This window comes from Jatropha curcas, chromosome 3 (assembly GCF_041381405.1).
Source record: "Jatropha curcas cultivar XTBG-Jc1 chromosome 3, XTBG_Jcur_1.0, whole genome shotgun sequence".
NCBI classification, from domain to species: Eukaryota; Viridiplantae; Streptophyta; class Magnoliopsida; order Malpighiales; family Euphorbiaceae; genus Jatropha; species Jatropha curcas.
This window is the reverse complement of record NC_143153.1, coordinates 24,066,546-24,126,645: the sequence shown is the minus strand read 5'-3', so window position 1 is coordinate 24,126,645 and position 60,100 is coordinate 24,066,546. Positions and strand designations below refer to the sequence as shown.

The window sequence follows — 60,100 nt, the reverse complement described above, 5'->3', positions numbered from 1 at the left end:
AAGAATTCAGATTTGGTTAATTAGTGTAGGAAAATTTGATAATTTTTGCAATTCTTGTCTACTAAGAAAACATGTCAAACTTCCGTTTGATGAGTCCGATCATGTAACTCATCATCATCTTGAAATAGTACATTCTGATATTTGGACATCTCCTATTAGTTTCTTTTTTAGTTTCAAATATTATGTGTTGTTTCTTAATGACTTTAGCAAATATTGTTGGATTTTTCCCTTAAAATTCAAGTCTGAAGTGTTTTAAAAATTTCTTGAGTTTAAAACCATGATTGAAAAATAAATTCCTTTTAAACTCAAGCAATTTCAATGTGATAGTGGTGGAGAATTTCAAAATTTTCAATTTCAAGTTTTTTTTAAAGACCATAGAATTATTCAACGATTTTCATGTCCACAAACAACCCCTCAGCAAAATGGCCAGGCTGAGCGAATGCACAGAACTCTTTCAAATGCTATGCGAACAATGTTTATAAATGTCAATTTGCCACCTCAATTTTGGGTGGAAGCCTTATATACTGTTGTATATACTTTGAATAAATTACCACACTCATCAATTCATTCCAGGTCTCACATGAACTTTTGTTTCGTACTAGACCTAACTGTTGAATAATTTTTAATATAGCCTAGATCTATTGTTCATAGAATTTGTTTGATAGAAATAGACAATAATCGGAAGCGTATCTTGATCCATAACAGCAGATCTATGTTATGGGTTATCTCGTTGCGGGAGAATTCAATTCCCACCGTAACAGCAGATCTAGATTTCTTCCTTTGGTCTTTTGTCCGTAAGTTGTCTCTCAATGGTCAGAAAATAATCAACAGCTACGGAGTTTCTTTTATGAGCTCTCTATCACCGTATGTGTTTGAGGCAGCCGTCACACTCTCTATTTTGTTTTCTTTTTTGTGTTTTCCCTAAACTGTCAATTCCTTTTACTTTTATAAGGCAGAGGAAGGGTATTAAAATCCTAATTGGCTCTTATCCATTAAGCCCAATAACCATCATCTTGAGTCACCTTAATTAGAACCAGCCTTTCAATCACATGGGCTACATACAGATTATTAAATAATCTAACAATCTCCCACTTGGCCCATGTGCATTTCTCGAGTCTATCATGTTTACCTTAATTGGAATCAAGATAATCGAATTATGGCGGTCACAGGTCATTAATCGACATGATTCCTTCCATATATCAAAGACCACTTCAATTCATAAAACTTTAATAGAGAAACTATTCAACAAACAACACATTGTTACAATCAAATGTTATTGTTATCTCACTCAAACCATTATTGTAGACAAACATAATGTGGATAACACATAAATAAGCAAAACCACATCTTTAATTGAATTCCCAAGTGTCACAATAATATGAGCAAAATAACCATATGTATATATATATATATATATATATACAAGTCTGAACATCATGCTAACAATGACTTATCTATAATGTCCATTCTATCAATATGGCCAGTGAAGATTTTGGATGGTAAGCCTTTAGTTAGCGGATCTGCTATCATCAAATCAGTACTGATATGCTCAATTGACACTTTGTGTTTTTGCACTTCTTCTTTCACAGATAGGTACTTTAAATCCATGTGTTTTGTACCCTTAGAGTACCTATCATTCTTAGAGAAGAAGACAGTTGCGGAATTATCACAGTAAATTCTCAACGTTCTAGCTATACTGTCGACAATGCCTAGACCTGAGACAAAGTTCCGCAACCACAATGCATGAACAGTGGCCTCAAAGCATGCCACAAATTCAGCCTCCATTGTGGAAGTAGCAATGATAGACTGCTTTCTACTTTTTCATGATACTGCTCCACCAGCTAGAAGAAACAAGTAGCCAAATGTAGATTTTCTTGAATCTACACAATTGGCATAGTCTGACTCCGGGTATCCCACCACTTCTAGATAGCTGGACTTTCTATAAGTGAGTATATGATCATTAGTGCCTTGTAAATACCTAAGTACTTTCTTTGCAGCTTTCCAATGGTCCATCCCAGGATTACTTTGATATCACCCTAACATTCCTACGGCGAAGATAATATCCGATCGAGTACATGTCTGAACATACATTAAGCTCCCAACCACTGACGCATATGGAATAGACTCCATCTCTTTACGTTCCAAATCATTTTTAGGACATTGCATTTCGCTGAACCTATCACCTTTCTGAATTGAAACTATTCCTGTGGAGCATTTTTCCATTCTAAATCTCTCTAATACCTTATCAGTGTAAGCTCTTTGAGACAATCCTAACAGTCCTTGTGATCTATTACAGAATATTTCTATTCAAATCACAAAGGATGCCTCTCCCATATCTTTCACTTCAAAGTTCTTAGAGAGAAAACCCTTTACATCATGCAACAACCCAACATCATTCGCAGCAAGAAGAATGTTATCAACATATAGGACTAACATAATGAGCTTGCTCCCACTGACCTTCATATAAATACACCGATCAACAGTTTTTCCTATAAAACCATATGAAGTGATGGTATTATTGAACTTAAGATACCATTGACGGGAAGCTTGCTTCAGTCCATATATTGACTTCTTTAACTTACACACCAAGTTTTCCTTTCCTGTGACCACAAACCCCTCTGGTTGGTCTGTATATACTTCCTCCTCTAAGTCACCATTAAGAAAGGTTGTTTTTACATCCATTTGGTGAAGCTCTAGATCATAATGAGCCACTAAAGCCAAAATAATTCTTAAAGAGTCCTTTTTGGAAACTGGAGAAAATGTCTCTTTATAATCAATGCCATCTTTCTGAGTGTAATCTTTAGCAACAAGTCTGACCTTATATCTTTCAATATTGTCCTTAGAGTCCCGTTTGGTCTTAAAAACCCATTTACAACCAACTTGTTTTGACCCTTCAGGCAACTCGACTAAATCCCAGACTTGATTATCACTCATTGATTGCATTTCTTCCTTCATGGCATTAAACCACTTTTCAGAATTATCACATTTCATGGCTTTCTGGAAAGAGACTGGATCCTTATCAATGCTCAATTTACATTCATGCTCAAGTGAGTAAACCTCATAATCACTAGAAATAGTTGGCCTTCTTTGCCTTTGTGACCTCCGTAATGTTATTTCTTATGAAACCACTTGATCATTCGTGAATAAATTACCACACTCATCAATTCATTCCAGGTCTCACATGAACTTTTGTTTCGTACCAGACCTAACCTGTCCATTTTAAGAGTTTTTAGGTTATTATGTTTCCCTCACATCACAAATCCGGTTCCAAATAAATTGGAACATAGGTTTAGGGTCTGCATTTTTCTTGGGTATACCGATAATCACAAGGGATATAGGTGTTTAGAATTGTCCACCAATAAAACATTTATCTCATGCCATGTTACCTTTAATGAACTTTCTTTTCCTAAAACCTATTCCCTTTTTACCCTTAGGCAAAGTAGTCAACTCCCTAGTACCATTCAATTCTAAGGCATTCAATTCTTCTGTCATAGCTTCGATCCAATGAGGATCTTTAGATGCTTGAAGGTATGTGGTTGGTTAAGGAATCTTACTAACTTTAGTCATAAAGGCAAGATGTTTAGAAGAAAAAGTACATGGTGAAACTGAGATTGCAACAGAAGCATTAGAGATGGCAGCATGTACAATATCTTGAAGCCACTAAGGTTTGTGTGAAACTCTAGTACTTCTTCTTAGAGGAATAGTAACAGAGGCAGAAGGAACAGTAATAGAGGGAGAAGGAAGACTAACAGATGGAAAATCAGGAGAATGAGGAGAAACAGGATCATTATTAGGAGATACAAGAGTAGAATCTGATACAAAAATATGGGGAGCTGGTAGACATAAGTGAACTAAAAGATGTAGGGTTTGAAGCTATGGGTACAAGAGGTAAAGAAGGAGAGGAATCATAAGAAATATTTTGAAAAGGAAATTGATCCTCAAAAAATTGAACATCCCTACTTATGAAAACTTGCCTAGTAGTCAAATTGTATGATTTGTAACCTTTGGGTGACAAGACCCTAGGATCAAATTTGTCTTTTTGAGGTATATAATGTTAGTAGCACAGCAAAGACAACCAAAGACCCTCAAATGAGCATAATCAGGTGAATGACCATGCAGTTTCGAATAAGGAGAATCCCAATTAAGAGTAGCCATAGGTAACCTATTGATGAGATATGTAGCAGTCAAAACACATTCTGACCAAAATTTCTTTGGTAAGGAAGATTAGAAAAATAGAGCTCTAGCAATATTTAGCAGATGCCTATGTTTTCTTTCAACTATCCCATTTTGTTGAGGAGTGTATACATAAGACTTTTGGTGAATAATACCTCTAGAAGGAAAAAGAGTTTGACAATCCTTGCTAAGAAATTCAGATCCATTATCAATCCTAAGAACCCGAATTTCAGAATGATATTGAGTTTCTATTTGATGAATGAAAGAAACGAGGAAAGAATAGGTTTGACTCTTATGTTGGATCATATAAGTCCAAGTGGCTCTAGCAAAAGTCATCAATATGGTAAGGAAAAATCTAGCACCACAAATAGAAGTAACGGAATAAGGACCCCATATGTCAACATGGAGAAGTGCAAAGGGATGTGTAGTTTGAATAGAAATCTTTGGAAAACTCAATCTAGTTTGCTTAGCTAAGGGACAAACAAAACATGAATGTGACTTATCAACCAGGTGTTTCAAAGCATCACCATGTAATAGTTTGTTAATAAAAGTATGACCTAATCTAGCGTGCCAAGTAGAAAAAGAAGGATTAGAAATTGTAGTGAATGAAAAACGGTTCTCTTTATTAAGATGCCAAGTAAAGAACATGGTACTTACAAATGTCGTAGAACTAAGATCACTGAGAAAAGAACTAATGAAAGATGGAGAAAAACTATTGTGACCAAGTTTGTAAAGACCACCATCCATCTTGCCTGCTGCCACCACTGTATTAGTCAACAGGTCCTGAAAAAGGCAACAGAAAGGGCAAATAATTATAAGCAAATGTTTGTTAAATAAGATCTTGCTAATCGAAAGTAAGTTGAACTTGAAAGCAAGAATGTACAAAACATTCAAACAAAGTAAAAGAAGAGTTTAAAACAACTAAACCTGAATAATATACATGACAAAGAGAATGATTGGCAAAAAAAATTGGAATAGGTTTGGCAAGATTAGTAAGAGATTGAAGCAGAGAGAGTTTAGGAGATAAGTGATTAGTAGCTCTTAAATTTATAATCCAATCATCATCAGAACAATCATACAAGGCAGACAAATGACAATGTTTAATGAGATGAGGAGATATACCAACAAACTGTGTAGCTAAAATAGAATCAGAATTGAGTGATTGGCCATCTTCAAGCGCAACAGATAATTTCCCTTTCATTAGTTTCATGACCTCTTGATTAAAAGAATTAGTCAATGAAGTGGCCAAAGTTGAGCTCCACTCACCATCACAAAGAGAAAGATCCAAAGTAGCGGTAGTATTAACATGAGTTGCCACTCTAGGAGAATACTCAAATGGCTTGTGATTTTGAAACTAATCTTTGGCTTATGATTCTTAAAATGATCAGGAAATCCAATCAACTTATAACAACGTTCCTTAGTGTGCCCATCCCAGTTGCAATAATCATAGTGTCTATATGGTTTAGAAAAAGAAGATTTTCCTTTCCTAAAATCTGGATAGTAAGTACATGCAATCTTAGCACCTAGATCAACACTATCAACAGTCTCATTTATGTTAGAAGTCACCAATCTTTGAGATTCAACACGAAAAACCATGTAGTAAGCCTTATTCACTCTAGGTAAAGGATCTAAGATCAGAATCTGATTTCTGACTTGATCGTAACCTATCATTAAACCCCATCAAGAATTGCATCAACTTATCTCTATTGGACAAAGCAACAAAATGAGATGTTATCCAACAAGTGCAAGCAGGCACAAGCTCTATACAACTCAACTCATCCCAGAGAGTCTCCAATTTCGTGTAGTAAGTTGAGATAGAAGCATTAGCCTGAGAGACAAACGCAATATTTCTTTGGATTTGGTAAATTATCGGTCCATTACTCTCACTGAATCGCTCAGCAAGCTCAGTCCATAATTCTTTTGAATTTGTGGTATAGAGAAAAGATTCAACCATCTCCTTAGAAATCGAGTTAAGAATCCAAGATGTGACCATGAAATCACATCTATGCGACACATCAAATTCAATTGAACCTTCAATTGGAATTTCTACTTTCCCATCAATAAAACCTAACTTACATTTCGCTCCCAACTTAATACGCATTGCCCTACTCCAAGTCCTATAATTACTACCAGTCAAAGGAGAGGAGACGAGAATCATACTAGATTATCTGAAACTTGAAGGCTAAACGGATATTCATAGCCACTGCGAGTTGAGTTAGGGTTTGTTCCGGCAGAATTGTTCTCTCCATTCAAGCTTGTATTCGTGATTTCACCATGTTTAAGATCAAACAGAGAAGAAATCACAGAGAAGCAAATAAAAACAATTTCATAAGAAGAATCCCACAAATCGAGCTTCATGCTCTAATACCATGAACAAAGTAGAGAAAACGAAAGTTTGGAAAAATAGATAATTCTTTATTATGATATGATAATAGGAGATTACAAAGTGTTATATCTAAATATAACTGTAAAGGCTAAAATAACTATTATTACAAAAGTGCTAGTAACTAATTAAATTATAAATACATTTTATTCTAATAGAGTCTTCAGTATATAGATAGATTGATTGATGTAGATGTATTTTCTTTTTAATGCCAACAATTCAAGTGTGGCATTTTGACTATGGCTAAATATTTGGCCTCATGTATAAACTCGACCCTATATTTTCGGTGATTATCCCTGTAGCTCCTTAAACTTTACTGGAGATCCATCATTAACCATACACTTTTACATTTCAATAATAATTATTTCTCTTGGTAGAATAAAATGTAAAAGTGCAAAGTGATAATTTAATCCTTGCAAAGTTATTTCATTTTGGTGAGGAGTATAATTATTATTAAAATATAAAAGTGTAAAATCATGAATAGGCTCCCGCAAAATTCAATGAGTCATAAAAAAAAGGGTCAAAATTCAAATTCAAATTTATAGATTAGGACCTAAATATTTATCACGATCCTTCTTGGAAAGTTAGCGCAGAACATGATCCTTCCTGCAAGTTGTGGTGAGTTTCTTTTGACGCTAAGTTGAAGTTATTGTCACTCTTTTTAATTTTCTTCTTCTCATGACAGAAAAGTCACAAGCTGCCAAGTATGTGAAAAGACCAAAAATCAACTTACATTTATTAGCCACTGTATATGAATCTTTTTTTTATTTTTTTATTTTTTTTTTGAGTACTGAGAGAGATTTGAACCCGAATCTATTACCAAGTCGTATATGCACTTACCAATAGACTATATTTTAGCGTGTTTACGAATCTTTTGATTTTAGAATGAATATTTCTTTCTACAGACACGACAAGAAAAAAAAATAATTGGAAACACAAAAATTCCCGAAAATTGCTAATCCATTTCCTAAATTAACGTCAATACGTTACTTCTAAGTTTAACCAATTAAATTAAATAAAAATAATAAATTGATAAAAAATGAAAAATTCGTTCTTTTCATTCAAGTTTAACCTGTTGTTCATAGTTTTGGGCGTCCAAATCGCTATTTCATCTGCGTGTTAAAGATCACTCGTTAAAAACAATATACAACCATTGAAAATATATAAATTTGTATAATTGTAATAGCATGATTTTATAAATTAAAAGATTTAATGAGGCAATTTAAAACTTGCATAAATACTATGTAACCTTTAGAATATCAAGTATGAGTAAAATCTCAATATTGGAAGAAAAAGGATAAAGAGTTAAAGACATAAAGAAATTTTAAATGGAGTTGGATAAGGTAAATATTGGTGTCAAATATTTTGAAATATTTCACTAAAACCTCAAATTTTAATTTGGAATGAGATTCAGAATTTGAAATTCAAAATAAAATTCATTTTTAAAAAATTGATATATAAAATTGCATAATACATAGTGCCCTCTTTTTAGCACATAAAATTGATGAAAACTCTTACAATTGAAAAAACTCGAATCCAAAATATCTCACTCCTGAAAAGACTAACTTGTCCACACTTGATTAACAAATTCTTAACAAATTCTTGATTGAAATTACTGAAAATTACTTCTAGTCTATTTTTCACTTTTTTTTATATATATATTTCTCTATGTAATTTCATGTTGCTGGATTTTATTATATCTATATGACAGTCGTACTAGCTTTTTGATTTCTAATTTTGTTAATATTACTTCATTATCAATTAAATGGAAATTTTTTTTTATTCATTGGGAGACTCGATGGGTCGAAATATCACTGCGAGCTACACAACAGAAGGTAACCCAACTTCCACTCCTCACATAACTGACAAGACCAATCAGATCACACCTAATTGGCTCAATTAAATCTAAATTGGTATATATTCATTTCTCATTAATGAATTTTAGTTATATGAGATATTAATTTATTATTTTATTAAAATTAATTATTTTCTTACTATTTATATCTAACTTAAATAAATGTATTAGTTATCGCTTATTAGATTTAATTTTTTATATCTTAAAATATATTATAATATACTAGATTTATATTTATAGACGAGAAATTTAGAATTACTGAATTTAATATGAAATTTCTATGGAATTATATGAAATGAAATTTTAAATTCCAATATATTTCCAATGGAATCGAAATGAGAGTCGTTACATTCCATAGTGATCGAACTATGCTCGTATATTAAAATTTAAAATGGATTTAGACATACATAATTTTAAAATTTTTACCAGTTTTATTTGTATCCATCTCACCCGCTTATAAATATCCAAATTATATATAATTAAGGTAGGATACCTAAAAATATCCTACCTATTGTCATCTCTTATTAATTAATTTATTTTATGAGAATTCAAACGCTTTCTTTATAAAAGAATTCAAACACAACCTATGGGTTATAACTTAGTTGGCAATGCAGGCTGAGCATGTGGGAAGAGTTCTTGGGTTCAATCCCACTAATTGCAATGCAGGAAGGGGCGATGAGCCTTAACTGTAATTAAACCCCAAGCCGGATTAGATTGTCCCTAATAATGGGATCCAGATAGCGTGATTTATACAAAAAGAAATAAAGAATTCACACACAAAACTTAAATACAACTGATAATAATTCAAATTTAACACTGTAAATATTAAATTTCAAATCGAACTCAAAGACAAACCACTGAAAAAATAGTACAAATACACTACTTAAATGCAACTAATAAAAGAAGTAGGACTTGGAGGAATTGGGATATCAACCGTCCCTTCCAACATCAGCAAAACCTTTTTCATTGAAGGGCGAAGAGATGGTTCATCTAAGGTGCACCAGAGTCCAATTTTAATCATTCTATCCATTTGCTTCATATCAACTTCTTCATCACCACTCACTAGTTTCTGTATTTCACCAGCCTCAAAACAATTGTAAACCCAATCCACAAGAACACATTCATTTTCTTGTAGGCTATGATCCACGTTCCTTCTGCAACTGGCAATCTCCAATAACACAATTCCGAAGCTATAAACATCTGCTTTAACTGTCACAGGCAACTTCCGATGCCATTCCGGCGCAACATATCCCCTTGTTCCTCTAATTACTGTGTTAGTGTTTGCTTGACCAGGCTTCAGTAGCTTTGCCAATCCAAAATCAGAGATTTTTGGATTGTTATACTCATCCATTAGTATATTCTCTGGTTTAATGTCACAATGGATGATTTGTGCTTCACATTCTTCATGTAAATAGAGTATGCCTTTTGCTATTTTTCGCGCAATATCTACTCTTTCCGCAAAACAGGGTCTATTTTCAAATGATGAGAAAAGAACATGAGCAAGAGATTTATTAGACATGTATTCATATACTAAAAGCCTATTAGACCCTTCATTACAATAACCCAGTAAGCGAACAAGATTCTTGTGATGTGTTTTCCCTATCACTTTCACTTCAGTTTGAAACTCTCTTTCTCCTTGGTCTAACATGCCGTCCAATTTCTTTACAGCTACGAGTTTTTCTAAACCTGTAGATGTTACTACTCCTTTGTAAACTATCCCAAATGAACCTCTTCCAATCTCTTCCTTGAAATCATCTGTCATTTTTTCAACTTCTAAATATGTAAAAGGCCGAAGAGTAATTTCCTCACTTAATCCAATATGCTGATTGTTAGATATCCTTTCATATGCCCGTGAATGGTATTTATGCATAGCAACACCTGAAATTGCTAATATAACAAGCCCAAATGCAATAATTGAAATACTAACAATCAGCATACTTTTACCAATCTTATTACCACCCTTTTTCTCTATAGGATCATCAACTGATCTGTTTGTTGGACTAGTTATTGTTAAAGATGTGCCAACCTTGATCAAAGCTGAGTTTGACTCGGACTGATCCCTTCTCCCATATCTTAAAGGCAATCGTTGCTTTCTACATTGACTGTCTTTAAAAAATGCAGCATCACAATTACAATCCTCCAAACAAGCTTTCTCACAATCTTCTTTAATGGATATTGAAATGACAGAATATGGGTCATCATCCCATCTAGTATTAGCAAGTTCGTGAATCCTAATATCAGAAGTCATTTCATCACTATCATCATTTTTGCAACTATTTGCCACGAAATTTCTCTGACAGCCAGCACTCCAATTCCCTTCTATAACAAATCCAAATCCTGGAAGGCATTCACAATCAGGTTCTTGATCATTCAAAATACAATAGCTATTAACACCACATAATCCTTTAGGATTACATTTATCATATCCTGATGCCCATAAAACAGACCAATTTCCATTATTACTCAGATTGTTTGAATATAGTCTGAATATGCCATCAATATCTATTCTCATTAAGTAAATATATCGCATTGAATGTCCTCCTGATGTGAGATTCATTATGTTGAAGCCAGTTGAATTTAGCAAGTACAGCAAGCCATCAGGACGTAAGTTTAATGTTACATTATCTCCAGACCCATCTGTTCGTGTTGCATAATAGGCATCTTCAGGATTTCCAAATCCTATCGGATATTGAACAAGATTTCCATCATTTTGCATGGCTAAGCGAAAAATTCCAGTTGAGTGATCATTCTCTGAAACAGAAGAAAATAATGTTGAACCAGCTTCAAGACGTTGAGTTTGCAAAAGGGTATCTGTTGGATGGTCAAAACTTTGCCATATTACTTCATTATCAGAATTATAAATCATAAAATTGCCTGAATCAGACATTGAAGCTAATGAAGCTGTTTGTGAAGCAGAAATAACGACAGAATTGCTTGCTCCTCGTAAAAGAAGACCAATAGAGCTTGAAAAGACTAAGGTAACTTCACTAGATATTGGAGGATCGTCCCGGTTGGCCGTCCAGACAACCGTTTTTTGAGGAATTCCGGCGAGAAATATACCAATAGCATAGCCATTGGCTTTTTTGTAAAATCCAAAGGCGTAAAGACCAGAAGGTGAAAGCCAAGAGGAGTTTTTGTTTGGTGTTAATGAAGATCCTATGGTTATGTTGGACTGTTTTTTCAGAGATAAAGCTGTGAAAGATGACAAAGACAGAAACAGAAAGAAAAATGAGATGGAAGCCATGGAAAGAGTTATGAGCTTCCATGTGTCTTAAGGTATTTAAAGTGCCATTGTACTTGAGTAGTCTGTACTGTTACTTAGGCCACGTTTGTTCCTGTAAAATAAGTTGAAGGAAAATATTTTTCATAATTTTCTATTATTTGGATATGTTCAGGAAAATAAGTCAACAGAAAATATTTTTCTGGTCAAAATAAAATTAAGTTATTTTTAAGGAAAATGACTTTTCATTCTCAAGAGCGTAAAATATTACAAACTTGTTATAACCTTATAAACACATATTTTTTTAATTTATTAATTATCGGTAGCCACTATAACCACTCATGTTCATCACCAGCTACCACCATCCGTCACCAACGACATTCATAATTTACCATTTTTTTTGTATTATTCTCATATTTAACAATAAAATTTTTAAAATATGAAATTTATATTATTATTATTATTATTATTATTATTATTATTATTATGAACTTATGAATTACAAATTTTAATATTTTTAACTAATTTTTAATATTGTAACCAAAAACGAAAAATAAATCATTTGGAAAATATTTTTCAAAGAAAACATTTTCCTTGGAAAATATTTTGCAAAGATAAGTTATTTTTCGGAAACAAATAGAGCTTTAAGGTGGTAATGGTTAGAGTATTTTCCTATACTTTACCTAACCAAATCCTTAATTGGATTTGGTTTGGGTATAATTTACAAATTTAATATATTGAGTACCCTTTCGTGGATCCAATAAGTAATTTTGACACGGATACAAATGAGGTCCATGGAACTTACCCAGCCAAGAATATGGAAACAGTCAAAAGTGTTTCAAAATCCTGGCAGACGTGCGTTTTACTTCCATATTTGTGGTGGTCATTCATTATGCTCAAGCATAAGAAACCATTGAAGAGCAAGTCAAGGCGAAATTAATTGATGCAGAAAGAGATAACAATTTATTGAAAGTTGTTCAACTCTGTTGATTTTTCTTCTTCGCATGACCGCAGTCGCGAGTTGCTAATGTTGTAAAAGAATTAATGAAAAATCAACCATATTAAATTTTTTTGAATTAGACTAATTTCTTTGACTCGGTCTATATCCACCCATGAATTAAACTAGTTTTCTTTATATTCTTGATTAAAATAGAATACACGATAGTAAAAACATTCTATTTACCCATAATTGATAGTAGTTATCATATAGGAAGCTAGATTAACTTACCACCTATATTCATATGACAAAAAATTATTAGCAATACCAATATTATATTTAGTTTTTTTGTTTAAATTTGATAAAACCCAAATTTATTGCCGAATAGTATATACACTTACCACTCGGCTATGCTTTGGTATACATATTATATTTAGTTAAATTAATATTCAAATAGATAAATTACCTATAATTATTGTAAACATAATGTAATTGTATGTAATATTGGGATTTATTCATAGTTATCCTTTCCAACCCGTTTATTTATTATTATCCAAGAGACTATCCAATATATTAGTATTTCTTTTCGTCTCAACCTATCGTTTATTTTATATAGTTTTCTTTCTAATAATTTCTAAACTTATGATCGTTTGAAACAAAATTTGGATTTAATTCTCTTAGATTTGTAATAATTGATAAATCTTGAGTGTTTTTGCTACCTCTTAATGGAGTTATTAATTTCTCTCCTTTCATGGAGTTGTTCCTCATTATTGAAGAATTTTTATGTGAATCTTTTATTTCTCTGGTAATTTGGAATACAAGATGGATTGTTGGTTACTTATAGTTGGAGACTTCACATCTTCAAATTCAGGTAAGTTTCTTTTATCAATGGAGTCTGTTAGTGTGATCTATTCCTCAATTATAATTTGGTACATTAAACTCTTCTGCAGATGTTAATTGTAACAAGTTTCCCAAAAAAACAACATTCGGAACAATATTATGGAATGCTTATTTTGTCATCATATTTGAAAATTGACCGGTTTTTATCCGGAAAATTAACTTCATCTGTCAAGATTAAAAACATCTCCAAGTAGAATATTTTAATTTTTTATATTTGTATTTAATTTTATATATATATATATATATATATATAAAGCATGCGGATTTTCCCCTGATGTTGCCATATAGGATTCAATTAGTAACATGTGTCATGCCTTAATTGTTTATCTTTATATTTATTTGAAATAAATTATTTTATGATTATTTATTAATTGAATTAAACTGTTTTAAATGTAATTGATTAATATAACATTAGAGAATTAATAGCATATTAAGTAATAATTTATACAAATTTTAATGATATAGATAAATTAAATAATTTATGAATTTTAATGATATGGGAAGCTATTATTTTATATTAAAAAATTAAAAATTATTTTTTTATTAAATTAAATTATGTAAAATATAATTGATTAATTATAATGTTAGAGAATTAATAACATGATAAGTTGATGATTTATACAAATTTTAATTATTTAAAAATAAATTATTTATTCATGAATTTTATAGTGAGTTAATTATTTTTTACATTAATTCTAAAACAAATGAAATTAATGAATTTTACCACCTTTCATTTTACTTCTTTTTTTTATTTATCTCTCTAAATTTTAATATTTTTAATCCATATTCCTGAATACATATCTAGCTACTAATTTTTACTCCAAAAATTAAAAATAACACCTTTTTTTTACTATTGATATATCTTTATAATATTTTTTAATAACATAATAAAAGAAATTTCATTCAAGAATCTATATATATATATATATATATATATATATATATTCTTTTAATTTTAATTTACTTTACTTTTTTTTTAAACTGTGCATAGTGACAGTGATTTTCGCAAGTATATGAAATCGCAACAAGTAATATAGAATAAGAAGAGTATCGTATCCACAGGACTGTATACTAAGTACCAAAATTATGATAACCTAATATTATTTAAACGGCAATAAGGGGAATTATATTTAAGAACTAACTTCAGTAAATAAAAGAGAATAAGAAGAAATCAAGCAAGGCAATTTTTTTGATTAAAAGAATCAAGGATTAAAAGCTACTAGGGATTTTGACTTCACTTAATTCTATCCAATTTATTTTATTAGTCCGTTAATCAATTTTAATTGTTCAAGTAGGGGAAACAATCCTAAATTCACTAACAAGCTCTCCCGATGTTTTGTTAGCTATTTTAACCTGGTCTAATTACCTATCTTCCAATAGCGCAATCAAACATGAATTAAATCATTAAGTTTCCTGGTTTGTTTTGTGAATTCATAACCTAAGGTCATTAACTTATGAAAACCCCCATGAGTCAAACCATATAGTTTCTACATCAAGTTATTATTCTCATGTAATTTATTACCTTTTTCATATCAAAAACTCTTCTCCTGATAGTGATTAATGAAATAAATCAATCCAGGGGAGAAACTCTGCCTAGAAGCATTAAGTTTAATACCGAATTATACTTTGAACAAAGAAAAACAAATCTAATATTATAAAATGGAAAAGAAATTAAACTACATCAAATCCCTAGTATGAGAGCTTAGTTCGACATAGTAATTAAATAAAACTCGATAATACTTGATAAAGATTCCATAATCAAAGTGAATAATGAAAAGTAAAACAAGATTAAGAGTTTAGAGATAAAAACTAGTCAATAATTAATTCTGGACAGCTTCCTTGAATCTTTACACAAATCTTGAATGCTTGAAGCTTGGAAAGAGAGAGAAACAATAGAACAAAAACTATCAAAAGTGGAGATCTTTCCACAATGAATGGCTCCTCTCTTTATATAGACTTCCTGGGAGAAAATCCAACTTCGTTTAGGAAATAGAATCCTCATTAAGTAAGAAATCTTTTTGGAGATAGGAAACTATTTAGGTTTTAGATTTCTTCTTAATTAGGACTCTTCCATCTGCCTAAATCGAATTAGATCTTGATTTGTACGTCAGGAAAGTATTTGAGGTGGGCCATGCAAGTGATAGAGACTGGTTGGCGTTCTCGACTTAAGACAGCACTTAATTTGTAGCACGGGTGTGCTATGCGGCACGGTCGGGGCGTGCCAGAACCTGAGTTTTAAGGATGGTTTAGCACAGGCCGTGCTTAGCGGCACGTCTAGAGAAGAATCTGTGGCATGGGCGTACCCCATAGCACGGCTAGGGCGTGCTAGGCTCTGAGTCTCCAGGATGAAATGCATCACGGGCGTGCTTAGGCAAACACGCCTTTGTGTTGATGTCCTCTTTAGCCACGGGCGTGCGAGATAGCACGGTCTGGGCATGCTAGAGTCTGAGTCTCCACTTGATTTTCCTTGAGTCCAGCACGAGCATGCTGATGTGCACGGGCAGGGCATGCTAGAGCCAGGGTGTTTTGCTTTATTTTGCTCTTTTCTGTGCCAAAACCCTATAAATTTCCTTAAGATCAAGTGGATTATGATTTAAGAAAGTTTTGCCCAAAAACATAAATAAAACTGGAAATAAAAATAAATAAGTAATAAAAATGCTAAAAATCCTAATATGAACTACATTAAAAATACTATAAAAATAACGGTATCACAAAGCACAGGGATATTGCAAGTATTATATATAATATACTCAATTTATATTTATTATTAATGAATTGTTAAGTTTTGAAAACAAAATTATAGTAATATTATAATTTATTATTATTATACACATCCTATCTCCAACACTATTTATAATTCCCTTATAAGCCTTTGTTATCACCTAATGCGATTATGTTTATATCTGAGTATATCGTATCATAGATATCAATTTTTCTATTGTGCATTCTAAACTTTAATTAATTTAGCATATAAATTAGATTTTGTGATTAGGTGAACTTTGCAAATGTCTCATTCCTCCAAAATAATCCATGATTATACGTTGTTCCTCCCTCCGTTCTTTTCATATAGAAACAACTAATTTTTCTTTAAGACTAAAAAAGTAGTTCAACCAACTTTTTTTTGCCCTTTTTTTCCAATTATTAATTATTTGTAAAATATGTAAAAATGATAGTCGGTGCACTTATCTATGGATGCTAATTAATTAAGTAATTACTAATGCAAATGGCTTTTTCTCTCTCCATTTCAAAATTATTGACTGTGTTTATCAATGAAACATCTAATTAAGAGAAGCATTAGAGAATCTTAACAAATATATCATTCTCTGAAACTATGAATTTATACCAGTTTTTAGTCATTCCATTTTGAAATTAATTGGAAATTTAAAATTACAAATTGAATTGAAAAATTGAAATCGGCTGAATCGAATTGGATGGACTTAAAACTAAATCAAACATGTGGATTCATATTTTTTTAAAAAAATTACAAAGAATGGTTAGAACCTGATAGAAAATTAACTATAATTGAATTTCTATTAGTTTGATTATTATTTAGAAATTTCACGAACTAAAACCAATTTTAAATCAAACCTATGGCCAGCATTAGGATAATTTGCCAACCAAAATAATTATCTTCTCTTCCTTTTGATTCGAATTTTATTTTGATGCTCTTTCCCCTTCTCCGAATGAGTTGTTAACTTCTTTGATTAGAGTTTCTAAACAAAGATTGCAAATGATGAGAGATGATGGGTGGCAATCTTTAATTGATGAAGTTTCTTTATTTTGTGAGAAACATAGTATTACCATTCCCAATATTAATGATAATTTTACGGTTCGAGGAAGGTCAATACGTAATGCACAACAAATGAAAAATCTGCATCATTATCAAGTAGAATTATTCTATACTGTAATTAATATGCAACTTCAAGAGCTTAACAATCACTTCAACAAGGTCAAAGCGGAATTGCTTCTTTGTATAGCATGCTTCAATCCAAAGTGACTCTTTCCAAGCTTTTAATAAGCAAAAATTAATTTGGCTTGCTAAATTTTATCCTTCTGAGTTTTCTAAAATGGAGCTTATTGTTACTCTTGGCAATCAACTTGACAATTATATAATTGGTAAGAGATCCGATGATCAATTTTTAAATCTACAAAGGATTAGTGATCTTGCCAAAAAATTGGTTGAATCAAAAAAAGATTTTGTGTATCCTATTTACTTGTGAAATTAGCTTTGGTTTTGCCAATTGCTACTACTTCAGTTGAAAGAGTATTCTCAACAATGAAGATAGTGAAAAATTGATCACGTAATTAAATGGGAGATACTTAGATGAATGATTGCTTGATCACATATGTGAGAAAGATATCTTCAATAGTATTAACAACGAGAAGATTTTACAATGATATCAAAATATGAAGACTTGCGGAGAACAATTGTGGTAAATTCCTCATAAGGAGAATTGGACAATAGTATTTTTATTTTGATTCATGTTCTAAAATCCTTCTAGTAAGAATGAATATATGATAAATGTAATCTTCTTTGCTTCAATTTATGTTTTGTTAGTTTTTTACGGAGAATATAAACATTATAAAGATACTATGACATCTCAATAATACAAGAAAGCTTTGAACTATCTGATAAATATTAATGGTTTATTTATTGGTTGTTGTTTATATGTCTTCATATTTGTCTTTTTTGTGTGGTATTAAATTATATATTGTATGATTTGTTTTCTTGTAGACTTGCACAGTTGCACTATTATTGTTATTTACTCGGTGTGTATGCACAAGTCTAGAAATTAATAATATGGTATGAGGCTTCAAAACATATAAGGTAGGCCTTTGTTTTGTATTTAAATGACTGATAAATTAGCTTTCTGTTATTTTTACTTTTCTATAGTTTCAACTTTCATAATTGCATTTAGTAATTTGGATAGACAGTTTTATTGTTCATAAAATAAAATTATGATATAGAAGTTGAAAGTTTGCCCCTTAATATAAAATCTTGTATCCGCCTCTGAATACACCTCCTAAATATATACAGCCCTAAATATATTCTTGATTTGTATATATTTTCCTTTTTCAAGGATTGATTTTGTCCTCAGCAAGAGATAAAGGAGACGATATTAGTGGATAAATAGATATATGTTGTGATGGATAATTGAATATCCTTTAGTATACATAGAAGAAAAATGCTTCAAAACTATATATGTTTTCTGTTTCCTTTACATCCAAAACTTGTAGTTGTAGTGAGTACATAATGAACTCTCACCTTCCTAAGCAGCAAAACGTTTTGCTATATATGCCGTGTAAAGATCAAGGTCGTCATTGCCAAGAAACACAGAATGCTTTGTTTTCATTTTTGTCACCAAAAATTACTAGGAGTCTGTATTTTACCCAACTCTCCATTGCTGTTAACAATATATCTCGAGTATCTCATAGACTTGTGTATCTTCATTCTAATGGCAGGGACCTTTCTGGCCACAGACTGCCATATCATTTGAACTGCATCACCTTCCTTTGATGGATACTGAAAATCAAAGAAATGTTCCACTTCTTTCAGTTTCCGCCACATTCGGGTCCATTCATCCTTCCCAATACCCCTTATCAAATTTATGAGGAACTTTTCTTTGACAGCATCTGATGTTCGAACAAATACACAGAACTCAGAATAGTCAAGAACATCCTCATAAGGGAGCTCAATGTCGTCACTTACGATCACCGGAACACAATGGCTGGCAATGGCATCGAAGAGACGGTTTGATGAGGGGGTATCACCTGCAATATTCAGGCAAAATTTGGAGTGGTGCATTCCCTCAGAAGCTCTGTTGATTCCATTTTTCTGAACACTCCCAAATTTAAAATGCACATCTTTTTCATCTTTTAGAAGGTAAAACAATTCTTGCCGAACGAAGCCACCCTAACAATGAGAAACCCAAAGATGAAAAGCACATATATTAACAGAAACAATTAACAGAACATATATTAAAGAAGAAGAGCACGTACATCTTTCCTGTATATGGCTCCTTGAAAGTATAGCAAAATTGGGCGATTGTCGAAGTTAGAAAAGTCATTGGCATAGCTTTTGATTACATGTTTGTAAGGTGCAATAATGTCTTTGTCAACATTGGCTATACGAGGAGGGTACCTCCCAAAATCTGCAAGTATGAACATTGCAGGCCATAGCTTCATCCTTGCATTTAACATGCTATTTGGATGGTGAGCCAAGATGATATGGTCTCGCCCACCCGATTTCTTCCATTCCCTTTGAGATGTCACAAACTTCACTAGCTTCTCTTGCAACAATTTGTTCTTGCTCTTCTTTTCATGTGGATTTACCTTTGAATATCGATTATAACTTAATGAAGAAAAGAATGGTACAAATATAACATCAGCTTCACTAGAATTTCTCACTCTTATAGCACTACCAGCTCTAGGAATGCTAGGAATCTCCGAAGCAAGAAGATCCAATGTAAGCCAATATTCTATACTGTGTTGTAAGTTCAACCCACCTGGATATGTAGGTATTTTTCTTCTAAGATCAGGCCAAACACTGTCCCCCTCTGCTTTCCAATCTAAGAGTTCGAAATGAAACTCCGGTGGCAAATCGTACATGAAAACCTTAAGGGGTTCTTTGCTATTCTCATTATTAACCATATTATATTCCATACTTTTCACATCAACTTTCTCTCTAAGTGTTTCTCCTCCTCCTCCATTATCATTCACAAGGATTGATCGATTTCCAAATGAGGGTTCAACACTATTCTGTTCTCTCGGTAAGGAATTACCACTTTCAACTAGAGAATTTAATGGATTCGCCAACAAACTATGATCAATGAAGTTAGGTTGGCCCGTTGAACGCAACACGAAGAACCAAGATAATATGAACAGGGACAATATGGAAGAGAACAAACACAATAAAGATTTCCTAGAAATAACCCCACCTGAGGAGGCCTGCTTCTCAATCATTGCTGTACTAACTTCTCAAAAATATAAATCAGAGATATCTCCTAATAAAAATTCATATCTATACAAAAACAAATCCTATGTGTATCAATCTTCTTGGTATTGGTTAAAATTTCTCATATAAATACCAATAAATAAAATTTACCTCAAATTCGTAATTGTAATCCACAGACTCTATCACATTGTCTAACAACGAGGAAAATAAACTTAAAACAAACTGAACCCAACAATAACGAAAAGAACCCACAAGAGAAAAATGGCTGAATGCCCAGAAAAGAAATATGATAGCAAAAATAGAAAGGAAATTTGTTTTTCTTTGTTTAGCCAAAAGAAAAATCATATCGTAAATGGAAATAATGAAATAGAGAGCCAAATTGGCATTGTTGCAAGACAATCTTTCTCTCTCTGGTTTCAGTTTCTTGAGTGAAAAAAAACTAATGGAGTTACCGCAGAAATAGGGTCCATCTATGGAAGCGGACTCCTGAGTTTCACGTTTGTCTCTATATATTCCAGTATTTTTTTGTCCTGGATATTTATGGTTTGTTGGATATTAATAGTGGTGGTAATTTAAAAATAAATAATTAATTAATTAATTATAAATTTCTTGTTAGGATATTTTAAATTGGACTTGTGGAGTTCTAGTCTTAGCTAATTTCTTTTTAAAATTATAAATTTGAATTTATTCTCTTCTATAATATTTACAAACCAAGCATGCAGATATGAGAAGGGACAGATTCTTATCTCTTGTGACACTCTTTCCTCGTATGTTTAGTTTTGTTGTAAGTTTTTATGTTTTTTTGGTTAATAAATTATAAATTTATGCTTATTTTGGCATAGATATATGTTATTTATGTTTATATTATTATTTTGTGTTTTATTTCCATCTTGTGTGGAGTTTATGATTCTCTTCATTTAAAATGGAGTATTTGTCTTGTTTTTTACATTTGTTTGGTTTTATTTTGACAAGTGTGCAATTTGTGGAGAATTTTTCAACTACACGATAATCTCTATCTTTTAGAGTATGCAGTGCGTTTTGTACTTCCGTTGGATTTAGTGGTTCAAATCCTCTATATTCGTCATAAACAACTAATTCAAGGATAATTAAGCCATGTATAGAAAATTAATGAAGTTTATTAAACCAACCACTTTTAAAGATTTATCTGTTTTTTTCAAGTCCATCTTCTAGTTTTGATTAGGATTTCTTGTTAAATCAGCGAACATTAATTATTTTAGTTATAATAGTTTTTATTTTATGTCTAATCTTCTGGAAAGGAGTCATGTCTTCTCTATAATATTTGTATTGATTTCAAATTTTTTAAATGAAATTTTAATATATATCTTTAAAAAAAATTATATTTTATAGTATTTAATATATATTACGTTACAACCAAAAAGATACTCATTTATCCGGTAAAAATAAATTCACTTACCGTTTTTTACTTGTTCTAAATTATAATCTTATTTTTCTTTTAAGCGAGGATAATATTTTGCACTTTCATATTCTTTATTTATTTAACCTGAATTTTTATAAAGTCCCACAAATATAAGATTTCTTTGCTCTTTCATTTGTCTTAAATTATGGCCACTTTTTTTTTTTTTGAAATACAATTAATCTTTTTATTTTCTAATACTCTTATTTAATTATAGGCAAAATTTATTGTTTAAATAATATTTGTTATTTTTTTAATAATATTACTAATAATTTAAATGATATATAATATTTTCAGTTAAGCTAATTCTTTACTATTATCCCAACCAAGCTATTAGGAAAAACTAGGCATGCTTATATTTGGGGAAGGTTTACTTCAACTTCTTGCAATCGCGATCCAAGATGTATTGAAAATAACCCAATATGAAGTCCTAGTGTTTTGTGTATTTGTATACAAGTTGACTATTCCCATTTCCAATAATAATAAATATTTTCCCATTTTAATAGTACAATTAATTTTTTAATTCTTTTTTTATTTATTGGGAGATCCGATGGACTGAAATAACACTGCAGACTACACAACAGATGTAACCCTCCTCGACTCACGAAATTGATGAAATGACTCAAACTTGAGACTGATTACTCCTCACATAAATGACCAATCAAACCACACCTAATTGACATATTTTTTAATTCTTTAGTGTACCTTAATTTAATGTCTTATCATCAATAATTTTTCATTCAATTCTTTATTGAAAAATTACATCCAATATGAATACAGGTTATTTTAATAAATTCATTAATCTAAAATATAAATTATTTAAAGTTTTTATACGGGACTAAGAAAACAATTAATTCTCATAATTATAATAAAATTAGGGGTATTTTGACCAAATTGCCCTTTATCTCAAATCAATAGTAACCAAATTGCACTTGCACTATACCAAGGCAAGATCATTTAATAAAAATTTCAACTCCAATTTATTCTCTTTCTTCATTCTTCTTGATTTATATTGTCATGTTATTTGTCGAAAACTATTTTTGATTATATTATTATAATATTATTTAGATTTATTCAAAAGATACGATATGTGATATTCGTAGTCAGGTTATTCCTTGCATTTGTATGGCTCTAAACATTTTTTTTTTCAATCATTAGAAATAAAAATCATAGATTAAGAAATATTTTTCGTTCCTATTATTTGCAAATATTAAAGATAATCATATAATTTATCATAAAAAATAAGCCTTCATTTGTTCGTTTTACTAATTCTTGATTTTGTTCCTTCTGTTATTTCTATAGAGTAGACACATAAATGTAATCTGAATTCTTATTTCATAGAGCATACTAAACAGCGGAATAGAAATTAAATTTTCTATTTCATTTCATTCTATTCTTACTACATTCCATATTCCACTCCTTACTCTCAACTAAACATGGTATAGAAATATATTAGAAAAAGTATACATAAAATTAATTGTCCACTCTATAATTTTTCTTAATATGTTTGAAAATAAAATTAAGCTTGTCTTTATAGAATAAGAATGGGGCCAAGGGAGTAATAATTTTTCATTTTTCATAGAAATTTATTTATTTTTCACAAAAAAGTTCATGAATTCTAAATTTTACAAGGCATGGATATCATGGATAACTCCTATTAATTATTATAATATATGTATAATTAATTATTTGTATATAATAATTCAAAGACCTATTAATGTTATCAAGACATTGAAGACTAACAATTAATAATGTTTTATGATTCAAAACTGACTCTAGAGAGATCATTTATGTGACTCACAAAATGTCAAGTGCTAGTCTACCATAATTATACCAGCTTTTTAGGTTGTTGTTATATGGTACATTACTATTAAGGGGAACAATATATGGTTAATCCTGTAATTTCTTATTATAATATGATTAGATAGTAATAGTATAATAATCAATTTACTAAAAGTAACTATATAATATTAGGTATGAGTTTAATTTTCCTACATATTGAGCTAATTATAATTGTATATTGTAATAAATTTATTGTTAACCTCAAATAATCGTATGATGAATAATATTTTGAGAATTAGACCGGTTAATGAACAAGTGAAGATAGCGATTCACTCAACTGGAGGGTTCAACAAAATCTGATACGATTTAATTGGATTTTTATATATAATATTTTTAAAATATATTTTTAAGTAAAATTCAAAATAAAGAATTGATAAATACTTAATATTTTTTTATAAAAATGATTTATAAATACTAAATATTTTTCAGGCACAACATAAATTCTGAAATCAGTAAGTCTCTTTTTATCTTATTATTTTGTTTTTTTAAAAATATTCTTCGTGCATAATTTCTTTTAATTTGTTACAATAAATTTAATGCATTAATTTAATTTGATTAGAAATTTTTTAAAAAGGAAAAAAATAGTAGTATATAAAAAGAAAAAAATAAAATTGTAATTTAAACAAAAATCATTTGGTCCAAATCCAATAATTAAAAATCCAATGAATTGCTTGAGGAAAAAAAAAATAAAAATCCCGACTCAAGTTTTTGGCTGAAAACCAAACACTTGGAGACCAACACAATTTTTGGCGGGAAGTGTTGGCTTTGGCACAAAATTTTCAAAGTATCATATTTTATTTGAACTCTTCTCGATCAACATCAAGAAAAGAAACAACCAGAAGCCCTAGATCTCCAAATCATTAGCTATGGGTAAAGAAGACGGACAATTAAGTGCGGCGAAGCGAGCATACAGGAGTGCGAAGGAAGTTGGGAACCGGCAGGAGGAAGCTCGGTGGGCTAACGTGATAGGGGACATACTAAAGAACAGAGGAGAGTACGTGCAGGCAATCAAGTGGTTGCGGATTGATTATGATATCTCTAGTAAGTACTTGCCCGAGAAGCATTTGTTGCCCACTTGCCAGTCTCTTGGGGAGGTCTATCTTCGCCTTCATAACTTAGAGCAAGCTTTGAATTTTCAGGTGAGACCGATAATTTAAGGGTTTCATTTTTATTTTGTTTTTTTGTGTTATTTTTAAAAATTGGAAATTTGATTGACTGATGGAAATGTTAATAAGCGAAGTGAGCCTAAAGGTTTCTTGGAAGTAGATTTATATTTTTCAATATTTGGGTGCAAAAAGATTAGAATTTTTTAAATGAGTGAAAAGAATGGTGAAGCAGGCATACTTACGGTGTGGACTTTCTATCTATATTCCTTATTTGTTGATTCATTCATATTTTGGAATTGTTGAGATATTGAATTTTAAGAAGGTAATTCAATAGAATAGGTTGGTTTCCGATGAAGTGGAATGAAAAGCAGTAAACTGAGTGGGAAAGTGAAAACATAGGTGCATTTTAGGGATAGAAAAGGGAGGAAAGTAAGAGAATTCAGTTGCGGACTGTTTAGTTTCTTTGACACCTTTTGAGTTGGGGTATAATTACATTTGACTAGATAGGAGGAAATGAGCATGGCAGTTCTAATATTGTGATTTAACTTTTTGATTTTTGCTTCCTAATCACAGATTTTATATTTTGCAATAAACCAATGCAACAGTAAGAAAGTATATGGTAAATATATGAATTTGTGCCTTCATTGAAACAAACATGTTCTTTTTTATTTTTCTTGAAAAATGTAAATGCCTTTTATTTTCCTTTTTTTATTTTTATTTTTTATTTTTGATATCCTTTCCTTTTGTCTTGAACTAAGATAAAATTAAGGAAAAAAATTTTCCCCTGCCAATTTGGAGCCTGTTTGCTGCAGTGAGCGCATGGAATCTGAAGAAATGGAACTTCCCAAAACTCATATTTTGGAAATTGGTCCATCTGCAGTGTTTTAATTTTATTTATCTTTTTAAGAAATGGCCAAATGCAGTTTAGAATAGCTGCTCCAAATGGGTAACAAATGAGGCCTTGGTGGGTAAGGAAAATGGAAGAAAATGGATGTTTTTATGTGACAGTGGAAGAATAAAATAAATGGTTAAATATGGCTAAACTTTTCTATGAAAAACTATTGCTTTGACGAGATGTTGATATTATTGTTGCATTTCATAGAGCTGTGTTTTTCAATGTATGATATATTATTGCAGAAACAGCATTTGGATCTTGCGAAGGATGCTAATGACATCATTGAGCAGCAAAGAGCTAGTACACAACTGGGTCGTACTTACCATGAGCTGTTTTTACAATCTAACGATAACCACTGTGCACTTAGAAATGCAAAAAAATATTTCAAGTTAGCCATGAAGCTTGCTCAAACTCTAAAGGAAAATCCACCAGCTGATAAATGCTCTTTCCTTAAAGAGTACATTGATGCACATAATAATATTGGAATGATTGAATTAGACCTTGATAATTTGGTACAAGCTGAGAAAATCCTCACTAAAGGACTAAATATCTGTGATGAAGAAGAGGTCAGTGAAAATGATGATGGCCGGAGCAGGCTCCATCACAATCTTGGAAATGTTTACCTGGAGCTGAGGGAGTGGGATAAAGCTAAGGAGCACATTGAGAAGGATATCATAATTTGTAATAGAATTGGCCATTGCCAAGGAGAAGCAAAAGGGTACATCAATCTTGGTGAACTGCATTATAGGATTCAAAAGTATGAGAAGGCACTTTGTTGCTATCGTAAGGCACTTGAGTTAGCAAAATCCATGGAAGATGAAGATGCTCTAGCCAAGCAAAGTAAAGGAAATATTGAAACTGTAAAAGCAGCTCTCAGTATAATGGATGAATTGAAGAAAGAAGAACAGAATCTTAAGAAATTAACGAGGAATATGGAAAATGCAATAGGTACACCACATGAACGGAAGCTTTTGCTGCAACAGTGTGCATCACTTGATTGTCTCATTGAGAAGTCTAGCATGATTGGTGCATGGAATGAGGTAATTTTCTTTATCATGTGTGTTTTTCTCTTTATACTTGCTTTGATCAGATCAAATAGCTCTGTAGTGTCTCATTTCAGTAAAGCTTCTGAATGTACTTAGAATTTATTTAGTAAAGGTTAATGAAATGCAGTGGAACCTAAGTGCTTTATCCTCCATCTTTTGTTTTTAATAGTTTTTTCATATTCCATTACGCTTACCAACAAAGCATTATATTTCTAATTACATTCTAACTCATTTGTTTAAGGTAGGTTATGCAGCAGTGGTGAACTTTATATTTGTTGCTATTAAACATAATTACAATTATAAATATATTGCTATTGGAGACTAGTTAATCTGGAATTCTTTTGATATAATGTTGATTAGACTGCTGTTGTAGAAATAATATCAAACTAATGTCATGACTATTTTGCAAACAAACTAAAAATAAAGGACATTTAGTTATCTTCAAATTAGTTTGGATTCTGGTTTACACAGTTTGATGTATTTATGCGAATAGCTTTCTGTTTTCATTGTTTAGTTACAAATGTTGATGGTTAATTTTGAACCACATTGACCATATGTAGCATGTAATTGTTGAGTTCTGCTGGTATCTGTGTTTTTTTGCTGGTTGTCTGATTAGTTAAAGAAAATTGCTTCCCAATTTATGACTTCACATTTTTTGTGATATTATTATTCACAGCACTGCAGATATGCGGAATTGAAGAAGAAGATAGCAACAAAACTTTGTGACAAAGAGAAAATTGGTGATTCATTTCTGGTTCTTGGTGAGTCATACCAGAAGCTCAGAGACTTTGATAAAGCCATTGAATGTGTCATAAAGAGCTGGGAGACATATACGTCAATTGGTAACTCGGAGGTGAGTATGTTGGTTACCAGGTCTACTCATTTTCAAAGTTTTCTTTTCCTGACAGCAAAGCGTCAACTAAATTTGTGATTTTTTTTTTCAAAATTTTATTATCCTTTTTAATTAACTAAGAACCATGGCGAACATACCTCTAGTTTGAGGAGCTTCAGATCCATAGATGTTGTTAGATCTGGTGAACAAATTGAAGGCCAAAAGTCTTAACTCTTGATTGTTGTTGATTTCAGGGTCAAGCATTAGCTAAAATTAGCATTGGCAATATTTTGGACTCTATTGGTGATTGGCTGGGAGCACTAAATGCATTTGAAGAGAGTTATAGGTAGTTACCTCTGCATCTTGTTCTCTTAGTGAATGTTCCCTTCCTTGGAGATAAAAAACCTATATTTGGGTCCTCATGTAGCTTGAGTTTTTAGCTTTAGTAGCTGTTTAATATATATTAAAGTCCAAATCTTGGGCATCCTCATATTCAATTATTTGATTAAATTTTAGTATAAGTTAGAGGTGGCCTGTTTTTATCAAAGTCCAATGGGCTTTCATACAAGGGATGTGTGTTAGAGATTAACCTATCATCTGAATGGTACTTGAGACCTTATTAGAATAATGGCTCAGTGAATAGCCTAGAGAAGAAGCCACATTTGCACTAGGCAGGACCATTTGCATAAATGCTTTTAGAAATATCTGAAATTATAGAATATATTTTTTTGATTGTGTAAATTTCTAGTTGCAGCCCAACATAGGTTAAAAGGCCATGCCTAATATATGGGCACTGCTGTTTTTAAACATTAAGGTGGTGGTGTTACAACTAAAAACTACAAGCTTATGCTTATCAGTTATCAGTTAGTAGTTGTGATATACAAATGATAAAAAAAATACTTATACTTGCTTTGTGAAACTGAATGCATGTTTGACATGTCCATTTATTTGAAATGAACTTCTGCTTTTTCCTTCTTTGCGGGTTTTTTCCCCTTTTCAAAAGCTAAATTTTGTCTGATTTTTCATGATTATGAATGAATGGGTCTGCATGACTCACATGCAAAAGTTGCATGTCCATGGACTTTGATCACCTTGACTAGCATATTCCAAGATAAGATGCCTCAACATGGCATAACATATTATTCTTTTAGGCATGTAGCAACAATTTACTGCATCATTTTTTTCTGTTCTTCCATTACAACTTTGGTTATTGTATAATTCACAACAGCGTGATCATTACTTGTGTGAAAAATTTGTTTTCTGAAGATTAATCCAAATGTGATGTCAAATGTCATGTTATTACAAACATTGCGACCAAGAAAAAAATGGATGAAGAATATAATTTCTGACTATATTTTCCTCAAAAGAGCAATATGAAGTCATTCAATTACTGTTAAAAATATTTCTCATTGGATTTGAAGTACAATTTCCTAATGTACTTGATTTGAAGAGTGATATTTATTCCCGCACATGTTGATTTATTATGCAGGATTGCAGTTGAAGCTAAATTTCCCTCTATTCAACTTTCAGCACTAGAGAATATGCACTACAGCCACATGATAAGATTTGATAATGCTGAAGAGGCCAGGTAATTTACATTTGCAATACTCTTCATCCATTTAGGCTAACAGCCAGCAGTTAGCTTGAGGGACTTGGGAATTTTATCATGGAAGATGAGAACTGAAAAACTTACCTTACAAATACTAATGTTGATGGTTCAAAGTTGGTTTTCTCCAAATGCAACAGAAATACTCTTGTTTTACAGACTATTCTTGCTATAAACAATTGCTTTTGCTAAAAACTGTTATCTTGTTTAGGAGGCTCAATCATGAAATTGTAAAGTTGGAGAAACAAAGGGAGCTTGAAATGCAGAATTTTGCAAGAGATTGCTGCTCTGAAACTGATACAGATGGGGATAATCATATGTCAGATATTTTATCTAATGCATCTGACCCACTCCAAATTAGCAAATCCAGTTCTACAAAATCAAAATTCTTAGACAGTGAGTTACAGCTGAAGGGTGATGATGATGATGTCCCTTTAACTTCATTTTTTCATTTGAGTAAAAGTTTATCTAGAAAAAAACCAGCTCATGGAGAAAACTCCGATACTTCTTATACACCTGCTGCAGCTTCTAAAAAATGTATGTCTAAAAGAACTAGTAATCAGCAGACAGTTGTTGGTCGTAAACGCGTTCGAATGGTAGTCCTTTCAGATGATGAAGATGAAATGTATGATGAGGACTGCCACACTGGAAGTTCGAATAGATGCCTAGTAAAGGATGTTGCTGATGAATGTGAGTTTTGTTTTCATTATTAACATAATTGAGATAATTCATTATACTAATCTATGTATCATCTGATTGCAGTTAAGAAGAGAAACAATATGGCTACATCAGGGCACAAATTTCAGGTATGCAAGTACCCGGATCAAGTGCTGAAAGTAACTTCTTCCCATTCTAAATATGAAGCATAACTGTCTAATTGCTTCACACTTTTGGTTTGGTAGGATTTATCAAGGGTTGCATCTGAATGTGCTGCCAGTTCCTGCAGTCCTGTTAATATTGAAAAAAACAATTGTTCAGATAAATCTCTGAGTCCTAAAATTCCAACTCATACTGGAAAAGTGTTCAGATCTTTGAGTGCTGAAGAAGTGGCTTTTGCATCTGATTTTGCTACTAGTGGTTCTAATTGTGATATTGAGATCTCTGGAAGCCTAATGCATAAACATAATGATACCCCTCTCAAGTTGCATAACTCTGCTAATGACAACTGTGTAAGTCTTACATTTATTACTTGAATATATTGTTCTATGCTTAGTTTTGCCCTAGTTATACTAATCTTGTTGTTGGCTCTTAAAGCTGTTGAATATGTGTCAGTTGAATAATTTAACTTTTCATTGACATTTTCCATTACTTATACATATACATAATCATGACACTAAACTGTAGTTGATTTCCCCCTAGTAGGCATGACCACGGTTCTAGAACCACCAGTTTCAGCTTTAAAACCGTCAGTTCCAATTATAAAAAAGGTGAAACCGAACCTGAATCATTATTAAGCGGTTTTTAAGATGGTTTTGGAATGCCGGTTCCGGTTTGGTACCAAAATTAGATAATTTATTTCAAAATTTTTAAAATTGTTCTTTAGATTTCTAGATTGAAGTAATAATAATAATATTATATTAATATTACTCTTGAAAAAAATAAACTAGTTAAAAAAATGCTTAAAATTTATTTTAAAAGATTATAATAAAACAAAAAAAAAACTGGGAGTTTCTTTATGAACATGTTTTTCAAGGTTTCAAATCGGAATCGTCAGTTTTAAACCAAAACAGCTGATTTTGGTTTCAAAAAATGAATAATTGGAACCGAACCTTAAATACACAATTTCGGTTAAGGTTTGAAACTAGGAACTGTGGATCACGGTTTAGTACCGGTTTTGACCGGTTTGATTTGATTTTGGTTTGAAATAGAACTGTGGTCATGCTTACTCCTCAGATAGACTTGGTCAATGGTTGGTTCTGAACCTGAACCAGAACCAGAACCAGACAGTGTGGGAATCGGTCTTGAGTGTTTTAGGGATTTGAAGTAGTATTTTGCATATATATTGCTAAACCCAGCTATATAGTTACTAGTAGATATATGATTAGATGTTTAGATGATTACTAGTTAACTTTCGAAGTAGTATATTGAATGAAGGGGGGATTTAAATGTTTTTAATTTTTTTATAAGATTATTAGGTTTTCCAAAAAAAAAAAAAAAAAAAAGATACAAATAGTTTGGTAGTGAACATGTAGTATTAAGAGAATTTAGTACCGTACATCGTGGAGGAGTGTAAATGAGACGAGTCGGTTCGTGAGCCGTTCGAGCTCAGCTAAAAAAAAGTTCAAAAAATTTCACTAAAAAAAAAAGTTCTAAAAAGTTCGGGTTGAATCCGGCTTCTTTGCTAAATGAACCGAGCTCCATCCTAATGATATTCAGCTCAAAAGCTTATCGAGCTTTTATATATATATATTTATAATGTTTATTTTAGGCTTATTCGAGCCGAGTTCGAGACTAAAATTTTTAAGCTTGTCGAGTTTCGAGCCGAGTGCGAACTAAGTTAAATTCTATCAAGCTGAGCTTTGAACTTGACAGGTTTGAGCTCTGCTTGGCTCTGTTGACACCCCTGACATCGTGTCTAGATAATAGCCATTAATTTTTATTTAACATAAATTCAAAGGGGCTATTACTGCTAACTCTTACAAAATAATGGCAGAAAATTTTAAGTTCTAATTTTGTAGTAGCCGTTGTTTAATAGTAACCAATTTTTTAGAACACCCTTTCAAGATGTATAGGCCATTACCCGATTTCATTAAGTCTGTTCTCCGAACTCAAACCTAAAACCTTTTTGTTTTGAACCGAAAGTCTGCTACCATCTAACTAGATGGTCCCTTAGGACTTAGAGGCATTAGCATTATTGCCAAACATTGTTGTACGTATCCTATCATTATTCTGATCATATTTTCATTATAATATTTTCCTAAACTTTGATCTCATGTATTGCCCAGGAATGCATCATGTTCAGAATTGATGATGTCCTGATAAAGGTTGATGGAGATTCGTTTTTGGCTGTTGATGGATTGAATATTGAGTCTATGAAGGTTGAGCTAGCTTGTCTATACTATTTGCAGCTCCCTAAGGAGAAGAGGTCAAAGGGTAAGCATAATTTTGAATTTTATGAGCTTTTGATTTCCAATTAGTTGTATTCTGGTCATACATGATTATCATATGACACGGGCTTATAAGTGACCAAGTGTTGGAATCCATCTTGCATAAAACCAATTTGCCTGTGCTAGCTCCACCATCTTTCCCGTTACAAGTCTTTGAGTTATTTCATTATTACTTAATGTGGGATTCATCTCCCAAAACACCCATTCAAGTGCAACTAGGTTTGGATATCTCAATGTTCAGTCCATTTGGGCATGAGGCTCTAATATGATGTTAAAGTCCATGGGCCTAGACAACATGGGCTTATAAGTGAATGATTGTTAGAGCTTATCTTGCATAAAACCAATTGGCTTGTGCTAAGTCCATTTTTCATTTCATTATAAGTCCTTGAGTTATTTCATTATTATGCAATATGTGATTCATCTTTCAACACTGCTCCTCTTACTAGACTGAAATATTCACAAAAATGTATTTGCAAGATGGCGTCTTTACTGTAGCTGCAGCATGAATGGCCTTAAACTTTACTTCTAACATCTTGACTGCACACCTTCTGAAAGTCAATATCAATTAGGACATGATCTTGTTGTCCTTTTTTTTTTTTTTTTTTCTTTTTTTATCTTTTTTGAGTGTTCAAAATACACATTGTAGATGATAAAGGATGAATGGCATGAGTACCGCGAGAGTGAGTTATTAAAGAAATTTTTGTAATGGCTGATGTTTTGAGTTTGAGGTGAGATTAAGGATAGACAATCTTAAATGCTTGCTATCTCATATGCATGGTGAAGTTTGGCTACAGTTGTGCATAATAAGCATAGACCACCTTAAATGCATTCATGTATATTCTAGTATAACTGAGGTGTTGCTTTGTCCAATAATGCAATCTTGTCTCCTGCACAGTGGAAGTTACATGGCAAGATTTCAAATATTATTGTTCTGAATGCTGCATTATCATTTTTACACATTTTAAACCCCCTACTTTTTGTCCCTATTGCATCATTTTTGCAAATTGCTGATTTTGTCTCATTAGGTCTTTTGCCCATCATTCATCATATGAAATGTGCCGGAAAGGTTCTAGAATCCTTGGAAGCAATCAGAACACTTAAAGAAGATTTAAGAAATCTTCTGATTGAAGTTTCTGTTAATGGTAAGTAATACAATTTTCATCCTTTTATTCTTGGAAACTATAATATCTTCATCTTTGTTTTCTCTCTGTCCTACAGTCTTATATATTATTTGCAGAAAGTAATTTTCATGTGGTGCTTCTTCCCAATTCAATTATATTTTTATGTCAGTTGGACTGTCATCCACCTGATGAAGAATAATTCAAAAATAAGAAAAGATTTGAGATTGTATCTGAGATGTGTTACTTGAATTGGTTGCTCGATGACAGCTTCCTGTGATGGGTTGGAAAAAAGAGAGTCATCATCAATATAGACTGCTCTGCTAATCTGAAGCTGACTATAACTAAGTAAAATCTGGTGAACTCAAGAGTTTATTGTTGAAAAAAACCACTTTAGAAGTGTATGTAAGGCTGAATGATAATGAAGTTGATGACACTGTTTCTGGTTTCCCCTATCACAAGCTCTTTCCTCTGCATCAATTATGAAGAGAATCGCATAGAACAATTCTGTGGAAATAAACTAGAATTGTGAATTTGTCATCTGCTAACTTACTGAATAGACTCAAAGATATAATTTAGACTACATCATATAGTTGAGCAATCATAGTGTAGGCTCACCTAACTAATTTTGTGCATGATAATGGTTTTTTTCTTTCTATTTTTGCTTAATGTAAAATTTCTCTATTAGTTAATTCTTTTTCTTCTTTTAACAGGATGGGTTCAAAAGCGTTTGATGCAACTGTACATTGACATTTGCAACCATTTATCTGAGGCACCCAATATGAAATTGCTTAAAAAACTATACATTTCAGAGGTAGAATGTGCAGATGAGTGAACATATCAGTTTTCTTTTTGTTTATCTGATTTACATGTTTTCTTTTTATATTATTATGATTTGTTTTCACAGGTTGAGGATGAGATTATTGTGTCAGAATGTGAATTGCAAGATGTATCAATAACTCCATTGTTGAATGCCTTGCATACACACAAGGCAGTTGCCATGCTAGATCTTTCTCATAATTTATTAGGTAATGGCGGTTGGCCCTAACTCTCTAATTTTTTTTCCTCTGAAGTACAAAATCCATTGCATGCTTACTATTTTGTCTAATCCTAATGATAAAAAATAATAATGACCTTTTCCTGTTTTTGCAATTTTATCAAATTTGTTCCAATTTCCAATTTCAGTTGCTATGATATCCAACTCAGTTAGAAATTTTTTTAATATTTTATTAGTTAGTGCAGTAAAAAATAACTTTTACAATTTCTTTTGCTTTCCTACTCCCTCCCAATCCTTTCACTCTCTCAGTTCACTATCCTGCCACCCTCCGCTCGGCCTTCACCTGCGAAGGACCACGCAAGCGGAGCAAGTCCCAACAACAAGAAGCTTGCCTTCTCTGTTTGTTCTCACTATCTGGTTTTTGTCTTGTATAGTGCCATGACATGTTGGGGTAGGCACTTGATCAAATATCCAACTTCACAAATGAACAAGTATGAAGGAACAAAGAAGAAAATTGCTAGTTTTGCAAATAGAATTAAAAGGGAAAAATTTCAATTCCCCGACATTAAAATTCTTACAAAAATAGATGGATTTTGATTAAAGATATTAGATATGAAAGGTTGGAAGATTAGGACTTTTTGTTGGGAGTGATCAAGCTTGGTTTGACAAAACCACTTTACTTGCGTTTTCCTTTTAACCTATGGGGAAAAGTTCCTTAAGAGGATATTTTTTTACTTCAGAGGGAATTGCAGTGGATGGTTAAGTGTTTAGCACAGTGAATCACAGATGAGGGAGAATTGGTGAAGGGAGAGTGGGAACAGAAGGGAAGGAGGGGGGTGGAGTAGGAAAAAAGAGAACATATATATATATATATATATATATATATATATTGTTTAATCTAATAATTAATAAAGTATTTTTTTCCAATTTTGATCAAATTTTGAAGAGTTGGATACATGTGTAACTAAGTTTAGAAATTGGAACAATTGATAGAATTGGTAGAAGTTTTAGTTGAATTTTTTTGTCATTAGGCCTTCTATTTACACGCTTCTCACAAAACTAGCTGGTTTTTTTCCAGCTTGTTTTTCCAGTGGATAATGATGCCATTAGTTTTTTAACTCTTTCAACAATCTGAATGGATACATCTGTTTTAATTATGTGTATTTGGGTGGATCTTTTACTTTCTAGAGCACTGATGTGTACAAGATCACTACACATCTACCTGTGTATTATTAGCTGGAACAAATAATATATGTAAGATAAGATTGTAAATGTCATATCATCTTCCTCATCACATTGCCCTTGCTGCAAACCCTAGCACCCCCACTCCAACAACTCAAGTTCATCCTCCAAAGCCGGCAAGAATGATGGCTCTCTGCCATCTTCTAGAAGATGTCCAAGAAGACCAGTCCCTGTCTTGTTTTATCATGTTATTATGGAGCAATGGGAATTTCCTTGACACTAAAGAATTTGCAACCAATGCCAGAAACAAGGACCAACCGAATATCAGGCTCAGTCTTGAAATCTGTTGATTATATTTTCTGAAAGTTTCAGATTTCAATTTAACCCCATCCCATATTTTATATATGAATATTGAGTGCTGAAAGTGGCATAAAAGTTAGTTTGTGGGAAGATCAGCTGTGATGACCTGTTTATATAGATCTATTTCAAGCTTTATGGATTCTATTAATAGTTCATTGTGGAACTGTTCTTTAGTTCTTTAGAAATTACAAATTAGAGATCAATAGTTGAATCACTTTATAAAATGTCAGGCAGGGTTTGCATATGCTTTTGATTACTTGAAACTGCAACATCAACCACATTGGGATGCCTTAGCCGTCCCATGATAATGAGAACAATGTGAAAGTATGTTCACTTTTCTTTCGATAATTTTCGTATTGATTAAAATTTTCTAGTGCAGATCTTCATGATTTGCAGAGCAAACAAGATATGCAGAGCTTAACCTATGTATTCACTGTCCTACGTTTTTGTTGAAAGTTAATGAAATCAATGGAAGTAATGTCGAACTTCTTGAAATGGAGATGGAAATATTAATAGATATCTATGTTATTAACAATAGACAGGGTGGTAGGATTTTCTGCTTGGGCAATGCTCTTGGGGAAGAAGATGTGGAATTTATAATCTTACTTTAGTGATTTTGCTTATATTTTATTTTTTTGTTTATTATGACTTAGCGTTTGTATGGTGAACTTGCAAATCAGCAATCTGGCTGGGAAACCGGCCAAATAAAATTAATTAGATTAAATGTTCAGACACTTGATTGCCAGAAAATAAAAAGCAAGTGAATTTAACCAAATTGAAAAAGTTTAGACACAAGTGGTGTCCCTACTTTTTAAAGAATGAGGAGTCCTGAATTTTTTTCATTTTGGTCAAAGTTACCCATCTATTGGTTGTTGTTTTCCAGGAAATGGAACAATGGAAAAACTTCAACAATTTTTCACTTCAGGACAGAGATATGGTGACTTGGCTTTGGATTTGCATTGCAATCGGTTTGGTCCAACTGCTTTGTTTCAGGTTTATCACTTGCACTGCAACTTTCTTCATTTAAACATGTGAAAGGCTTCAATTTTCTTTTACTGCTTCGTGTTCTGCTATTGATTTAAGGATTAACCTGCCTCTTTGCTCTCAAATACTAATTTGATCGAAACCCTGAATTTTGCTCCATTCCCCTTTTTCTTTTCTCAAATTTCACTAGTAGAAGGAATTTTTGCGTTGTTGAAGCAAATATCTTAGCTTAACTTGATCAAACTGTTATTCTGTGGGAGATCAAGTATGTCACTGTACCACTGAGATCATTAAAGAGTTAATGAATTAGTTATGTGATTAAGACAATTCATGGTGTAGAAAGCTTTACTATCAGGGATATATGCTAGAGAAAAGATGTTATAATGCTGTCATTTGTCATCATAATTATATTTGAAAATCTCATTTGTAGATAGAGATGCTAGATTTATGTAATGCCCTTTCATCTGGCCCTTTCATTCATTTAATGTCAAACCTCAGATTTGTGAATGTCCAGTGCTCTTTACACGACTGGAAGTACTTAATGTCTCTGGAAATCGTCTCACTGATGCATGTGGATCTTATCTTTCAACCATATTGGAAAACTGCAGAGGTAAAACCTTACTGCTTGGTCATTTAAATGCGAGCTACCAAACTCTTATTAAATAATTATGAATTGCTCCTCTCTATCAAAGCCTTTGGGACATGCCTTTATTTGTGTTGATACATTTTTTCATTTTTACTAGCTAGCATTTGGATTCTCTGCTCTCTCTCCATTTCTTGTGTTTATAATCGCTCTTTGTTTGTAGCACTTTATAGCTTGAATATAGAGCGATGTTCTATCACATCAAGAACAATCCAAAAGGTTGCTGATGCACTAAATTCTGGCTTGGTCTTGGCGCAACTGGCTATAGGTACACTTAAAATTGGCAAACATAAAAGTGTGGCTGTATGCCAATCTTGAAATTGTTCCGTCTATGTTCGCTAATAAATTCCAATTTGGGCAGGGCATAATAACCCTCTCTCTGGAAATGCTATCACTAACCTATTAGAGAAACTTGCTACTCTGAAAAGGTTTTCAACAACACAACAAAATCTTCTGTGCATTAATTAATAATTTGATATTTTTGTAATCTCTATAGTCTGAGTGATATCAGCATTTGAACACTGAATTCTGTTTTTTTTTTTTCCTTTATAGCTTTGCTGAGCTGAATCTGAATGGATTGAAGATAAAGAGGCCCGTCATTGATAGCCTTTGTCAACTTTCTACAAAATCATGCTTGTCAAGATTAATGCTCGGAAGCACTGGCATAGGAACTGTGAGTGAACGTCTTATGTTTTTTGACTTGCACATTTTGTCAAACTTATGGGTTCGACTTAAACATTTTTTTGCTATTTATGATTGGATGCTGAACTTAATTTTAGGATGGGGCAGTTCAACTAATGGAATCATTATTCAGTTGGTCTCAAGAGTCTGTGAAACTCGACCTGTCATATTGTGGACTAAGAACCGCATATATTCATAAACTTAACACTGAGGATACTCTGATTTGTGGAATTATAGAGTTGAACCTGGAAGGAAATCCTATTTTGCAAGAGGTTTGTTCTTCAACAAGTTATGATAACTTACTTTTTTTTATCCTAAATTTGGTGTTTGTGTTCTTTTCGCTTACTTAAAAGTATACATGTTACTTAAGCAAATAACTTGTAGGATATTTAATCTGTACTGAACTCTTGCAGTTTATTGACTTGTGAATCAATATAAAAATGCCTTCTTAAAAGACTAACTGCATTTATGTATGTTTATTTATATGTTCATATGCATTTATATGTTGTAAAATAGACTCAATTCTCATGAGATCCTTTTCATATTTGCATTTAAGGTGGTTTTGGTTGACCTTGATTTTCTTAAGCTGAAGACATGTCAGACTTTTGACTGAAGCATCTGGCTTTTAGTGCTAAAGCCAGGATATTTTCTAATAAGAGTGCATCATTTTGTCTAATTAAGAAAATACTATTCCAGACTCTATGAATTCTTGCATTGTTAACAAATTTCTTTTACACATCCATTAGTATAGTCTATAATCACCGGTAAATTAAGTCTTTCTTTTATGACTGAACTCCTATGAGTTACTTCACATATTTGTAATTTGCATGTTGTATTATGGTTAGTAGTCCCATAAGTTGCATAACTTTGAGTGAATCGATTTTTATGATGTTTTATAATTCAGAGCAAAAGGGGAATAAATCATGCCATCATTAGTGTTTATACTGAGATGGTCTTGTATTGGCTTGTGCTACTGGTCAGGAAGCCAAATATGATTTTAGCTGTTGATTGCAGCCCACTTGGATCTCCTAAGCTGTTACTATTTCTTTTCCTATCTCTGCACAACTGTTACTCCTAAGTGTCATTTGAGCTCTTGTCAAATAGTCAAAAGCCCTATTCAGTTTGCACAGTCATGCTAGAGGCACAAGGCATAGCAAGGGGAAAGGGCCCTTATCAAATGCCTTATCTCTTGCATTTAAATGAAGAAAATTCCTGGGCCGTCATAAATGGTCATGAAAAATTTGGAATCCTTTTGAGTTCTAATTTTCAGCTATGCTAGTATGTCAATTAAATGAAGCTAAGTATAGGCACTACTAATATGGTTCCTGGATACTACTGCTACTGATAACAAAGTACCAGAGGAAATTAGAAGAAATTGATAAAGTTGAAAATTTATGCGAAGTTTAAGAGTTGCGTGCCATTATTTCTTGTATTACACTATTTGTTTTCTGTAGAATTCATTTGAGGTCAAATTAGTTTAAATTACCAACTGAATTTCTGCCTCCTTTGATCCTTCACTTGCTGATGCAGGAGTTCTGTCATTAACAATATATCTTATTGTCAATCATTGGTAGTCATTGCAAATGGTCATAGGATCTTGTTTGACCTTATGAATCCTCATGGTTTATTACTATATGAAGGATTGAGGTGGTGAATCATGCATACGGAATAATTAAGTTTCCAGTTAATTCATATAATGTTTTTGCCGCCTTAGACAAACCTATTGAGGTTTATGCATAAGGAACAAGGCATGCTATGGAGAAAATCACTATATACTCAAGTTCTGCACAGTAAATGTAGAGACAGATACATACTGTTCACAATTGGATTCTCTGAACAATTATAGCATTCAATTATTTCTGCTTTGTGTCTTAATTTACTTCTTGTGAAATTCTAACTGCAAGGTGGTGTTAGTTCTATTTAATCAAATGAAATTGACTAGACGTGAATACAGGGTACAAGTGCATTAGTCTCCTTGCTTATGAATCCACAATGTTCTCTGAAAGTTTTGGTCCTAAACAAATGTCAGCTTGGGCTCACTGGAGTTCTTCAAGTGATACAGGCACTATCAGGTTTTTAAAAGCAAATCCAAGTAGATTTTCCTTATCTTTTCCCTTGGAAACATTCGTTCTGTTTTTCATTTCTTGTATTTAATTTTGCAGAGAATGATAATCTAGAAAAGCTATATCTGGCTGATAATGCTGAACCAGAAAAAAACTACATGCTGGAATACAACTCAACAGCCAAACAAAGTTCAGATATCCTGCAGCAAAACTTCAACACACCTGAATCTTCTTCAAAGATGATTGCACCTAAAGAAGTTGACAGCAACCAGCAGGTTTCATGTTCTGTGAACACTGACTGCAATCAGCTAGAAGTTGCTGATAGTGAAGATAAGCTGATTGGGGTAGAAGCTGGTCCTGAAGTTGAAGACAGCTGCACAAGCTCATGTCAAAAGGATTCATCTTCAGAATGCCAATTTATTCAAGACCTCTCAACAGCCATCAGCATGGCAAACCATTTGCAGTTATTGGACATAAGCAATAATGGTTTCTCAAATCTTGTTGCAGAAGCATTATACAAGGCATGGTCATCTAGAGTGGGAACTGGTTCAGCTTGGAAGCACATTAAGGACCAGATAATCCATTTCTCAACGGAAATGAACAAGTGTTGTAGGTTAAAACCTTGCTGCAGAAGGGATTAATTGCTTGTTACAATACCCAGAAGTAAATCATAGGAAATCTTAAACATTTTTGTGATTTTTAGGTGCCTTAAACTGAATAATTGAACCAAATTATCTATGTTTTAGATTGTTGTAATTATATGATTGTATAATTGAACCCAATTATCTATCGATTGATTTGTAAAAAATTTAGTTGTTCATGAGAAAGCAAAGGGGAATTTGATGAACTTCAATTGAGCAACTAATTAGTCATTCTTGCTCTTAATTGTATCTAAGAAAAGAAGATTAAGGCTTGTGTTTTCTAGTTGAAAGATTCAATCAGTTAAGTCTTTCAATCATTTTAAGGAAGATGATCAGTTAATGGTGCAATTAATATTATATAATTTAGTTTAACTCTTACCCAATGATTTTAGTCTGCAGTAATACAAAGAAAGAGTATAAAAGAGAAAAAAAATTTTATATTATTATTTTGTAAGAAAAAAAAAAAAAAAAGAGATTACTTTTGATGCTTACCACCACATTGTCTTTTTCACCACATATATAGGAAACGTAGTAGAATTGATGAAATTTAGCATTCATTAGCCATTCACAGCATGCTCACAACTTTTTTAACTTTTAGCAATTATAGGAAATTTTGAATTTATCTGATTTACATTATAGCTAATTATGGACCCAAATTCAATTGCAATTATATAGATTTGGCATAAAATCGATTCATAATCACTATAATTCATTGACGTTTTAGCTTTCTGTAATCATAGGTAATTGCACCTTAATAGGGTTGACAATGAATTCCACTTCTGCTTTTAATGGATTAACCATGGATGGTGCCTCATGCTTGCAATTAGTGTTTATGATTTTGCTATCAACATTAAGAGATTCATTATCATATCCACACAAAAAAAAGGATTCATGCCTTATTTTTAGTGGAGTCATTGAAACTTGAAAAATCTAACGGTACCCTCATTTTTTAATTTATTAAATCTTTCAACTTAAACTCAGTTTGGACCATAACAACTAATAGTGGAAATATTAATATTTCCAAATTTGAAATACTAGTGGCAGAGCCCAAAAGTGAAAATTGTTCGGTAAACTTATTCAAACAATTATAAACAGTGTCGTAAATGAATTAAGTCGAGCCAAACTTTAAATCGTTCAGGTTTAGTTTATAAAGTTCTGATGCGAATTCAAGCTTTATATTAAAACTCGAGTTCAGCTTTTTTTGAAATAATGAAGGTGATTCAAGGGGTTTTTGGCTAACTTTTTCCTAGTTTGATTATCAAGGTGATTTCTTCACTGACTGCCTCTATAAGGTGCTTTAAATTTGGACGTGATTGAATTCCAGACTAACTTGGTCCCATACCCCAGAATTCATTTCATGCTTTCATCATATGCTCCTGTTATTTCTGCTGAGAAGGCCTACCATGAGCAACTCTCCGTTGCAGAGATCAGAGATCACTAACAGTGCTTTTGAGCCTTCTTCAATTGTGATCCTCTCCATGGCAAGTACATGGCTTGCTGCCCGATGTATAGAGGTGATGTAGTGCCTAAGGATGTCAATGCCATTGTGGCTAACATCAAAGCACACCATCCAATTTGTTGATTGGTGTCCAACTGGATTTAAATCCTACTGTTGTTCCTGGTGATCTTGCCAAGTTGCAGACAGCTTATAATTTTGTTATAATAACAATGCTGAAATTATTAAATCGATACAGTATTATAATAAATTTAAATTTACAAAAAAAATATTGTATTTTTAAATTTTTTAAAGAAAGGAAAATAAACTTCAATTAGTATGTTCAAAACTTAACAGCCAAAGATAATCTGACTCTTACGTTTTAAGCTTACTAATATGTTTTTTTTCTACCGTATGCAACCAGCTCCATTGCTAATTGGCGTATCTATTTGCTTGTTTTTAGCAAAATCATTCAACTCTTAGAACTCATCTCCATTGCTATGGCCCAGTTTCCAGTTGGTTTTAAGCATTTTTAAGTATTGCCTCTACAAAGATCAACATATGAATATATGGAAAAAAAATTAATTTGACAGATGATATGAATAGTTTTACTCTGATACAAAAACTTGAGCATTTTAAAATATATATATATATATATATATATATATATATATAAATGAAAAGAAATGTGTACAGAAGATGTTGCATATATGCTATCAAAATATGTTTCTTTTCGATTGCGTGAGGAACTATGAAATCAAGAGTCCGATCTCTCCAAATAGATCACAATAAATCCAAGTGACAAAAAACATAAAGTCCAATAATCAGAATCTTTGATCTCCAGATAAACAGTACCTCAACCATCAATTTGTGAGGGGAAAATCATTCGTCTTTTTGGTATAGACTCCCTCTTCCAAGTTTGTAAGCGTCTGGCATTTCCCTTCTAACGGGTGGGTCTTGCCTACAATTACAAGGCAATGCAAGGGTGCTCCAAAATCAACTGCCAGCAGTTCCCACATTGTTCCAGCAACTATCATCTGATCCTCACTGCCCAGCCGAGCAAATCCAACACAGCAAGTGTCATCATCATATGCTGCAACAGCCACTCAGGAGTTGCAATCATGCTATAATTACTACAGTATCATTTTGGCCCTTACAAGTTTTCAAAACATAAGGAAATAAAAGGCTCCAACTAAGCTAGCATGCAGTGCATACAAGTGTTGTGGGTCCCTCCAACATGTGTGACACACAAGTTTGAAGAAAGAAAAAAAAAAAAAAAAAAGGAAAGACAAGTTTTTTTTCTTTGTTCAAAGAAAGCTGCGTTAATTGCGCAGTCAATGGACGCGTTGATTAACGCATCCCCTTCTCCTATAAATAGGAGAAGTTTTCCCTCAACAAATTGTACAAAACAAAACGAAGAAGTCTACACAGTTAAGTGTAGAGAAAATTTTAGGAAAGGGTTCCTAAAATTGGAAAAGAGAAAAAATAGTGAGGATTATAATTTTTTGGAATGTTTTTTGGAAATACTTAGAGTACCACTATTTTTGTAATCTCTTTTGTACCTACTATTTTTAATAGTAGAAGAATTATTCGGAGCTTTGTCCCGTGGACGTAGCCCATAATAGTTAAGGGGTGAACAACGTAAATCTCTGTGTCCCCATTTTTCATCTGGCATTTACGGTAATTATTTAATTTTTTTACTGTGATTATTATTTCTGGTGGATTCGGTCATCAATATCCAATACGTAATTATTGGAGGTAAATGTGGTAATAGTAATTTAAATCTTTATCGTCGTTATTAACTTTTATCGTTGGTAATTTTATTTTACTTCTACCATCAGCATTTTTCCGTCGGACCCACTCGGGATCAGTTATAATCACAACAACTAGTATCAGAGTCTTTGGTTGGTAAATTCTGTCAGTTTTCTACAAAGCTACTATTCACGTGAATAGTGAATTTCGTGAATAGTAAAATTTTGTCAAATTCAGAATTCGACATGGCTAACGACGGGGCAATGATCAAATTGACGGATTCGAATTATTCAATGAGGAAATCCAGAATGGAGGAATACCTCAATTGCAAAGATTTGTACGATCCAATTGAAGGTGACAGTGCAAAGCCAGAAGAAATGAAAGAAAGGCAGTGGGAAAAAATTAAAAAAGCAGACATTGGGTACAATACGCCAATGGATAGATGTTAGCCTGTACAACCAAGTGAGAAATGAAAAAGATTCCCAAGTTCTCTAGAAGAAATTAGAGAATATGTACGAGGCTACAAACGCTCAAGGTAAAGTGTTCATGATTTGTAAAGTCATGAACTTAAAGTTGTCAGAGGGGCGATCGGTTACACAACACCTAAACGATTTTGAAGGACTTGTAACTGAGTTAGCAGTTAGCGGTATGTCCTTAGATGATGAGATGCAAGCATGCCTACTGTTGGGATCTCTACTGGATAGTTGGGATACTCTTGTGGTATCATTGAGTAACTCAGCTCCAAATGGTGTGGTAATAATGTCTATGATAAAGAATAGACTACTCAATGAAGAACTACGAAGAAGAGATGTTGCCAGTACCAGTTCACAAGCCCTTGTCACAGAGAATAGGGGCTGGAGCAAGAGTAGATGTCCAAGGCATAAAAGGTCACGTGGAAGATCCAAGTCCAGAGAAATGAGAAAGTGTTATCATTGCGGCAAGGAAGGTCATCTCAAAAGGAATTGCCGTTTACTCAAACAGGATAATGTAAACCGAAGACACGAGAATGATAGAAATACATCTGCTACAGTCTCAGTAGAAGATGGTGAGGTGACTTTAGTCACTCATGATGCAGATTGCTGTCATGTTGGAGATGTAGATACCAAGTGGATAGTAGACTCCGGTGCTTCATACCACTGTGTTCCAAAAAAGCGAATACTTTTCCACTTATAAAGTAGGAGATTTTGGCACTATTAGAATGGGAAATAATAGTGTCTCGCAAATGGTGGGAATCGGTGATGTCTGCATAAAGACAAGTGTCGGGTGCACATTAATACTTAAAAATGTGAGACATATTCCTGATCTTCGGTTGAACCTATTGTCTGTCAGTGTACTGGATAAGGAAGCCTATCACCACCATACAGGTGACGGTAACTGGAAACTCACCAAATGGTCTTTGGTGGTGGTGAGAGGAAAATTATGTTGCTCGCTGTATAAGACGCACGCAACAATATGTGCGGGTCAATTGAATACAGTTGTAGATGATGCTTCACCAAATTTGTGGCTTAGGCGGCTGGCGCATGTTAATGAGAAAGGGTTGAATATGTTGGTTAAGAAGTCCCTTATCCCATTAGCCAAAGGTAAAATAAACCCTTGTGATCATTGTTTATTTGGGAAGCAACATCGTGTCTCATTTCAGAAAAGCTCTAGATGAAGAGACAATAAGTTAGAGTTGGTACACTCTGACGTATGTGGTCCCATGGAGGTAGAATCACTTAGAGGAAGTAGATACTTTCTAACCTTCATTGATGATTTCTCACGAAAAGCATGGATATATTTGTTGCGCATAAAGGACCAAGTATTCAAGCACTTTCAGCAATTCCATGCGATGGTGGAAAGGGAGGCTGGAGTGGCTTTAAAGTGTTTGCGCACGGATAATGGTGGTGAATACATCTCTAAGGAGTTTAGAGATTATTGTAGTCAGCACGGTATCAGGCATGAAAAGATAGTTCCTGGTACGCCTCAACACAACGGCATTGCTGAACGGATGAATCACACCATTATTGAAAGAGTCAGATCCATGCTCAAAATGGCCAACATACCTAAGCCATTTTGGGGAGAAGCTGTCAATACTGCTGTCTACCTAATCAACCGACTACCTTCAGCACCTTTGGATTTTGATATCCCAGAGAAGGTCTGGACAGGTAGAAATATTTCATACTCTCACCTGAGGGTATTTGGCTATAAGGCATTTATGCATGTTCCGAAGGAGCAGAGATCAAAGCTTGATGACAAGTCAGTTCCTTGCACTTTTATCGGTTATGGAGACGAAGAGTTTGGCTACAGGTTATGGGACCCAGTGAAAAAGAAAGTTGTCCAGAGCCGAGACGTAGTATTCCACGAGAATGAGATCGTGGCAGATACAACTTATGAAGAATCCACAAGTGATGGTGTTGTTGATATTACACCAGGAAGCATTCCTACAGATGATGTCATGAGAGGAGGAATGCCAGAATTAGAACGGGAAGAAGAAGAGCCAATCATGGGGGATTAAGAGACGATTGGAGATGATAACAGTGATGCAGACGGTGTTGAGCAGGGGGAGCCAGAGAACCCCATTCCACCAGAAGGAGTTGAACATCAGTTAAGAAGGTCAACCAGAGAACGCCAACCATTTACAAGGTACCCTAGTTCTAGTTACATTTTGATTACTGATGAGGGGGAGCCAGAGAGCTTCCAAGATGTGCAATCTTGCAAAGACAGAGATTGTTGGACAAAGGCCATGCAAGAGGAGATGAATTCTTTGAAAAAGAATGATACATATGAGCTGGTGAAACTTTCAAAAGGGAAGAGAACATTCAAGAACAAATGGGTGTACAAAATGAAGAAAGATGATGGCAACCTAGTGAGATACAAAGCTCAATTGATCGTCAAAGGCTTTACTCAGAGAAAGGTATTGACTTTGATGAGATATTTTCACCAGTTGTGAAAATGAGTTCTATTCAAGTTGTGCTAGGTCTAGTAGCCAGTTTGAATCTTGAATTAGAACAGCTTGATGTCAAGACCGCATTCTTGCATGGGGATCTAGAGGAAGAAATCTATATGGAACAACTAGAAGGTTTCAAGGTCAAGGGAAAAGAGGACATGGTTTGTCGCTTGAAGAAGAGCTTGTACGGGTTGAAACAAGCACCGTGACAATGGTATTAAAAAGTTTGATTCTTGCATGGGGATCTAGAGGAAGAAATCTATATGGAACAACCAGAAGGTTTCAAGGTCAAGGGAAAAGAGGACATGGTTTGTCGCTTGAAGAAGAGCTTGTACGGGTTCAAACAAGCACCGCGACAATGGTATTAAAAAGTTTGATTCTTTAATGGTGAATCAAGGATACAAAAGGACAGATGCAGATCCTTATGTATATGTCCAAAAATTCCCTGATGGTAAATTTATCATCCTTCTCTTATATGTTGATGATATGCTAATCATTAGACCAGATGCACACATGGTTGGTAGGTTAAAAAGTGATTTGTCAAATGCATTTGACATGAAAAGATTTAGGATCGGCAAGGCGAATTCTTGGAATGGAGATTATCCGAGACAGAAATTCCTGCAAGTTATGGTTATCACAGGAAAAATATATTGAACGAGTTCTAGAGAAGTTCAATATGAAGAATGCTAAACCAGTTAGCACTCCACTTGCCGCTCACTTCAAGTTGAGTAAGAAATCCTACCCATCAACAAAGAAAGAAAAAAAAGATATGCCAAAAGTTCCATATTCCTCAGTGGTCGGAAGTTTGATATACGCAATGGTGTGTACGAGACCAGATATCGCTCATGCAGTTGGCGTTGTGAGTCGATTTCTGTCAAATCCCCAGAAGACACATTGGGAAGCAGAGAAGTGGATCTTCAGATACCTGAGAGGAACTTCAAAGTTATGTTTAACTTTTGGAGGTGAAAAGCTTGCACTTGTTAGTTACATAGATGCAGATATGGCCGGAGATCTTGATGAAAGAAAATCTACATCAGGATACCTATTTACATTCTTAGGGGGAGTTATTTCATGGCAGTCGAGATTACAAAAATGCGTTTTGATATCAACAACCGAAGTAGAGTACTTTGCAGCAACGGAAGCTAGAAAGAAATGCTTTGGTTAAAGCGATTTTTTCAAGAATTGGGTGTGCAACAGGAAGAATATATAGTTTATTGTGATAGTCAAAGTGCATTAGACTTGAGCAAAAATACTATGTATCATACACGGACGAAGCACATTGATGTAAGATATCATTGGCTTAGATTTGCTATTGAAGAGAAGCAGTTCTAGTTACGAAAGATTCACACAGACAAAAATGCTGCGGATATATTGACAAAGGTCGTTCCGAAGGAGAAGTTCGAACTGTGAGTCAAAGCGGCAGGAATGGAGAGTCCCACCATGTAGTCGGGAGGGGGAGAATTGTTGTAGGTCCCTCCGACATGTGGGACACATACAAATTTAAAGAAAGAAAAAAAAAAGGGGAAAGACACGTTTTTTTTTCTTTGTTTAAAGAAGGCTACTCGAAGATGGATACGTTAATTGCACGCAGTCAATGGACGCATTGATTAACGCATCCCCTTCTCCTATAAATAGGAGAAGTTTTCCCTCAATAAATTGTACAAAACAAAACGAAGAAGTCTACATAGTTAAGTGTAGAGAAAATTTTAGGAAGGGTTCCTAAAATTGGGAAAGAGAGAAAATATTGAGGATTATAATTTTTTGGGGTGTTTTTTGGAAACACTTAGAGTACCACTATTTTTGTAATCTCTTTTGTACCTACTATTTTTAATAGTAGAAGAATTATTTGGAGTTTTATCCCGTGGACGTAGCTCATAACAGTTAAGGGGTGAACAACGTAAATCTCGGTGTCCTCATTTTTCATCTGGCATTTACGGTAATTATTTAATTTTTTTACTGTGATTATTATTTCTAGTGGATTCGGTCATCAATATCCAATACGTAATTATTGGAGGTAAATGTGGTAATAGCAATTTAAATCTTTATCGGCGTTATTAACTTTTATCGCCGGTAATTTTATTTTACTTCTACCACCAGCATTTTTCCGCCGGCCCCACTCGGGATCAGTTATAGTCCCAACAACAAGAAGCATTGGCATTACAACCTTATTTTCAACCTTGTAACTATTCCATTTTGTCAAAAAATCTATTATAAAAAATTATTAAAGTTTTTCATCAAACACTATATATATGATAGTGATTTTTACATATTTTTATACATGTAATAATAGTAACTAAAAATATTGAATTTTTATATTATCTTTGTAAAAATTAATAAAAAATATATGAAAAAAATTATAAACAATCATTCTAACGGGAACGTGCATCGTATGTTCTTGAACACTAGTATAGTATAAATAGATTTATTTCTTTTTGTTAAAGTTACAGCTACAGCTCCATTGAAGAAATTGATGCAAGTGTTGTTGATAGTTTTTGGAGGTATTTGTTAAAGTCATTTAGATTTTGTTGTAGTCAAGAAGTAGTTGAACTACCTTGCTTTTAGGTAGGTTTGGTGAACAACCTTCCTTGACTTATGGAAGGTTGGTGAACAAACTTTAGACTAGCTCTACTATAAATGTTTACATTATGCTGTAATGGAAAATATAAGAAGTGAATATTTGTTTCTTCACACTTACAAAATCTACAGCTTTTTTCATTTTCTGCAGAATTTCCTTCTCTTCCTTAATTTTCTGCTCTTCTGAACCAACAAGTGGTATCAGAGCAACCTTGATCTCAAAGGGCTGTGTGTGTGTTTGAGTGAAAATCATAGAGAAAGCCACTAAATAAACCAGAATTTGTGAAGTTTTTCTGTTTATTTGCTTTTCTGCAAATGGCTTCCAGCAGCATGTCTCTTTCACCACCTCATTTTAATGGGGAAAACTATCATGTTTGGTCTGTGAAGATGAGAGCTTATTTCAAGGGGCTTGGATTATGGCAGTATGTGGAGGAAAACAGAGTACTTCCACCTCTTAATCAAAATCCAACCCTTCAGCAGATTAGACAACATGAAGAAGAGGTTGCTAAGGCTCCAAAAGCTCTGTCCTATATCCATGCAGCTGTTGCAGATCCTATCTTCACCAAGATTATGACATGTGAGACAGCACATGAAGCTTGGGAGAAGTTAAAAATTGAGTATCATGAATCTGAAAAAACTAGACAGATGCAGATATTCAATTTAAGAAAAGAATTTGAAATGTTGAAAATGAAGGACAATGAAAAGGTGAAAGATTACATTGATAGAGTTATGAAAATTGTAAACCAAATTCGATTGTTGGGAGAAGAGTTAGAAGAGAAGAGAATTGTGGAGAAAGTTATGGTGACTCTCCCTGAAAAATTTGAAGCCAAGATTTCTTCTCTTGAAGAAACTTGGGACATGTCACAAATATCCTTAAATGTGCTTTCAAATGCTCTAAAAGCTGTAGAACAAAGAAAAGCCTATAGGGAAGAAGAAACCATTAGAGAGAAGGCTCTTGTTGTGACTCATAAAACAAAAATGCAAGAAGGAGGTTCAAGAGGCCAGCAAACTGACAGAAAACCAAAAATGAAGAAGAATTTCAAAAAAAATTGGAGGAAGGACAGATTTCCACCTTGTCCACATTGCAAAAAAACAAACCACACTGAGAACTACTGCTGGTTCAGACCTGGAGCTCAATGTAAGGTTTGTAAGCAATTTGGTCACACCGAGAAAGTTTGTTCTACAAACCAGAATCAACAAACACAAGCCCATCATGCACAAGTCACCGAAAATTCTGAAAAGTATGAAGAACAACTATTTGCTGCAAATGAAATTGAAAAATGTGGTATCTCAATTGAAGCTAAAGAAGCATGGCTTGTTGATAGTGGCTGCACTAACCACATGACACCAAACTTGGTGAATTTCGATAGCTTGGATACAAACTATTCTTCAAAAGTCAGACTTGGAGATGGTAGGCTTGTTGATGTCAAAGGCAAAGGAGATGTGATTGTACAAACTCCTTCAAGTACAAAGCTTGTTTCCAATGTTCTTTACGTACCGAAACTAAATCAAAGCTTGTTTTCGGTTGGTCAATTGCTGGATAAGAATTACATTTTGCTATTTAAAGATAAAACTTGTGAAATAAGTGATCCTTCTGGCTCAAAGTTATTTGCTGTCAAAATGAAACGGAGAAGCTTTCCTCTAAATTTAAGAGACTTCGAAGAAGAATCTTGCTTGAGTCATAAAGAAGAATCTGATTTGTGGCATAAGAGACTTGGTCACACCAATCTCAATTCATTAAAATTGCTCCAATCCAAGAAGTTAGTTGATGATTTGCTATCTATAGTTGAAGAAGACAGCAGTATATGTGAAATATGTCAGTTAGGCAAACTCAGCCAAACACCATTTCCATCTGATCAAGCATGGAGAGCTTCTATGAAACTTGAATTAATACACACTGATGTGTGTGGCCCTATGAGTGTCTCATCTTACAATGGCAGCAAGTATTTTCTATTGTTTATTGATGACTACACCAGATTCTGGTGGGTATATTTCCTCCAATTCAAATCTGAAGTTTTCAAAATGTTCTTGAAGTTTAAATCAATGGTAGAGAATCAAGTTGGCTTCCCAATCAAGATTTTAAGAGCTGATAATGGGGCTGAATTTACATCCAATCAATTCAAGCAATATTTGCAAGAAGCAGGCATTCACCATCAATTAACAGTAGCTTACACACCTCAACAAAATGGTGTAAGTGAAAGAAAGAATCGATCTGTGATGAATATAGCGAGATGTCTCTTGTTTGAGAAAAATCTACCCAAAGTTCTTTGGGCTGAAGCTGTAAACATTGCTGTATATCTTCAAAATCGGCTTCCAACCAAAGCTATTGATGGAAAAACTCCTTTCGAAAGCTGGTTTGGAGTTAAACCATCGGTAGGTCATCTCAAAATCTTTGGAAGCATATGTTTTTCATTTATTCCAAATGCAAAAAGAGGGAAATTGGATCAACGAGCTGAAAAGGGAATTTTAGTAGGCTACAGCAGTGAATCGAAAGCCTACAGAATTTTGAATCCTGTTACTAAACAGGTGTATGTCAGCAGGAGTGTCAAATTTGATGAGAAAGGTGAATGGGATTGGAGTAAAATGGAACCAGAAAATTCTAAATCAGTTCTTGATTTTCAGCAAGAGCAAGAACTTCCAGTTGACAATGAAGAAGAATCAGATGAAGATGATTATGCAATTAGAGGGACTAGATCCCTAGATGAAATTTATAGCAGATGTAATGTTGTCTCACTTGAACCAACTCAGGTGGATGAAGCCTTAAAATTGCCTGAGTGGAGAGCTGCCATGGAGGAGGAGTTGAAGATGATTATGAAAAACGAAACATGGATTTTAGTTCCTAGACCATTGAATAAGCATGTAATTGGAACTAAATGGGTATTCAAATTGAAATTAAATTCTGATGGCTCCATCAATAAGCACAAAGCAAGATATGTTGTTAAAGGCTACGCTCAACATCAAGGGGTTGATTTTACAGAAACCTTTGCACCAGTTGCAAGATTTGACACTATTAGATTGATTTTGGCACTAGCAGCAAGTGAAGGTTGGCAAGTCTTTCAATTGGATGTGAAATCAGCTTTCTTAAATGGTTCTTTGAAGGAAGAAGTGTATATTGAGCAGCCTCAAGGTTTTAATGATGGAAGCAATAGAGTGTGTTTGTTGAAGAAAGCACTCTATGGTTTAAAACAGGCCCCAAGGGCCTGGTATGCCAAGATTGATCATTACTTACTGAATTTGGGTTTTAAACGAAGCTTGAATGAGGCAACACTTTACGTAACTCAATAAGGAAGTGATGTGCTTATCGTTTCTGTGTATGTTGACGATCTACTTGTCACAGGCAACAATTTACAATTAATTCAAGAATTCAGATTGAAGATGCAGCAGGTTTTTGAGATGAATGATCTTGGCTTAATGTGTTATTTCCTTGGGATTGAAATTTCTCAAGATGAGCAAGGGATTTTTATTTCACAAAAGAAATTTGCTTGGGAGCTGCTTAAAAGGTTTGAACTTAGCAAATGCAAACCAGTGAGTACACCTACAGCCCATGGAATAAAATTGCAAAAGGATGATGGTTCTCACTCTATAGATGCTTCAACTTATAGGAGCATGGTTGGTTCTTTGCTGTATTTATCTGTAACAAGACCAGATATCATGTTTGCAACAAATTTACTGTCGAGATTCATGAATTCTCCAACAGAAAACCATCTTACAGCAGCCAAACGAGTTTTGAGATATGTGCAAGGGACTGCTGAATTTGGTTTGTTTTATAGAAGATTAAATGGTGTGAAGTTGTTGGGGTTCTCAGACAGTGATTGGGCTGGGTCATTGGATGATATGAAGAGCACTACTGGTTTTTGTTTTTCACTTGGTTCTGCTGTCATTTGCTGGGGAACAAGAAAGCAAGCTTCAGTCGCTCAATCAACTGCAGAGGCAGAGTATGTTGTAGCATCTGCTACTGTAAATCAAGCTATTTGGTTGAGAAAGGTGTTAGTGGATCTGAATTTTCAGCTAGAAAATCCAACTAAAATACTTTGTGACAATAAATCAGCTGTTGCTATGGTTAAGAATCCAATTTTCCATGGAAAAACCAAACATATAAAAATCAAGTACCATGCAATTCGTGAAGCTGAAAAGGAAAATGAAATTCAGATTGTTCATTGTAGTTCTGAAGACCAAACAGCAGATATTTTCACCAAGGCATTGCAAAAACCAAGATTTGAATTTCTTAGGAATGGACTTGGTGTTTGTCTCAACTCTTGCATCAAGGAGGAGTGTTAAAGTTACAGCTATAGCTCCATTGAAGAAATTGATGCAAGTGTTGTTGATAGTTTTTGGAGGTATTTGTTAAAGTCATTTAGATTTTGTTGTAGTCAAGAAGTAGTTGAACTACCTTGCTTTTAGGTAGGTTTGGTGAACAACCTTCCTTGACTTATGGAAGGTTGGTGAACAAACTTTAGACTAGCTCTACTATAAATGTTTACATTATGCTGTAATGGAAAATATAAGAAGTGAATATTTGTTTCTTCACACTTACAAAATCTGCAGCTTTTTTCATTTTCCGCAGAATTTCCTTCTCTTCCTTAATTTTCTGCTCTTCTAAACCAACACTTTTGTTTTTAAAGAACATAAATTAGGGTTTACAGTGATCACTAATACATTGATGTAGGGTTTACAGTTTGATCCGAAAACCATGTCTGATTTGCCATTTGCGTCGTCATTCTATCTCTCTTTATCTCAATCTTGCTTGCCTCTTTGCTTATAATAGACGAACTCTAAAAGGAAGTTAAAGCTTCAAGCTTTGAGCAGAGAGGCAAGAGATGTTGTACATAATCGGTCTGGGACTAGGGAATGAGAAGGACATCGCCATTAGATGCTTAGAAGCAGTAAAAAAAATGCGAGAAAGTTTACATGGCAGTGTACGCTTCTCTCCTCTCCTCTCCTTTGGCATCTTCGGAGATGGACTTTTTACTTTACTACTTGTTTACGAAAAGTATTTATTCTTAGTTTGGAGTAATTCAATTTCTCTGTCTCTGGTTTGAATCTAATCAAATGAATGTCCTTTTGTACAAAATCCATTATTAAAAATTAAAGCATAGGAAATGTGAACAGTTTCAGTATCCACTGAGACTGAACTCTAATGTTTGTCCTTTCTTTCTCACTTTTTATTATTTATTATATTCACTAACTTGTTGATTTGCAATAGACAGAATGACAAGTATGCAACAAGAACAAGAACAGTAAAATCTTTGTAAGTTCCCTTAACTTTCTCTTTCCCTGAAGGAGACATTCGAGTTCTTTTTCTACTCTTCTTATGACATTGACTCTCTTTTTTCTCTCTATATAAAGTTCACATCAAGACTCACTATATATTCACTCTCAATAAAAATCTCTTATTTTGGTTTCATGGAAAAGAAGTAGAAGGATCACAAAATTTCTTCAGCTAATAACCAAAAATCTGATTCAAATGACTTGCTGGTGTGAAACCTTCGATTTTCTTTCCTAATTTTCTCAAGCGGGTCTTTCTTTTTTCTTCTTTATTTTTATGTTTACGAGATCAAATCAAATTGTTGTTTCTTTGAAGTTTAAACCTTTATATACTTCTAACTAGTAGGGTGTGGGCCTTCATTATCCTCGATCTTTATTTATTTATCTTTTTTTATTGTATCCTTTTGCTTGTTTTCTATTGAAAGAGTTCACAGAATGTAATAGTAGAGTTTTATGTTTTATGTTATTAGATATGATAAATGGCTTCAACTAATTTATCTTAGTAATGCGTTTTAACTTAAATGGGAAAAATAAAAACATAATCGTTGTAAAAGAATTCCTTCCAATTTCTTGCTCAGATATCATAGGGTGTTTCTTTTGAAGAAAAAAAAAAAAAAAAAGAAATGCTACCATTTTAGTAGTTTGTAATTACATCTCTTGATAAAGAAAATGAAAATGATCTTCTAAATTTTAACCTAACTAGAAAGGCATTCAAAACCATGCCAAGATTTTTAAGTATATTGACCTCATTCTCCCATTCTTTCCAGGGAAAGAAAAAATAAGAAAATCCTATATCAAATTACAGTATACTGAAATGACATCCATGGGAAAGATAATTAAACCACAAAAGAGTGTGGTAATGCATATTGTACAGATTCAAACTCTGGTTGTTATTCTTGGAACAAAAAGAAGAGTGTATGCATTAGTATGAATTTCACCATATGATGCTGCAGTTACAAGAAGTAAGAAATATTAACTAGCATATTTCACAATCATAAAACTAAATTTAGATTTCTGAAAATGAAAAGCTTACCTAAAAAGCAAAGTGTATGCAATCCAAGTTCACGATTTATTCGCATCTTCTCATAAAAGCTATCAAGTCTCCATGTATCATTGAAAAAGGGTATTGAGACAACACAAATTCTAATTGCATTCATCACAGATGCATTATGTACTACTTTGACATTAACCCCCAATGTGTTTGCTCGAACAACAAGATCTGAATGTGTTTTAGCTCTTAATTCCAAATCAAATTATCCAAATAAGTAATGTATAAATTAGAGTATACCTAAAAACAATTTCAATAAAATTAAAGCATAAAATAAAAAACTTTACAGTACAACAACAAAATCCAAACCCAAGTAAAATTCAATAGATAGAATAACCAAAAGGATCTCCAACAAGAAGGAAAGCCACATCAGACACACGAGTCTCTCATAATATATCATCAGCCTTTTCTTCTACCATCTCTCTATCAGCAATGGTGATTCATTTCCCATACAAATTTTCCTACAAAGAAAATTAACATTTACGTATCTAAATGAAAAGACATGAAAAAATACATTAAAATTAGAAAAACGAGAGATTTAAATAAGTACGAGAGTAGAAAGTCCCATCTCCAGAGAAGTCGAAGGAGTGGAGAGAAGTGTAAGCTTCCATGTAAACTTTCTCGCACTTTTTTTTTTTTTTTAACTTCTTCTAAGCCTCTGATGGTAATATCCTTCTCATCCCTTAATCCCAGACCGATTATGTACAACATCTCTTGCCTCTCTTGATAGTTCTTATTTTTATAGTTTTTCAATATAGTTTTTATTATGATTTTTAATATTTTTAATTACTTTAATTAGTTTTTGTTTAGATTTATTTATGTTTTTAATTAAGTTTCCTTGATTCTTGACTTGAAGTATTTTTAAGAAAATAGCCAAAATTTACATAATTGAACCCTGCTTCTTGGTAGTACCTTGGGATCTATAATCTTTTTGGGTTCAACTCCAACTATTACAACCTTCTGGCAATTATACTTCCCCAGGACTATATGGCCTCTTGGTATAACCTTTAGTGGCGCCTGGTTGCTCAGCCCCTATTGGCCAATCATCTCAAAAGGGATAATCAGGCCACCAACAAAACTTTACCAAAAGCACCAATGGGAAGCTCAAGTATAATTTTTGTTCTATAATCCATCTACTATTTCTCTTAGATGTTATTATCTTATTGGATATGAACTTTTTAGTAAAATCATTTCCTTTTGTTGAGGATACGTGTCAGTAGAAATGTTCATCTGTGGACTGCAATTGGGCAATTGCAATCACTACAAGAAAATAACTTTTTACTGATAAAAATACAGTCAAAAAATTTTTGTTGGAATTTACCGACAAAATACCATCAAAATACCGACTAAATTTAATTTATTGAAAAATAAAACTTTTTGAAAAGATTATGACAATTTTGTAGGTATTGTATAGGCAATTAGCAACAAAATAATTTTTGGCGCAAATATGTCGGGAATTTAAATTTCAAAAATTATCAATATTATTTAATGACGATTTACCCACAAATCAGAAAGAAATTTTTTTTTTTAAATTACCGACAAAATATTTTGTCGGTATTCTTATATCATCAAAATAGCGACAATTGATTTTTTTGGTAACTTCGGGGTTGAAAGTAATTTTATAGGGTTAGTCTCTAATTTCCTATTTCCCCCCATTTCTCGTCCCAGCAATATCGTTCTTCTTCTTCTTCCTCTTCTTATTCTTCTCACTCTTGCTCTCCAACTTTGTCTCGAGCTCTAATGAAAAGGTAATTTAATATTATTTTCTTCAATTTTCGCTTCCTTTTCTTCTTCTCCTAATTTCTTGTTTCCATCTTGTGAGTTCTAAGATTTTTTTTTTTTTCACCAAATTTTTGAGTTGGCGACTGTTTCAGATTGCCAGTACTGGATCTTCACAAGAATTGAGAATTTATTCTTGTTTTACATGCATGCTTGTCTCATTAGATTTTCTTTATTTTTTTATTGTAATAAAATTTTTTATTTTGTTTACTCTTACTAACATGCAAGCTGATATTCTTATTAAATTGTGTTGGGAAAATCGCTATTTTTCCGCCCTTCGGATCGGCTTCAAGCAGGAACAAATGAAAAATTAAAGAGAACACGATAGTTTAACGTGGAAAACTCCCCAAGTGGAGAAAAACCATGACCGTTGCCAAATGACAACCAAGAAAAATATTCACAATGCGGCAAATTGTTACAACCACAATTACAAAATATTTTTCTACCCGACACCCTCAAAACACCCCAAATATTTTATACTCCAAGGGACTCCAAGAGAATTGCTCTAAATCCCTAATATAAAACACATTCAAGTATTTTTGGTGTGTTTTGGTGTGTTTAGAAACCTAAACATTGGTTCCTTTTTATAGTCAATCCACCACCCTCCATAAGCTCTTCTCCCCGATGTGGGATTGAGCAAATTTGTTTTTTTTTTTTTTTTTTTTCAACAAAGGCGGCTAATAATCTCCACCTTGAAAATAAAATAAAAAAAAAACAACATTGTCTACTACCGACAATCATAATTCTTATCGTCAAGAATTATCATACTCCACCATAAAAAAGTATCGTCACTTGGAACCACTTTACCGACTCCAAGAATTTTCCATTGGCCATGTCGGATCCCGCTAATAGTTTATGGTGCGACCCTCCTGTTGACTTTTTCGAGAGTTCATTAGCCATCGACATATTTTTTTTCCACCACACACTTTGCATCAACTGTCAACCAATGCCGTGCGCATTTCAGTGGACCAGCTACCAATAATCCGTCCTCTTACATGGCATCTCAACGGGTAGCAATCATGCCATGAGAACACACATCTCTCAATTACAAAGAGAACACATCATCTCCTTCGCCACAGGAGATCACATTGGCAGCAACAATGTTAGAGCTTCTAGCCGAATCAGCTCCACCGTTCGGGCAATCCTTCCTCACGTGTCCAGTTTGACCACAACCCCAGCAGACAACCTTCCTCTTTCCGGAGCTTTTCTTCTTTTTCCTGGTACCGACAGATAAAGCTGAATCCTCATATGATTTATTTTCCATTTCATTCAGTCTTCTCTCCTCAGTGATGAGCTTACTAACCACATCCGCATACACCACTTCCTTACTACCATATTTCAGAACAGGTTTCATAAGCTCATATGTCCAAAGAACTGACAAGATGAGTCGGAGAGCTTTATCTTCATCTTCGGTTTGCACTCCAAGAGTTTCTAATTCAGAGACGATGCTGTTAAGAACACTCAGGTGATCTGACAGCTTTGTACCTTCCGCCATTTTCAACGTATGAAATTGCTCCTTCAAATATAACTTGTTGGATATATTTTTTCCCTGGTACAATTCTTCCAGTTTCTCCCACAACTCCTTTGTCGTAGACAATCCAAGCACATTAGCAAGAACATTTTTTGCTAGACACATGCGAATTTGACTTGCCGCTTTGATATCCAGCTCCTCCCATTCTTCATCGCTAATCTTAGATTTTTTTGAGTCTCTACTGCCATTGTCTTTTCCTGAATTCTTTCCGCTGACTGGTTTACTCTGTAAAACCTTATGCAGTCCAGACTGAATCAACACGTCTTTGACTTGCACTTGCCACAGTGCAAAATTCATTCTCCCGTCAAATTTCTCAATCTCACATCTGATAGCCGACATGCTTACTTGTGCTTATAACAGTGAACCCAATAATTAATGAAGTAAACCGATTCGGCAATACTCAGGAAAGACCACAATGATCTCCTAGACAGTATTACCATTCCACGTAAAAATCCCAGTTGGGCGGAGGGGTCACAAGTGGTCCCACTTAAAATCTGGCCTTCTAGACAGAAGTTACGTGCACGGTATATTATCAGAACTTTTGTACCAGAATAACTTCAATAATTATCGTCAGGACCTTCACCATCGGTACTCAAGCACACCAAAGCAAAGCTCCACCCGCTTCAAGACTTCCAAAACTCCACTTGCTTTTAAAATAATTTTTAACAACAGTATTTCTGATGTGGAAGATCAGAATAAGCCGCAACCACAGAGCATACTTATAATTTAAATTACAAGAAATTATTTTAACATTAAAAGCGTAGCCTAACAACCAAGGCTCTGATACCACTTGTTGGGAAAATCGCTATTTTCCCGCCCTTCGGATCGA

The 60,100-nt window shown here is 33.3% G+C and overlaps 4 protein-coding genes across 6 annotated transcripts; 1 reads left to right on the top strand and 3 right to left on the bottom strand.

The window, feature by feature from the left end:
- Window positions 1-5,788: 5,788 nt before the first annotated feature.
- On the bottom strand, window positions 5,789-6,331 carry LOC149497759 (uncharacterized). The gene has a single exon (XM_089719279.1). It carries the CDS (start codon window positions 6,329-6,331, stop codon window positions 5,789-5,791), a length of 543 nt encoding a protein of 180 aa, XP_089575405.1.
- A 2,863-nt stretch (window positions 6,332-9,194) lies between these two features.
- On the bottom strand, window positions 9,195-11,737 carry LOC149497758 (G-type lectin S-receptor-like serine/threonine-protein kinase LECRK1). The gene has a single exon (XM_089718763.1). It carries the CDS (start codon window positions 11,653-11,655, stop codon window positions 9,295-9,297), a length of 2,361 nt encoding a protein of 786 aa, XP_089574889.1. The 5' UTR covers window positions 11,656-11,737; the 3' UTR covers window positions 9,195-9,294.
- A 6,909-nt stretch (window positions 11,738-18,646) lies between these two features.
- On the bottom strand, window positions 18,647-20,863 carry LOC105645156 (putative arabinosyltransferase ARAD1). The gene is made up of 2 exons (XM_012230680.4): window positions 19,469-20,863; window positions 18,647-19,382 (listed from the first exon to the last, which is right to left on the bottom strand). Exons 1-2 carry the CDS (start codon window positions 20,429-20,431, stop codon window positions 18,828-18,830), a joined length of 1,518 nt encoding a protein of 505 aa, XP_012086070.1. The 5' UTR covers window positions 20,432-20,863; the 3' UTR covers window positions 18,647-18,827.
- Window positions 20,864-24,406: 3,543 nt separating this feature from the next.
- TSK (tetratricopeptide repeat (TPR)-containing protein) lies at window positions 24,407-41,167 on the top strand. 3 transcript variants are annotated; one of them, XM_012230682.4, is made up of 21 exons: window positions 24,407-24,839; window positions 25,944-26,741; window positions 27,424-27,600; window positions 27,834-27,925; window positions 29,069-29,167; window positions 29,397-29,581; window positions 29,711-29,875; window positions 29,948-29,991; window positions 30,088-30,354; window positions 32,131-32,278; window positions 33,318-33,434; window positions 34,124-34,224; window positions 34,318-34,438; window positions 36,833-36,942; window positions 37,432-37,543; window positions 37,740-37,844; window positions 37,938-38,004; window positions 38,129-38,249; window positions 38,356-38,529; window positions 40,212-40,329; window positions 40,420-41,167. In XM_012230682.4, the coding sequence occupies exons 1-21, from the start codon at window positions 24,567-24,569 to the stop codon at window positions 40,959-40,961; spliced, it is 3,936 nt and encodes a 1,311-aa protein (XP_012086072.1). In that variant the 5' UTR covers window positions 24,407-24,566; the 3' UTR covers window positions 40,962-41,167. The 3 variants fall into 3 exon arrangements, with proteins under 3 accessions (XP_012086072.1, XP_089575672.1, XP_012086071.1); XM_089719546.1 differs by having other exon boundaries at window positions 29,397-29,599; XM_012230681.4 differs by having other exon boundaries at window positions 29,397-29,875.
- The last annotated feature ends 18,933 nt before the right edge of the window (window positions 41,168-60,100 follow it).

Excerpts from the sequence above, each read along its gene's own strand:
- TSK (XM_012230681.4), top strand. The coding sequence starts at position 24,567 with ATGGGTAAAGAAGACGGACAATTAAGTGCGGCGAAGCGAGCATACAGG. Across the intron at positions 27,926-29,068 it reads GCATTTGAAGAGAGTTATAG|GATTGCAGTTGAAGCTAAAT; the intron begins GTAGTTACCTCT and ends TTTATTATGCAG. Across the intron at positions 38,250-38,355 it reads GAAGCACTGGCATAGGAACT|GATGGGGCAGTTCAACTAAT; the intron begins GTGAGTGAACGT and ends ACTTAATTTTAG.
- LOC149497758 (XM_089718763.1), bottom strand. The coding sequence starts at position 11,655 with ATGGCTTCCATCTCATTTTTCTTTCTGTTTCTGTCTTTGTCATCTTTC.
- LOC105645156 (XM_012230680.4), bottom strand. The coding sequence starts at position 20,431 with ATGATTGAGAAGCAGGCCTCCTCAGGTGGGGTTATTTCTAGGAAATCT. Across the intron at positions 19,383-19,468 it reads GAGCCATATACAGGAAAGAT|GGTGGCTTCGTTCGGCAAGA; the intron begins GTACGTGCTCTT and ends TCTCATTGTTAG.
- LOC149497759 (XM_089719279.1), bottom strand. The coding sequence starts at position 6,331 with ATGATTCTCGTCTCCTCTCCTTTGACTGGTAGTAATTATAGGACTTGG.